We start from the raw sequence: 72,089 nt of genomic DNA, 5'->3' as shown, positions 1-72,089 counted from the left end.
TCTTTATACACAAATACATCTTTATACATAAATATGGATCTTTATATATTTGTACTTAAATTGCTTGAATCTTTATATATCTGAATGTATATATATCTTATATGTATATAAACATATCTTAGTGTGGGTTAGGAAAATGTTCTTTCTTCTTTCCCCCCCATTCCATTCTTCTTTTATTGTACATTTATATTCCCAACTTTTATTGTACATTCACATACATATATACATGTGGAAATATATAGTCTTTTATTGAACAGTAAGAGATAAGATATTTTGATTTCAATAAACATGAATTTCTGTTGTTCTTTCTAATGGCCTTAAATTCCATGGTATAAATGTAACATAGTTTGTGATCTTCTAATTTTTCACCTTTCTTCCTTTCATAATGTAGAAGTTATGTGCCCCAAGTTGCTACCCTCATAGTTTTACTATTTATCTACACACAAGCACACACACACAGAGTATATGAAACTTATTATTGTGTAGTCTACATACAGCCTACCCTCAAAAAGGAAACATTTTACTTCCTTTAACCCTTCACCACATGCTACTGCCACATTGATATAATCTGAGAATTTTCAAGAATATAATTTTTTTCAAGATTTTTCATTGTCTTCAGTACTCTGCAGTTATTCCCAGATATATATGTGTGTGTGTGTGTGTGTGTGTGTGTGTGTGTTTTGCTTTTAAATATTGCCTGCTGTTCCCTAATTTTCCTGCATCTGTGATTTTGTGTCTGTCATTTTTTTGGAAAGCTCCTGAGCATTATTACTGAAAAATATCTTTTCTGCTATGTTTTCTGTGTTCTCTTTCTGGTATTCTAATTACAGCTGTATTACACCTTTTTGTGTTGTTCCACAGTTTGATATCTTCTGGGCTCTTTTGCTTGTTCTTTATTCTTTGCACTTCCTTTTTGGAAATTTCAAACTATCTTCAAATCACTGATCTGTTTCTCAGCCTCTAAACTACTAATGAGCCCATAAAAATCTTTCTGCATTTCTGTCACTTTGATTTTGATTTCTAACACCCTCATTTGCATCTTTCTTGGAATGTCTCTTTACATACATTACCCATCTGTTCTTTTTTTTTTTTAACTATTTCCTTTTTCCTCTATACCTTTAACATTTATGATAATTGTTTTCTATTCTCTGTCTGATAATTCAGCCTCTGTGTGACATGTGAGTCTGGTTCAAATTAACGTTTGGTCTCTTGGAATTTGTCTTGCTCTTTGCTTTTGGGCATGCTTTGTTGTTTGGGTGAAGCCCAGCCATGCTGTGTTGGGTGATGACCTTGTTTAGGAGAAGGCTCAGGCATCCTGTCAATGGTGTTCTCTCCTCCCCTAGAATCTTGAAGGAATCTTTCTCAGATCTTCACTGTGAGAACCTAATGATGATGTGCCTGGAAGAAAACCCTACAAACATGTAGAAAACTCTGAAGGCGGAGGTCCCTGTAGCTTCTCACCCCACTTGTTCACAGTCAGGCTCTCACAGTTTATGAAAACTGCTGTTTAAATATTCCTGTCAGGATATGGCTCCAGAAGCTTCCTCTTCAGGTAAGCAGATTTCAGCTTCTACCTCTGGAAGCCTCTTTCTTTCCGGACTTTGGGATGGCAGTTTGCCATGGAACCCTAGTTCTCTAGTGAATCCAAAAAATAAGTTGATTATCAGTTTGTCCTGATCGTATCTTGTTGTAAGGCATGCTAACTTCTAAACTCTGCCTGTTGGTGCTGACATGAGGGTAATATTTACTCTTAGGAAGCATTTCTGCTGGTTCCCCTGCTTGTCATGTCTATGATAAAAGATATAGAACATTAAATAAAAAAGAATCGAGACGTGTTGTGTATATGTACCAACTCCTCAGAATGAATGCAATCATTGTGTATCACAAGCATGTACTAATAAAGAAATCTAAGATTTTAAAAAATTTTGGTAAAATGTTGCATTTCTACATCTTTTAGATGTGGCTCATAAGTGTCCCAGGTCTCAGAATGAGTCCATCTTTACAATTCACACAGGATAGTTGGTCTGGGATAAAACAGAAACTCAGACTTCTTCTCTTCAGCAATCTGAGAACATTGCTTAAATGTTTTCTTTTACCCAATTTTTAAATTTTGTTTCTTCCATTAAGTTTATTGGTACATTTTAGGTATACAATACAATTATATTCATCATTGGGAGCTTGTACCTTTACATGATGTATCTTGGTTCTTATTTTTAAACAAGAATCTGTCATCAATCTTTATTGCTCCTTTGTAAGATATCGATTTTTCACCTGAAAACTTTTAGAATTCTCTATTCGTGGAGTTTTAAAGTTCCACTTACAACATATGTAGGAGTAGGGTTTTGATTGCTTTCTCTCTCAAGGCACAGCTACACGAGCAGCCTGTGTGTGTCTCTCGAGGATGGGACAAAGTGCTCTTCTTTCTTCCCCTATTTTTAAAAATTAAGGTGAAATTGATATGATTTAAAATTAACACATTTGAAGAGTATAGTTCTAACTAGAAGTATGTTCACACTATTGTGCAACTGTACCCTCCATCTTGTTCAGAAACATTTTCATCACCCTAAAATAAAAGCCTGTTTTGTGTTGCTATCACAGAATACCACAGACTAGATAATTTATAAAGAAAAGAAATTTATTTCTCACAGTCTGAAAGGCTGGGAAGTCCAGAGTCAAGGTGCCCCCATCTCTTGAGGGCTTTTCCGCTACGCCACCCCATGGCAGAGGGCAGAATTGCAAGAGCGTGAGAGGAGGGTAATCACGGAGGAGAAACCCGCTCTCATAGTGAGTCCCGCGCACCCACGCTAGCAACATTAATCCATCCATAAGCCAGGCTCTTGGTGACCTAATTTCCCACCTCCCAGCACTGTTGCGTGGAGGATTAAGATTCTAATAGAGGAACTCTGAGGGGCACTTTCAAACCACAGTGAACCCCACACCTGTTTAGCAATCGGTCCCTATTCCTACCAACCCCCCCGCCCCGGGGACCCAGGGCCTTCTGTTGAGGTAGGTTTACCAATCTAAAATACTTCATATAAATGGATTCGCACCATATGTGTGACCTTCTTCTTCAGATTTCTTTCACTTATCAGGTTTTCAAGGTTTTATCGACACTGTAGCATGCAGTAGTACCTCATTCCTTTTTATGAAGATTAATAGTCCACTGCGTGTATTACATACACCAGATCTGGTCATCTGTTCACTAGGCATGGACATTTGTGTTGTTTCCAAATATTGGCTTGGGCTTGGGTCTTTTTAAAAACACCTTTTCAGCATTCTGTCATCACTTTCAATTTCATAATCCATTTTTTCTCAGCCCTGAAAATACTTTTCTAATGTTTCTTTGAATATCTCTTTCTATCCATTCTCTTTGTGTTGTTTTAGAATTTTAATTAGCTTATTTGTAACTTTGCGTTATTCACATTTCTCTTACATTTTTCAATTGCATTGTTCTATTTTACTGAGTAGAGAAAATGTCTTCGTTCCATTTCCAGCTAGTTAATGAATGAACTGTTCTTTTATGTTAATTCTGCTATTTGGACCATCAGCTGCATTTTTTAATTTGCAGAAGTAAACTGAATTTTCAATCTATCCACCTGTTTCCTTTCTACAGATATAACATCTCTGCACATTTCTATTAGTTATGAACTTTTGATGAAGTCAGTTTATTGCTCTGTTCTAATAACTTTACTATTTTTGTATTCGCTTTGTTTTTATCTGTTATGCAGTGCTCAGTTTGCTGATACTGATGTTCCTCACTAAATGAGATTTGCTCGCGTATTGGTGGTGCTCGGCCATCAGCCTCTCGTGACATCACAGAGGCTCTGGGAGCCTTTCTCCCGCTACTGCAAGTGCTTACTGACCTCTGTCTCCAAAGGTGTCCGGGAGAAGTTACCTCTGCTGGCCACTGCTTGCCGTAATGCAGTGTCGAGAGGGCTTAGACACTTCAAGGTAGGGCCTCTGTGAGTTTCCAGGCAATCACCTGATGCCCTAAGGGTGTTTCTGGGAGTCTTATTTGCTACCCCCCAGCTTAGAGTAACCTAGAATACACTTCCACCTGAAGTATATAGGGGATTGTGCTCTTGGCTCCGGGCTTCTCTTTTTCAAGAGTTTTCAGTGATGTCAAGACCTCTGAAATAACACCTTCTTTTGTTTTTCTAGAACGATATGGCATACTGGAGATCAGAAGAGGGAGAGGGGGACTTGAACTTCTCTCCAACTGGTCCTTCTGATTCAGCAACTGTGTATCTCATGATACATGTGGCAAGGAGAATGCGTGCTCATAAATCCCTATTTAAGTCATCTCCCTTTTATAACTCAGGGGCTGCCCTAGGTGAATGCACAGAAAGCTCAGAAGCTGTGTTTCCCTTTATTCCCTGCATGATGGGAACTAGGAAAACATTATAGGATTTCTCAGACTCCCTTACAAAGTCAAAGTCAGCAATCATTGCAGAATCATGGAGAGAGGCAAGTTTTCTGGAATAGTTGGCAAGCAATCATGACTTCACAATTTTCAAAAAAAAGAACTTGCATTCTTTAAATTAACAACTGACTACTGTATTTGTTTCTTTGGCTGTCGTTTTAAATATGGAATCCAATTCAAAATTGCTGCAAATGTTCCCCAGAAATGGAATTGTTCCAAGAAAAAGAAGATAATTTTATAGAGCATTTCATTTTTACTCAAGGATGAAGAACATACCATGTGATTTATTGAAAAATCTAGGCTCTCATGACTCTTTGCAGTTGCCTACCCTATGTTGTAGAGTGTATATTTATTTTTATTTTTTCCTCTCTTTTTACTTGGCCCAAGCTTGCGCTGAATAGCCCTTTTTATCCTTTACTTTCTGTTTTTATCCTACTTTTAATAAATATGAAATTTTGCCACTGTTAATAAAAAGAACAACCTAAGGGGATACTTACATTTTCTTAAATTTAAAGTTAACCATGAGGGCTAAAAATGGATGTGCTATTTGTAAAAGTACTAAAAGTATAAAGTAACTATCCAAATAAATTGAAATTTTTTTCCCCATTGACTTTATTGGTACATTTTAGGTATAAAATACAGTTACATTCATCAGTGGGATCTTGTACCGCTACTTGAGTCTCTTGGTTCTTATTTTTTTCCTGTTCCCTTGCCCTCCCTTCACCCCCTCCACCCTTCCCTATTTGCAAAGACCTTGTTTGCATTTTTTTTCCTCTTCTCACATTTTTTCCTTTCCCTTTTTTCCCTTCCCCTACCCCTCCCAATTCCCCTGCTCTTTTAGACCTTTTCTTCCTGTTACACAATATCAGTTATACATTTTTAAAATTACAATATGAAGATCTAGGAGACATTACCACAGATATTACAGAATTTAAAAGGATATAGAAAGCATATTACAAAAATCTGTTTTGAAATAAATTTGACAACTTCTAAGAAGTACCTTGGAAGACAAATTAATGAAACTAACTCTGGAGGAAATATAAAATTTGAATAGCACCTATTAAAGAAAGTATATTCCTAGCTTGAAAACCTACCTATATGACAACAGCAGGCTCATAAACATTTTAACTGATAAATTATATCAAACATTTAAAGCAGAAAAAAGAAGGAACACTTCTCCTCTCATTTTAGGAACTCAACATTGTACTTATCCTAAAACTGGATAAAGATAATAGAAGAAAACAGTATGAACATAGATAGAAATTTGTTTAACAAAACAAACTATTGGAAGTCAGATCTGGCAGTATGTAGAAAGTGGTTTTGTTATAGGGATGACAATGTTGGTTCAGCATTGGAAGATCCACCCCCATAAGTCATCATTTAAACAGAGGAAAGGAAAAAGCCATGTGATCCTGTCACTACTTGGAGAAAAAGTATTGGACTAAATTCTACAGCTGTTCATGGTAAAAGCTATCAGGAGACTAGAAGTAGAACAGAACCTTCTCAACAGATTAAAGACATGTACTCCATACTTCCAGCGAGAATGCTTTATACAAATGGAGAAGATACAATGCTTTCTCCTTAAGGTGGGGAACAAGGGCAGATGTGCTTACTCTTTATCTGTCCATTAAACTTTGAAACCTAGGCCCCACCAAAATAGTCTGGCAATAAAATGACACAACTAGGATAGGATTGGGACAGCAGAAGCAAAATCTTTATATGTAGATGAAATGATCATCTACAGAGAAAATACTAAGAAATCTCTAGGAGCCCCTAGAACTTGTACTTGAATTTAGCAGGATATAAAATTTCAGGTCTGTGTATATGTGCTATAAATGAAGAATTGGATATTGAAATTTAAAAGTTATGTAGCAGTATAAAGGACCTAGAAAAGTTAAAAAAAAAGTGTTGGAAGACGTTTAGTACCTGATTTTAAGACTTCTTCTAAAGCTACAGTAATCAAGGAAGTGTTGGTGTAAGGAAAGACATATAGATCATTGGAATAAAACAGAGAATCTAGAAATAGAACCACACATATATAGTCCACTGAGTTTTGAAAGATTATTTAACATTAGCATTTTATAGAATATAAACTCAATTCAAGAGCCGAGGAAGAGATAGTGTTTTCAGCAAATGGCACTAGAACACCTGGTATCTGTATATAAAAAATTAACCTCAACCCTTTTTTTCCATACATAAAAATAATTTGAAGGGATCTATGAACCTAAATATGAAAGCCTAAAAGTATGAAACTTTAAGAAGAAATTATAAGGGAAAATATTTATGAATTCAGGGTAGGCAAGAACTACCTAGGATACAAAAAAATGATGTATAAAAGGAAAACATTGATAAATGAGATTCCATCAAAATTTAGAACTTTAAATGACATCATTAAAATGAAAAGTAGTCCTTAAACAGACCATATTTACAATGCATATAACCTATGAGCAGAATATATAAAGAACACTTACAGCTCATTAATAGACAACCCAATTAAAAAGTAGACATAAGAAGATGATAAATAGCCAGTATAGCACAAGGAATGGTGTGCAACTCTAGAATGAGAAAAATACTAATCAGCACAATAATAAGATTGAATTATACACTCATTAGGGAGATGAAGTTAAAAGTTTTAAAAGCCTTGTCATGACTTTTTCTTTTTGCTGGATTCTCCCCCTTTGTGTTTAATTTGGCACGCCCAATGGATTCATTCTGCTGGGTTTCCTGGGGTTGTGATCCTCATTGTCTTTTCCTAGGGTATTGTCTAAAATTTTTTGGAGTGTTGGTTTGGTATTCATGAAGTTCCTGAGGTGCTCTTTATCATGAAAGTATTTTATTTCACCATCAATTTTGAAAGATAGTTTTGCAGGGCACATCAATCTGGGTTGGAGGCTATTTTCCTTTAGGGCTTGAAATACATCACTCCAAGGTCTTCTTGCTTTGAGGGTTTGCATTGAGAAGTCTGCTGTGATTCTGATGGGCTTTCCTTTGTATGTGATTTATTTCTTTTCTCTCACTGCTTGTAGAATTTTGTTCTTCTGTTGGATTTGTGGAATCCTAACTATTATATGCCTATGTGTAGACTTTTTTTGATTAAGCCTAGCTGGAGTCCTATATGCCTCACTTATCTGTATGTGAAGTTCTTTTCCCCTGCTTGGGAAGTTTTCTGCCATCACTTCTGTGAAGAGTTTTTTTATGTCATGTGCACTCTCTCCTCTTTCTTCATTGACTCCAATCAGTCTTGTGTTATTCTTCTTTGCATCATCTAGCAGCTGCTGGATTGATTTCTCGTATTCCCTTACAATATTAAAGCAATTTTTCTTTTCCTGGTCACTAATTGCAATCTTATCTTCTATATGTGAAATTCTGTCCTCATATTGGTTCATTCTGCTGCACAGACTTTCGATGGAGTTTTTAATCTCTTGGAAATCTGTTTGTATGTGTTTTATGGATTCCATTTGTTTCCTGTGTTGGGATTCCATCATATTCCTCAGATCCTCTATTTTTTTTATCTGTGTCCTCTCTAGATTTAGTAATCATGTCTTGCACCATGAGCAAAATCTTTGCTGTTATCTGAGTAATTACTTCTGATTTCATTTTTTCCTAGATCCTCTTTTGTTGCCAGTTCAGAGAGTCCAGGTGGTTGAGTATCAGATTGTTCCATCTCGTTTCCCTTTGGGGTTGCTGTAGGTGATCTGGAACTCTGTTTTTGAGGCTTGTTTATGTGTTTTCTCATTTCCACGGGGGAGGGGGTGCTTCTGGCACCCACTCGGCTCACCTTCTCTGCCCTAGGAGCTTGGGATGGCAGCAGGGGAGCTTCCTTCTGGGTGCTAGGACTGGCTCACCTTCTCTCAATTGAAAGGTTTTTTAAAAAGCAAATTAAAATTGAGAAATATGGCAGAAACAGGAAAACAACTAAAATTTCAATAGTATAAAAGATGCCACAAATCTCAATTCAGGATTCATGATTCTGCAGCTGTCTTCTTTTTTAATCATAGTGCTTGTTTCCTTATTTGTTTTAAATCAAGACTAGAGACATGTTTCTTTGTCACAGTGTTTGTTCTATTGATTATATTAATTGGACTTGTGACTTTTGGATGGAACATAAGGAGAACTCACTGAACCTCATCACTCCCTGTTACATAGCTATGGTACTAATTTATGCTCTGACTTCTCTAACAAAACCCTATAGACAGTTGAGTTTGTGAACCTAAATGTCAGAAGAGATTTTTAAAATTCAAATGACAATTGTCTAACCTTGCTGATTGAGGTGGAAAAATATACGAGTATAGAAAATTTCTCTCAATAGACATTTTTCTTCATAAGGTATGGATTATGGATTTTTTTTTCTCTTCAAATGTTGAAACCATGGTCGATTTTATATTCAGAGTTTCAATTATAAATATTATTTGCCTTAAAATGGAGCCTAAATCATACCTGGCATTGTAGAATATACTAGGTGTGATCAAAATATATGGTGAATATTTTCATTTAAAATATTATTACAGTAAAAGACACTTTGCCATATCCCTCTCCATCTCACTTTGAGCACACTTATCCCAACTTTCTTGCTACTTTCTGAAGCAATTATGAAGGTCCTCCTTTATGAGTGTTTTTATTGGGTGTGATAAAAAAGATGCATTGGATGCTCTTGCCCAGTGCCATTTAACCAAAAGGCAGGCTGGTAAAACATTACAGTGTGTCCTCATTCATCTTATTCACCAGATCTGACACTGTGCAACTTCTGGCTCTTTCCCAAAGTCAAAATGACCATGGAAGGCAAATGTTTTTAATTGATTAAGGATGTGGAGGTGGCCATGATAGCACAACTAAAGGCACAGAAAAGAACTTCTAGAACTGCCTAGGAAAGTTGCAAGAATGATTCCATAAGTATGTTCAAAGTGAAGTGGTATATTTTGAAGGGGATTAATGGTCATGTATCTTTTACTGTATTCATTTTTTAAATTTTAAGCATTCACCATATTTTTATCATGTTTTGTAACTCCAAGACTAAATAATTATATGACGCTTAGATTTATCACACTTACATATTCAAAAAGTTTATAGATTTGAGTCAATAATGGAAATCGATCTTTTTCAACTGAGTTTTAGGAGTGACTACTCCCGTGAGATACACCAACCTCCATCTTTCAAAAGAAAATAAAAAACAACCTTCTGATACGTTAATCAAAGATTATGGAGGGTCTCTTTGACTGAGTTCCTACACAGGGCTCAGCATTGGAGTCACTTTTGGTAAACAGCACATAACCAAACCGAGGAACCAGTGTTCCAAAAAACAGGAGGTTGACAGGAACCAATCAGAAGGGCCTCCTTTACCTGAGCTGGCATAGTACAAGGAAATCTCCTCTGTTTCATCCTACAAGGAAAGAAACTTCAATAAAGTCAATCTGGTTTTGTTTGTGTTTCTTCTTTCATCATCCTTCTCCTACCTATAATGCCAAATATTTCTATTCAGCTCATCCAAACATTTACTCAATTTTTAAATAATGAAATGTTACCCAATTTTAGAATCATAAATAAAAGCCAGTGCAATCTTTACACTAAATTTGTTGTGATCTTGTGTTTTGACAAATCTCACCGGCCTTGTCAGAACAGGACCTTCCTTTTATGAAGAAGAATTAGTTTGAGGGGTCAGAGAGAGGAGTAGGAGTGATGCAGCCATGGCAAATAATACCAAAAGAACAAAAATAAATAATGGATTACAACAAACATCGTTAAAAATTACATATGCAGACTATCACTGTTAATATACCATATGTTGGATAAGTACTCAACTAATTCTGTGACTCTGCAAATGATAAAAATGAATAAGAATTGTTTTAAGAGAATACAAGTAAAAATGTCCTGGAAAATGGCTTTGGATTTTTGAGTTTAATATTGGAAGTCTTTTGGAATTAGAGTTTGATATCTCAGACCTTCTCTGATTTGAGAAAATGAAGAAATCTTTTAACATTTGAGGGTCTTGACACTATATTAATGTGGTATAATTACCTTACTGGGACTTCTGTAGATAAAATAGATGTTTTGTGATCTCCCATGAACTATCTGAATTGTGAAAGTAGAAGGTAAAACTGTATCCAAGAATGCATTACAGTGAGAGAAGCAGTGGGCTGACTTCTACCCTTACTCTATGCTACCTGCCTATGTGAATTTGGAATGAGTCACTGCCATGCATCTCTATTCTGTACTTCGTAGAATAAAGCTGTGCATTAAATTTTTAATGTCCCCCTGGTTCTTAAATCTTTTCCTTAATTATCCTACATAGAGACTGAGACTTTATGTTTGGTTCTAGGTGGATTTGTGGAGCCATAAGAGGGCAGCATTCCATTTACATGATTTCTTCCTGTAATGCTCAGCACTGCAGAGGAACAGTGCACTGAGACTGGCACAGCATTTTCTGGCATTAACCGCCCGAGGGTTACGGTCAGAAAAGGGACTTGTCTGTGAATTTCTCTGAACTACGGTTGCTAGAGAGTCATTTCACTACCTCTCTTCTGTAAGGCTTGCACTCATGTGAAGCGAGAGACTGTGGTTCAATCCCATTAGTACTGATGTAGGAAACCCCTCTTGTCAGTCCAAGGAAGGGTGCTCTCCACGATGAGCCACACGTCCGCTTAAAAAGACATGTGTTTCACATACTGCACATAAGCTGTGAAGTATGTGGTGGCAACTAAAGGTTCATGATCAGTGTTGTTTCTCACATCAAATAAAAGAGGATAAAGAATAAAGAGGATCCAAGAATTTACTTGGATAGTATCTGGTGATTAACACATTTTAAAAGAGTGGAAGACTTAGAAACTGTTAGGAAGGCATTTACAATCCTTTAAAGAACCTGGATATATATTCTTGAAACCACAAAGTGTATTAGATGAGAATGGGGTCTTTTGCAATGCCATAGTCCACATTCTTTGAATCTCAGCTGCTAGCTTATTTATCCACCTAATACACCATCTGAAAAAGACATAAGCTCATGGAAGCTCAGTCAGCTCAAGGTTACAATAAGAAATCCATAGTTTATAGAATCAATACCCTCTTCTTCCCCATTGGTTTTTACCACGAGGACTGCGTCTCCTGATCATCCTAGCTCCACATGAGTATTGAAATGTTCTCCTCATTCTCTCCCTGGAATTCAGTTCTTCTTTCCTTAGACAATGGCAAAGTATCTCATAATTCCCTTAGGAAATCACCTCGATTGTCAGTAGTGGGTAGGGACATCCAGTAAGTTGGGAAAGAGACTCCCAGCACTGGAATATCTGAAAAACTTTACCAGTGTAAGCTATATGCACAGCTAAAGGACAATCTGTCACACTACAGGATAAGTAAGGGTGTTTGAAATAATTCATCTGACTTGCTTCAAATCACTGAATCCCTTACACATAGTAAAGCATATGTTGTCTTACCATAATGGAATGAATAATACAATAAATCACACTCTTTATATTTGGAAAGAATACTTGCACCAGAAATAAACAAACTTACTCAGAAAAAGTTATCTATGATATGGCAGAGCAGAATTTGCAAGAATTTGCAAGATAGAATTTAGAAATGCTGTGTAAATTCACACCTTAATATGAGAGCAAAACCTTACTTCAAAATGAAAAAGAAAAGTCATTTGATTACAAGTACTTTTCTAATTATACTCTGGCTCCATTTTAATCTTTAAAATCTCTTCTGATGTAGTGTTAAGACGTTAATAAAAAGTAAATTGCTTTCATCTTGACCTTCTGTTTTATTGTTTCTCCTCAGCTTTTATTACAGAATCATTATTACTACAGAAATGTTAACTTCCTGTTTGTATTTCTGGAACCCTGAAGGACATGGAAGTTGGCCAGTTTAGGCCTTATTAGGAAACTACCGAAAGAAATTTTTCTGCAGCACTTTTGTTTTATGTTGCTGCAGGTCATCTATGAAAATCTGTCCATTAAAAGTAAACTTTGTGGCCAATGCAACAGAAATTCTCCCTTTCTTCTCAGCAGCAAGCTATAAACTTGAAGCTTATTAGGTTAATTTTAAGATCATGTAAACAAATATGAACCTGAATCTCAACATTCTCAAAGTATGCATGCCTCTTTGCAATATCAGAGAATAGTGATGGATAAAGTCATATAAGTTCTAGATGCATTTTATCATAGCTGCCACCTCTTGAAGGAAAGGTCACAGTGCAGAATTGGATCCTTGGTTTTTCAGGTTTATAATATTCATTTTATAAGTTTACATAAATTTAGGCAGGGTGTGGCAGTGCCTTATAAGCAGGAGTGTTGTTTTTGCTAATTTCAAAGGGAAATGCTGAGAGCAGCAAGAATGGACAATTCCACTGATCAAAACTTTCTTGCCCAAGAGCCCGCTGTCCACAGTTGGTCCTGGAATAAGCCAATTACAAAACTGGGTTAGTGCTAGAAATTTGCTCGCTAAGACAGCAGTAAAGGGAACTGCATGTCCTTGAAAGAATTCTCATCTTAATTAAAGGAAGATACACCTCTCCCTAGTGGCCAGAACACAGGACTTTGTTCTACTGCATTGGATGACAGCAGCATAATTATTAGAAGAGATCTCCATTCTCCCTTTTCTACCTGTGTAGTCCTTGCATTTGTCCTAATAAACTTCCCCTTTATTTGGGTCACCACACACTACATGAACAAAATAGACAGCCTTTGCTCCACAGCACTTTGCTTTTAGTGGTGAAAAATAGGCAATTAAGTATGGTACATAATATTTTATGTGGTTAAAAATAATACCAAGAATAAAAATAGAGGACGATAAAGAGGCAATGAGCAATGACTGAATTGCCTAGAAAGACCTCTCTGAAAGGTGACATAAGAGCAAAACTTAACATAGAGGAAAGGCTGGCTATGGATGTACAAGATGTGATTGAAAAATACAGCAGGTATTTAAATTTTAAAAATTATTACAGTGAGAGACACATTGCCTTGAACTCCCCTCAAGCTATACTCTTTCTCTTTGAACACTTATCTCTTCACTCTTGCCATTTTTCTGAAGCTGTTCTGGAAGTTCTTTTTGTATCTTTAGACACAAAAGACACATGTCCTGAACAGGTTCAAAACATTCGCCTTTCATAGTCATTTTGACTTTGGGAAAGAACCTGAAGTCCCATGGTGAATCCAGTGAATAAGATTGATGTCTCTTATTCACTGGTGAAGAACGTTGATGAGGACACACTGTAGTATTATCACATGCCTGCCTTCCTGGAATCACACTTTGTGAATACACTCACAAAAGAGGACTTCCAGACCAGCTTCAGAAAATGGCAGAAATAGTGGGATAAGTGTGTTTGAAACCAGGTGGAGTATTTTGAGGAGGATTAATGGCAGTATGTCTTTTACAGTAATAAATTTTTAAATGTTAAACATTCATATATTTTTTTGAGCAACCATTGTATCTGGGGCTACAGATCACGTAATTCCTTCCACTTGAGTGTGAGAAGGACCTGTGGCTTGCTTTTCACACACAAATATGTGCACACACACACGCGCACACACACACACACACGGTAAAGGGGAGGAGATGCTGCTTCTGTGATTACGTACTGTAAGACTATAACTTTGTCTTGCCAGCACACTTATCATATTGGTTTCTTGACTTGCATTCTTTGACAAAGCAAAAGGCCACGTTGGAGAAGTCCATATGGCAGAAACCTGAGAGTGGGCTCTGGCGAGCAGCTAACAAGGAATGTAGCCCTCGCTCCAAAGGCCCTTAAGGGACTGGATCTCAATCATGCTGGCTTGGAAGTGAGTCTTTCCCCAGTCATACCTTCAAATGCGACCTCAGCCATGGGTCACGCAGGATGGCCATTTTGTCAGAGTCCCTGAAGCAGAGGACCCAGGTAAACGTGTCCAGACTTCTGACCCACAGAATCTATGAGACAATGAGTTCTGTCAAGCTGCTAATATTGTGATGGGCTGTCATGTGCCATTACATAGCTAAAACAGGTAATAGAAGCAGAACCCAGGAGGACAGTTAGAAATTGCAAGTTGTAACCCAAGGGAGTTATCAGTGGCCCGGGGTCTGGGTGCCATGAGGATTACGCTGGAGAGCAAATGGATGATAAATTCAGGGCTCATGGTTTTTCTGAGTTCTTCAACATGGACTCTGAGAGAAAGAGGGGAGTCAAGAATAGCACCAAGCCTTTCAGTCACAGCATCTCTAGTTCCTGTTTGTTGACCTAGGGAAGACAAGAAGGGAAGTGGGGAAGATAAGAAAGGGTGGGTTTTTCTCAGCTTTATGAGGAGATAAGGCCATGCTGAGTTAGGGATATCTATTAGACATTTCCAAGCTGATATATCTAGAGTTCTGAGAGAAGCCCACATTGGAACATCACAGAACTAATTCTCATTTTCCCTGGGAGAGAGCAAGAGCTGGTACCTTCAACCCCGGGGCAGAGGAAAAGTGAAACAGAGAGATAGCTCTTGATTTGAATCCCTCAAGGTCCAGAGTAGCTTGAAATTAGCAGTTACAGAGAAGCCCACAAATTCCTTTACTGAGGATTTTGGTTTCTTCCAAACTCCTGGGCTGGTGGAAATGAAGATAAACAAGTAAATCATTTCTGTACTAGAAATTTGGTTGTAACTTCAACATAACTTTTTCTTCTTGAGAAAAATATGACCACCAATGATAAATAAAAGTTTCAAAACAGAATAAGTGATATGGTATAAGGAAGAAGTATGTAGGAGGATACTCATAAATGGGGACAACAGTAAGTGAATTCACTGACCAATCAGTACTTGAACTAATAAAGAGATGGGCTTGAAGTAAGTCTGGAAAGCAAAGGAGGAATTACTTTTAAGGTAATAGAGAGTGAAAGTCTGGTTTCAAGTGATAGTGTGGACAGAGTTGTCAAAAACTCTTGGTGCAATTCTTTTGAGAATTTTATGTAGTAAAAACATTCTAGGGTTTACTTACTAAATACTGCACCAAGAGCTTCCTTGAGTGTGTTGTTCTCTGATAGAAGTCACCAGGAGATGAGATAGATACATAGGAGATTGTTTCATAACACCTTATGGTATGGGATCCCTGTTCTGTTAAGTATTACACAATCTTTAGCATATCAACAAAGTGTCTCAAAGATCCACTTTGATTTAAAGGGTGCTGTGTGGTCTTTTTTTTTTTGCTTAAATTCTTTTATTTGTACATTTTAGGTATACAATACATTTACATTTATCATTGGGTGCTTGTACCTGTACATGATGTATCTTGGTTCTTATTTTTTCCCCATTACCTGTGTGCCCTTCACCCCCTCCACCCTTTCCTATTTATATAGACTTTGCTTCCATTTTTTCTTTTCTCATAATTTTTCCTTTCCCTTCTTTCCTTTCTCCTTCCCCTCCCACCTCCCCTACCCCTTTGGACCTTTTCTTAATGTTCTGTGTGGTCTTTGTGGAAGCTCAGTGCACGCCACTGTTTGTATTACCTTCCTATAATCCCACACATGAACATCTGTCCATCCACAGGAATGTTTTGTGTGACTATGTTAACTCATTTAATTTTTATAATAACCCATAAGCAAAAATCTATTTTACTGGATGAAATTGAAGTACAAAGACACTAAGAAAACTAAGATCCAATAGTTAGCAAGTGGCGGAACTGAGATGTTTTAACTATGCTGATTTAACTCCCTTCGTCCCCCTGAATGGTATTCTATTCTCTAAAGTTCAACTGAGCTGTTGCTTGAGATTCAGTTCATTAAAAATTGCAGTGCCCACATAACCAGACCACATTATCAAAATAAAATTATTACCTGGAATACCCTTGAAAGAAAAAAGTCATGAAAAGACACTGTATAGACTTTGGTTTGGAGATGGGGAAAGAAATAGATACCAATGACAATTATCTACTGTAGAACTTCCTAGAACAATACGGAACAGTATGTTTGGTCAGTCATCTGGATTCCACCAGGAAAGGAGGCTAAATTGAGGAGAGTTTAATAAGACGTTATTCAAAATGATGTGTAATGCCCTGAGACTTGTCCATTCCCAGATTCCCACCCCATTATGAGGATATGGCATGGTTAATGGGACCCAGAAGAAAACAGTCATGCCTTGGGGCAAGCTGTGGCTTTCAGTGGAGAAACCATCAAGAGGTGACCCTGCAAAGACGCCTCCATGGAAGAACATTCCAGGGGCAGGGCTTTGGTTGGAGGTGAAGGATGGAAAAACAAAAAGCACAGTTTTCTCTCTCCTTTGCATTACTTGTCTGAGACCCTGGCAAGATTAATTTGTTATCTCCATCCTATAGAAGGAGGAAGTCACATAAAATTTATCACCAACTCTACCCCTCTTTCTCCAGTGAAGTCTCAACATGCTTAGTGTCAACCTTAGGGCAAGTGCTTTCCTGAATGTCTTCGGTTGTGTTGCTGTGGCTGCCTCTATGTCCTGAATCTACTCAAAACATTTACCTTTCACTAGTATTTGACTTTGAGGAAGAAACAGAAGTATCAGAGTGCCAGATAGGGTGAATAAAGTCAATGAGGACACACTGTGATGTTTTTAAAGAACCTATCTTCCTGTTGGATGGCACTCAGCCTCAGCCGCAGAATTCACTGTATTTTTTTATCACATCTCATAAAGACACTCAAGAAAGAGGACTTCCAGAGCTGCTTCAGAAAGTGCAAGAACAATAGGATAGGTGTGTTGCAAGTGGGAAGGAGCATTCTGAAGGGGATTAATGTCAATGTATCTTTTACTGTGACGCATTTTTAAGGTGATTTTTCACATCAGCAATCATGTTTATAGTTACACCAAGAAAACAGGGAAAACTGTGTTTCTGACTTCAAAGCTCTCCTGGGCATGGAGGAGACACTCATCACCACCTCCCTTAGAACGCTTCCTTCTCCTTTCCTATGCAGCCCTGAAAATCAAATCCTCAAGGCCCTGGGCATTTTTCTTGTTAGCAGCTGGTGCAGGGTGGGGGTGGGGGATCTCTACCTAGCTAAGGCTGCTGGGTGCTAGATTCAGTCTGAAAGGACATCTTGCCTTGATCCTCAAACTCCTGCACCCCCACGCTCCTTCTTGTGTGGAGCAGGCAAGGCTGTGGCAGGGGCCTCTGCTTTCCCACCTCAGTGAGATTGGGCCTCACATCACAGAGCTAAGGTGCTTTGCCAGGAACCTGGTGAGGATCATCACCAAGCTTCACCCAGTGCCATTATTTCTAGAAAGGACATGAGGCCATTAGCCCTTGGACATGTTGCTTCTCAGCTTCTGCAGAAAACTATCTTAAGATTGTAGATCAGGGAAACCTAACATACCAAAGGAGATGGATGGTAGATTAAGATGGCAAACACTTGGTTTTATTTTCGTCCAGTAGGACAGGAAGCAGCAGGCAAATGTGAGTTCATATGAATGCATTAGGCGTGAGTTCTCCTAAGACAAAGGACATTGTGTGGGTATATTAAGGACATACAGAGCCAGAGAACCTACAGCAGACACATTTGTAATATCCACACCAGGCAGGAATCATACCTTCAGGCATGTACAGAGCGACATTGATCAGTTTATGTTCACTTACTTGTGCCTTCTTTGGTTCTTGAGAGTCAGGAAGAACTCTTCTTTGCCTGTCTGTTCTCAGAAGCATTTTGGACTGCTTGGATTCACAGTTTCACCTCTCCTACAAAGATGTGAAGCTTTCTTGATTGCTTTACTCAGTTTTGGAAAGGGAGCCATCTCATAATTATTTGTGGACTCCATGAAGTTAGGGGTTCAACCTGCCATTCTTCCTTTGATACTCACCACATGAGCTCACTCTCACTGTCATCCTACCTGACAGGTTACTGTGTAAGCATGTTCCATGCCATTCCTAGACAGTGAGTTTATAGTGTGGGCATAAACCTCCCAAAAGGGAACAGTGTCTTAGAACAACAAATACTTATTTGCTTATTTCAGGTAATTTGGGACTCAGTGCCATAATGCCTTCATTATAAATCCATTTCTTAGTTAAGGATTTTGATGTTTGGTGTAGTTAATTGAACTGACCAAAGAAATTAAATAATGAGACCTGGATTCAATGTCAGGATTCAACTCTAGTCATTCTACCAACCTGTTGCATCTTGCTACTCTCAGAGTCTGCTAAGGTCAGTAAGGAAAGGCAAAGTGAAGCCCCAGAGAGTTTTGGGGCCAGTGTTGCCAAGGAACTTTGTTTGGAATTGTTGATTTCAACCCTACAGGCAGAGCTGTGTGTCTGTAAGCCATGCCTGGGCTCTCTGGTTGACCTCTTTTCTGAAATGACTTGCTAATCCTCGAGCAAGATGGTAGCTACTCATCTAAGGCACTAGACATCCATCAGCACTTCTTCCATAGCTATGGTTTGCAGTTATCCAGCAAAGACAGTTTTCTTATTTGCAGGTAATATGTAATTTTCATGGAAATTATTATAAAATTTATATTCATGACAAAACCACTCTTTCTATAGGAAATCTCAGCCATTGGAAGATTGCAAATTCAGTGTCTGGCTCACATTCTTCTTTCTACATAGTCAAATGATTTCCCAAATATTGAGATGAGGATGTGGATTAAGCTTGTGGGGGTGGGACTTTGGTTAGTGAATGACCTGTGAACTCATTCTGTGGAGGAAAATACTCTTTTTAGGAAGAAAATGTTGATCTAAAACACTGTCACAAACCTTTGAAGTGATCAGAGGACACTGTCAACTGACTATTTAGACAGTTTACTGGAAAGAGTATAAAATCCACAGAAACCCACTTGAATCAACTTTCAAAAGTGAAGGAATTGATTATAAAGACTCAGCTAGTTCAAAAATCAAAAATAAAAGCATGAATTACCCAGCCTCTGGAAGCAATAGAAAGAGTCCATCCCAGTAATCGAGTGTACTGTCACCACTAGAATTCACTGGTTCCAAACTTCTTTTTTCTGGAGATTGCTGAAGGCCAGAATTTAATTTCCAAGACCTTGGTGCAAACTTTCAGAAAGGACAGCAGCGGTCATAAACTTATGTAAGCATGGCAGATTCAGGAATAACTGAATGACCAAGATCTCTGGGTCTTCTCATCTAATCTAATTAAAAGATTGATTTTGATGATTTATGAAGTCTATATTAGTTGCTTATTATTGCTCTAACTATTACCCTGATTTATTGCCTTAAAAACTATGAATCGATTGCCACACAGTTCTGGAGAACATGGCTTTTAAATGAGCATTATGGGACTAAAATCATAGCATCATAGGGATGGATCCCTCTGGAATTTCTACTAGAGAATTCATTTTTTGTTTCTTCCAGCATCCTCTAGATGCTGGGATTTCTTGACCTATGGAGCCACCACTCCAATATCTGCTTCCATTTTCTCCTGCTGTCTGATGTTCTTGCCTTCCTCTTTTAAGGATCCTTGTAATTGGATTTGACCCACTGGCTAATCTGAGAAAATCCCTCCATTTTGAGACTCCTAATGCAATCAAACCTGCAAAGCCCATTTAACCACTATTAATGTATTGATCACTAGTTCATGTATTCATGTGTTCCAAGTATTAGCACGTGGACATCCCTTGGGGGACCATTATCCAGGCTCTCACAGACCCTGCAATTCTGAAGTTCTGGAGAGCTCCCGTTATAACTGATGAGGTGGGGCCCAGTGGAGAGTGGCTGATCCCACTGCTGGTGGAGTTTACAGTCTCTTGTAACTAAGCTGATATTCCTCTTCTGTGGCAATCATAGTTACTGAGTGACAATTTGCGCATTGGTAACTCTTGTCTGTTGGATGAAACCAATGGTTTAACATCTATACCATACATTTGAGGATAATAGCAAGGATTTTAGTTACAGAGTTTCTGTTAGCCCCACCTCCAAACTGACATCACTGCATGAGGATACTTGCCAAAGGCCTTGCACACATAGAATAACTGTCTCTAGAAAAGCATCTGACCCAGGACCAGTCAGAACCATCAGGGATCCCCAAAACCTAAAAACACAGTTGTTCCCACTCTTACAAGAATTAAAAGAAAAAAGCTCAAAGCACAGAAGAAAGACCTACACTGAATATCTAATTTATCTATGTTGACTAAATGCTTTAGTGAAATATCTGTATTGAATAATTATTTTGTTCTCCAAAGAGGGGGGTAGGCATGATTGTGCATGCCTGTTATCCCAGCACTTAGGAGGCTGAGGCAGTAGGATCACAGAGAGTTCCAGGCCAGCCTGGGCTACCTAGTGAGTTTAAGGCCAGCCTGAAACACATAGCAAGAACCTATTTAAAATAAAATAAAGCAGAGCAAAGCAAAGCAAAACAAAACAAAACAAAACACCTGTCTTTTTTGTCATCCATCTTGTTGCAATAAATGCATTAATCTTCTTATGGGATAATCCAACCCCAGGGTAGATGCTTCTACCCTGTAGAAAATAATGCCACTTTTATTTGTCTAAGTCAGCAATTTCTAGATGCCATTTTATGACAACTTAGGGTTTTACTAATGACATCAATGGTAACACTGGCATGCTCAATGACAGCCTAATTATTTGTATTAAAATATGGATGCAACATTTATAGTACCAAGGACCTAAGAATAATCTAATTTTAATGGTCTATCTACTAAATCCAATGCCTTTGTTTATAACCATTCATGTATCTCTATTTTTAAATCCAACATACTATTTTGTTTCTAATTTGAGCCTCTAAGAAGCCAGAACTAATAACAATAGATACTATTTGGGGGATTAATTTGTGTTGTTTTGGTCTGTCAGCAAGTATTGCATGAGAATTTGATCTTCAATATAAGACATAATTTAATCCCAAATTACTGCAGGCATCATCATTATTATTATACTCAGAGTATAGGAAGTAAACTGAGGCAAGGAGAAACTACCTAATTTAATTCAACTATCTCAACAGAGCAGAATCCTGAAGCCAGGAAGGTGACCTCTGAAGTGATGGGCCAATTTTCAATGTTACCATACAGCAAATATCATATTATTCAAATGCAACAGATGCCTGATTTTTTTCTTTCTTTTTTGATGAGAAATTTATGAATTCCAATAAACCAATGGTTCCAAACTAGACTTAGCCACCAAAATCCCTCAAATAAGTGTTTCCAGGTAGTTTGCTGGATTTTATCCTCAGGATTCTGATTGGGCACCCCAAGCCCCATAGTAGACCCCTGAGTATGAGTAAAGGTCCCCTCTGTAACTCAAGTACAAATTCCAGGAAAAACCACTTCAGCAGGCCTCATTAAATACATTGAAAGAGGTGGATAACTACATTATCACCTTCAAACCTTCAAAAATGTGAAGGGAACTGAGGACTCCATGAGGCACTGTGTAGCTGGTCATTAAAGGGATCTAAGGACTCCACAAAAAACTGTGAGTCTATTCCAAGTGGTAGTGTGATGCCTGCCCGGACACACAGCAGTAGACACTGTGATGCGGGAAACATCTGAAGCTGAGCCGACTCCGCTGGTCCCTCATGGCCTCTTTGCTCTGTGTGGCATGCTCTTGCACACATGAGAAGAAAGGCAGGAGGAGTGGAGGTGAAGAATAAAACTCCAGGTGAAGAAACTACTGGAAATATACTGTGATTAGAGTTAAATCATCCCAATCATTTAAAACATGGAGCAATCTCATCCAAGACAAGAGGAGTGGGAACTAATTCCATGTTCATCTCCCATGTTTTCCATTTTTGGGGCAAAGCTTTCATCGTTCTGCACAAGGACTTTCCTGGCTCAAAAGGACACAGAGAAAAGTCATTTCAGAGATCAGTGTCCTGTGATAAGTTCATACTGATTTCAAAATCTCCCTGCATTATTTTGTACAAGTCATTTGAATTAATACACCCCTACTAAAAATTGACCCATTTTTTCTTTCAGTCGATCTGTGATATTCTTTTCATTGTCATTGTTATAGTCAGAACACCACCACATGGCTTGCCGTTTTGTTTGTAGCTGTAGAAAAGGCAAATGAATTTAGAGTTAATGTCTGCTTGTGTCGATGGTTGATTTTTTTAAATAGACAAATTTGGTGTCCTCTTCTGCCTTCTTGTTGAAGGTTACCACGTAATCAATCAGCAATAAGTAAATGTTTCCTTCCATCTCCTAGGGGTCACCTTACATTCTGTTGTTTGCATTAAAACACCACACATGGCCATTTCAGTAAACTTGCATTTCCTAAACATGAAAGATTTCCATTTCACTTTCGTTTAACTCAGCTTTCTTCCTAATTTGCTTTTAGATTATATAACTGGTGCCAAATTATACATGGCTTAAAAAATGCCACCAAGGGCTCTACTGGTGTTGAATTAGTATTTCAGTTTAACTACCCACTAGAACAGCCACCCATTCAAGTGACAAAATTAAATTTTTTAAACAATCTTCTCATGGCCTGGAAAGATGCAGATTTTACTACTCACTTTCTTGCCCTGCTATTGATTTTTCATTTCCATTATAATGATTTCACCATCCACAAAGATCAATTTCATGCCTACAGTACAGACAGCAAAGCTCTGGGCCAGGTTTTGGGAGTGAGATCCATGAATGCCTCCCCTTTCCGTCCTTTCCTGTTCGGGGAGTCAGAGTTGGACCCCACAATCACCCCACCTACCCTCCTACCCTTCACACACACAATTCTTCCTAGGAAGCGTGCACTTTCCCCTAATATGGAGACAGAGAAGGGCAAGCAAGCACTGTCTCAGCCCCTCTTCATTTAAAGCAGAGGCGTGCGGCCAGCCACTCTTGGAAGCTGAAGGTGAATCTGCCTAGACTGGGGTGAGAAAGGGAATACATGGGGTGGGAAGAGTACTTTTTTTCCCTTTGGTAAAGAGAATTTTGAGGAAAGTTATCCCCTTTTGGTTATTTTTATAGAGTTGTATGAAAACACTATGCTGAAAGATTTGACAGCCATCTTGCCACCGTGAGTGAAAGTCTTAAGAACAAAACCTCGTGCTCTCAGGGGAGCAGCAGAGAGGGGAAAGAGCCTGAATCTTCAGGGGCATTTTGAGCCTCGGAAATTCCACTTGTGCTTGGGATTTCCCTACCTCTGTTCTTTATATTAAGTGAAATTGTGATTGCACTTATTTAGCCCACCTAGAGTGGGTGGTTTGTATTTTTCAGTGGAAGACATCCCATGTAATAAACCTGCCTGACCCTTCAAAATCCAGCCCATACATCAGTGCTGTACAAAGTCACTTTCACGAGACCCTTAGACCCTTCCTTCATCACCACACTCCCCCCACCCAGGTGGGACAAACTAGCCCTGACTTTCAGCTCCAATGATACCTTGGCATATAAATATTTTTTAAAAAAGGATTTGGGTTTTCAGATCTGCATCACATTCATTAGCACCAAATTCAATGCAACAGCATCTGTTTGATGTGACCCCTGGCACCATTTGCTAGAGTAGGCAGATTCAATTGCTTCTGCTAGGGACAGGGGTGGTAGTATGAGACTGACTTTGAAAGATAATAGTAGTAATTGAAGACTCAGAAGCAAGGAGATTCTAAGCTGAATTATATTAAAGCAATCAAACTACCATCTTCTCAAGATGTTTAACACTTTAAATGAATAGATTGTGCCTTTTCATCTTGATTGTTCCTATGCCCTGCAGAAAATTTATCTTTTTTAGCACATACTAGCTTGTAAAGAAGTTTTGTGAAAATGAACTAATAATTTTTGCATTCGGGTGTTAAAGTTCAAGGTACAGGTAAAGGTAGTGGATTGAGAATTGATGGAACTTTCCCAGCTTATAAAGCAAAGGCAAGTTGGAATGACCACACAGCCCAGCTATTTCCTAATCCAAGATTCTTCCTATTTTAGAAGGAAGTCAATGCATATGGGATAGAGGAGTATAGAGAATATGAATAAAAGGTTGTGCAGAGCAAGTACCATACATTGTTGCAAGAGAAAATGTTTTGGATTAAGATGATCAAAATTGGCTATTGCATGTGCCAGGCAGCATAATAGTCTGAAGTGCTAGATTTATTGCTTTCATCCTCTGCTGTCAACTCCGATGCCATCTCTTTAGAGAATTTCCCATCTAAATTTGGAGAAGACCTCAGCTAAATGTATTCACGCCACAGCACTTTGAATACTTTTACTCCTTTCAACCCCCCACATAAGTCACACATTTGTTTATGTATTTCAGGAGAGCAAGAATAATGTCTCTTTTATTCCTCACTCTTATCCAGCACTTCATATAGCTTCCAACACATAGCAAGCGCTCCATATCTATATAGTCATTAATTTGTTCAACAAGTGACGGTAGATACAAAATGAAAAAGGTGGACAAAAGCCACACCCTCTTGGAGCTCCTAGAGTACTAGGGAAAGAGAGAAAATAAACAATATAACATAAATAAAATGATACATTGTTGAAGATTTTCAGGAGCCATCCTTTCAAAAATGCATTGTTGTTTTCTTGTATAAACAATGGAAGGAGTATCACAAACTCTGCCATCCCATGGGTGTTTGGATGCATCTTCAGAGATGTAAAAATATGAATAAAAGGGCATCTTAAAGTTGGTGAATTGTATTGTAAATGGTGACCAGTGGTAAACAGAATTATAAAGGTAGCAGAATATGTCAAGAGAGTGTTCCTTGAGTTGATGAATGAATGACATTGGAATTAAGTATGGAGGAGGAGTGGGTAGTCATAAATAATTGACGCATTAATCAAGAACTGACCTTAGTATGCAGGAACGTTAGTGGCAGAGGTGTCCAAGTCCCAGCTCTGACATTTATTTGTTCTGTAAACTTGAGCAAGTTTATGAATCTCAGTTTCTTAGTTCTTTGGGGATATATATCAATGACCCTGAATTTAAAGAATGTTCTATAAATGATAGTTTTAATTACCTTCATCATTTTATTCAGAAACTCTTGGATTGGACTTCGGTAGATTTCCTGTTTGTTGTGTTAGCTTGACCTGACTTGGTGTCCCTGGGCTTACTCCCTACCCCGTTTTGGTACTCTGTGTTTGTGTTTTGTACCTTGTTTCCACCTGTAATTAATCTGTCTCCCCACTCAATAAATAATTCCTTGAGCGCGTGAACGCTGACTTATTTATACCCAATGCTGGTCAGATAGAAGATTCTTGCATTTGTTGACTGAGTGAAAATATGAATTGGATAAACCAATCCCAGCAGATCAAATACTGCTAATTCCACTTGTATGAAGAACTGATAGTGGTCAAATTCATAGAAGTTGAGAATCCAGTAGTGTTTTCCAGGGGCCAACAGGTGGAAAAGTAGGAAGTAATTCAACTGATAGGAAGTTTCAGTTACACTGGATAGATAAGCTCTATGGATCTATTAACATAGTACCATAATTATCAAACTTGTACATTCGAGTAAGTTCATAATTTGTTAAAAGGATAGTTTACATGTCAAATGTTCTTACAACAAAAACAATGAGGAAACTTTGGAAGGTGCTATATGTGCTTATTAACTTGTCATGGTATCTCAAGTTTTTGCATAGATTAAAACTCATCAAATTGTCTGTAGTGGATATTTGCAGTTCTCTGTATATTAATTATGCCCCAATAAAAATGCTTTTAAAAGACAAGTGTGTTGTTTAAAAGACCCTCCAGGTAAAAGGATCATTTTCATTATGGCCTTCGTGATGAACATAGTAGGCATCCATCCATTCACTCAACTAAACATTTGGGTGCTGCTGGAAATACCATTTTAGGAGAACATCATTGCTCCCTGGAATACACAAGGATATCCTATTGAATGCATAGATCAGTGCTCATCTTGAGCTTCCCCCACCACCCTCGGAGGCAATGACTCCTCTTACTGGGAGCTGGCTGTGCTGCTCGAGCAGATTAAATTCAGACATTAACCTTACAAGGTTAGAGACTGGCCAAGGTTAGTCTCTTACAAGGTTAGAGACGGCCAACTCTTTCGCAATATTTTTGTATGAGTGTCACAATTTGCACCCACCCCTGTCTTGTTCGAGTGTGGGCTCTTAGGTAATGCAAAAGAACAGGGGGTGATTTGTTTCTCTGCCTTATTTAGACTAGCATGGTGTGGAGAGCTTCAGCTCAGCTATAGGCCCACTGGCTGACATGCCAACTTGCAAAACAGCTCTTTGAAAATGGCTTAGCCTCTTTTTATTCCAAGGAACTGAGTAGGGCTTAAAAAATATCCCAAGCCAAAATTCCCATTGAAATCTTGAGCCCTCTCTAAGCAAAAATAACCTTCTTTTGGCTTCAAAGGTCAAAAAACTATTAGGAAGAACTGATAGCTGCTCAAGGACTGGTCTCAACTCCAGCCACCCCGGCACCAAAGCCAACACCGCTGTGACGCAGATGGGGAGCAGCCAGATTGGGTAGGGCTGCAGCGTCAGGCTCCCTTCTCCTCTGGCCTGGGAGCGAAAAGTGGAAGATGGGAGAGATGAAGGCAGGCCAAGAAATCAACAAAGTGCAACATGTCTCACAGCCAAGTCAGTGTGGGCGAGTCCCTCACCACTGTTGACCAGTTTCTGCTCCTGCAAAGAGGGCAGCTCTGAGTCAGACCTGTCGCTTGGAGTCTTCCATCTTGGCCCCCTCCCGTGGGCTTCAGATAAATCTACCCTGTAGCCTGCAAATTGTTGCCAGCTTACTTTCACATGGTGGATAAAGGTTTTAATGGAGTTAAACAGAAACAGCCATCAAAATAGGATGGACCATGAAAGTTTTCAAGGAATCCGAAGTTTACTCTTGCTTTAATCGTGGGTCCATTTCTTCAGAACTGTGCCACCTTGGACTGGTCACGGGTCCCTCTGAGTCTTTACTTTCTCAGCTCTGTGATGGGAATATTAATCATATTTTAACCTCTTGAACCTGCTTAACCTTAATGTATGAGGAAGGCCAAAGATTAAAAGATGAAATGATGATTTTTCAACTGAAAAAGCACTGCGCAAATGTTAGATTTTCCCTTGTGGCTTACTTTATAAGTCAATAGTATATCTTCAAAGTGATGATGACTACGATATATGTATATTTTATGAATAAGGACAAAATTTCTTAGACTGTTGACAGAGTTTGGAGCTAGAGCAGAGTCTGTTTCCGAACAAGCAGTTCTGCAGAGTGGCAGGAGCCCCTGCCGATGGGTCACCCCTACTGCTGGGTCTCGTCTTTCTAATCCCTCTCTGTCATGAAGATGAGAGTTTCTAGATTATTCTACGAGTGGTGGGGATGGCACAGCTAGGAAAGGTGAGGCACATACTGGCTGTCTTCTGCATTGCACAGCCTTGTCCTCAGGGTAAAATAAAATAAAATATGAGAAAATACTTTCAAAAGAATAAAATAGTTTACCAGTGATGCCTTCAGCTTGGGTCTGACTGTGCTCAAACTTTTGAGGCACTACTGCCCGCCGATGAATAGCACTGTTTGCAAAGCTGTCCACACAGTGCCATCAGCCCTTTCCCTCTCTGCAAGCTTCAGCACCAGTGGCCGGCTCTTCTCTCCTCCTTGTGTGCCTCCCTCTGCTGGAACCACATGCTCTGCAGCACCTGCTCCTCTACCACACTAAGAATGCACCCATCTTGTGCCATCCAATGCTGAGCCTTCAATTATTTTGCTTCTCGTGCCCAGGATTCATTTCCTCCTCATCTGTGCCTCTTACAGACTTGCTCATTTTTCAGAGCTCCTTTCTTTCAAGAAGTCTTTGCAGATGCGTCCCCGCCTCACCTCAAATGCATCCATGCTAGCCTCTGAACTCCCAATGACTTTTTACCATACTTACAGCATTATGCCTTCTGACTGCCAGTGCTACAACATTTTGAAACATTTTGAAAGGTGCGTAACCGGACAGCAAGCTCTGATTAACAGACTAGACAGCCAGAAGACACACGGACATCCAACACTGGTAGACTGCACAGGTTCTAGCACAGGGCTGAACGCTTCACAGACACTTGGAAATACTTACATCCCGGCTGACTTGACTTCCAGGGTTTCTGGGAGATTTTTTGCTTTGAATATCTAACTTGTACATGAAATGGGTAATAACTGTAGCAGAAACCTTCTTTAAAATTATATGACCTTGACAACCATGTAACACAGCACAAGGTTCGATCATTTGAAACCAATTCAGCAGTGAATTTGATTGTAGATAAGAGTTAGTTTGCAGAGAGTTCATGGCTTGTCAGACATTCTTTTAAGTGCTTGGCATATATTTTCTCATTAACACAATAGTCTTAAGAAGTAGATACTGTTATTCGGCTCTCCATTTCTGGTTGGAGAAACTGAGGATGGAGGAATGAAAGGACACAGCTAGCACACAAGGATTCAGAGGCAAGCAGCATAGCACAGAGCCTCAGCTGCTAACCACTCTGCTTCATTATTTTTAGTCTCCAAAGATCTGGAGTGACTGCCTGGTCTCCATCCTGTGCTAACCCCATCTTATTATGCATTTGTTTAAAAAAAATAAAAAGTTACAAAAAACCTCCCTCTCCCATGCTTCCCACTGCACTTGCCATTGGAACTTCTGCTTTTGCCTTCCTTTCATCTCCACGCCTAACAGCCACCCAGGGGCGAGCTTCCTTCAAAGGGGAACTGTGGTAAGTACCAGGTTGTCTGGGACCCAAGGACTCCTGAATCAGTCACTGTTCGCTGCTCCTTCTAACAAGTAGCTCTTTGAGGCCCTAGAATGACTCAATCACACATCCCACACCTGCCAAGCAGCCAGCTGCCCTGAGAGCTGAGCTGCCCCGGGAGCACACAGCCTCCAAGGGCGAGCCCATTTACGGACTTGCTGAGCATAAGGATGAGCTGGTGAGAAGAGAACACCTTTCACTCACACCACACTGAGCCTCCACGGTACTGATCCTGGGAAGAGAAATACTGAAATATGGCAAATTATCGATGATCCATCAATATCATTCTTAACCAAGGTACAAGCGTCTCTAACACTGAGCAGCAAAAATTTCCTTCTACCACGTTGGTCTCCCGCTGGAGCCATGCCTGGGAGCCTGTGGGGTCAAAGGTCAGGTCTGCGTGAGCCCACACTTTCCTGGGCAGAAGATCCACAGTTGTCACAGATCTGAGAGCTGCAGGGTGAGGCTTTCTCTTGCTCAGAAAGCGTTCTCCCACATCCCAACTGAGGTAGAACGAGTAAGGACAGACCAGACCTTTGGAGCCACTGTGCCAACTGCTCTGCCTTGGAAGGTCAAGTGCGACTTGCCCTTTCCAGGAACTCCTCCCTGGCAGCAGCAGTGTGTCTTTGGAGAGAAGAAATTGAAGCACAGTTAATGTCCTTCCTTCGAGAAGCCAGACGGTGACCTTGACTGTTCTCAGGTTCCACAGCTCCCAGATTCCTGATCTCAACCCCTGCCACGTGGCGACTACAGAAGTTGGAACCTTCAAAGGCCACTTCATGTGCCCGAGGAGGAAGTGCTGTGACAGAAGCCAGACTTCTCTTCATGCATTGTTTAATCTGCTCCAGAGCCGAGCCCGGCCTCTCTCTCCTCTCCAGATTCTAGTCCGGGTGACTTTCTGCACACGTTTCCCACCACTCACTTGCTCCAGGATTCTCCTGATGTCTGTAACTTATTTTGAAATTCTTCAGCACAGGCATGGTGACTTTTGGTACAGCCTAGTCAGGTCGACCTACTTTCAACAAATACTTGGTTGATGTAACTGGGGTTCATGGATGGAAACTAGCATTTCATCAGAAATGGCCACACTCAGTCCTGCGAGACTAGAAGCCTGGTCACTTAGTGTAATGAAGGTAAATAGGCTCTTGCTGGTGAAATTGTGGACATTCGTGGTGCAGGATTGGCCAGAACATCTGTAGGTGGGCAGTGATTGGTCCTTAGAGTTGGAGGTGAAAAACAGTTTGAAATAATTGGTAAGGTTTTGTAGCCTTCCAAGTCCAATAAAATCTTATTTCTTGGTATTTGTCTCATTGAATGATGTTAAATTAAGATTTTTTTACAACTTTTAATACAGAGTACAGCCATTTTTTTTTTTTTGCCTTTCATCGTTAGAATCGATGCCCTAGGTTAAGTTTTGCACCTTGTATTCTACCTCTGTTTACAGAAACTCTGTGCCATAAAGAAGGACAAACATGAGTCAGACATAGGGATATGGATATGTCTTGAGACCGTGCTGTTAAGTGAAACAGATCAGACACAAACTTCAATATAGCATGGTTTCTCATAAATAAATTAAAGAGCACAATAAAAGATAATAGGCAACAGGCCTATAGAACTTTTGGAAGAGGAAAAGGGACCGAGAGATGGGGGAAGGAAGCAAAATGAGTTAAGATGTGTTATGTACATGCGCCAACTCCCCAAGAGGAATGTAATCACGCACTGCAAACGCGGACTAATAAAAACTAAAACTAAAGGAATGCTTGCTTGTCTGGTGGAAGTATCATACAGTGGACCCTTGACTTACAAATGCAATTCATTCCTGAGGGCTAATTATAAATCAAGTTGGTCAACTGAAGGCTCAGGCTCCTCTACACAGTCTTCAAAGTCTCTCTCTTGTACACAGGCAGATCTCTCTAAGGAGAGAGACATTGGCCCAGGATTTCTCAGTTAACCTCACACAGGAAAAGACCTTGTAATGTTCCTTCCAGAACTCTTTAAGGGTTAAGTCTGTACCTGAGAGCATCTGGAAGCACAAGAGGTCGGCATTCAGGTCATAACTCAAGACTTTGGTCATAAGTTAAAACTAAAATTCTGGTCATAACCCAAGTCATACATATGACAGGCCCATAACTCGAGGGTCCACTGTAGCTGCATTGTCACTGAAGAGTGCCACATGGGGTTCTGATTGACCTGTTATGCACGCTGCGCTCAGGACCTCCCCAAACTGCCAAAAGCTGAGACCTCATTAAGGTCTTAGTTCACACTGCATTGGTATCTGGGGACCGCTTGCTAATAAGTATTTGTACCTGTGGCTGATTTTGGTCTAAGGAGAGAAGCTAACATTCATTACTTTTAACTCTTGACTGCTCTGAAGACCTGGTGAATACCTAACAGCTCTCACGACAAAACTGACTTCTAGCTTTAGAAAACCCTCAAATATGTCATAGGCAGGGGAGATGGCAAAGAGCTTAGACTCTGGAAAAAGACTCTTTGGGCTCACATCTGCCCACTGGCTGTTGGTCTTGCATGAATTGCTTTTCCACGCTGAGCCTCAGTCCTGTCCTTAGTGAAAAGGGAATAAAAATGAGGTATATGTGAGGGAGGTTAATACATGTGAAAGAGTGCGGTATTTTATAAATTGTCAGCATTCAAAAATGATATTACCATTATTTGAGAGAATAGTAAATATCCAATACCCGCAAAAATATGCAGAAACTTTAAAAAATGTAAAAGGTTTACATGGGCACTTATCAGAGATGCTTCTTCTTGTATATCTGCCTGTTATTCTTTGGTATTTTTAATAGGCACATAAAATTGCACCTATCTATGGGGTACCATGCACATATTATTTGATTCTCCTGGAGTCCCAGTGAGGCATGCACAGATTCACTAGGTAACTAGATTATCCACCTTACAAACCATCAAACTCAGAGGTGCAGAGTGATTTCATTGGAGACGCTTAGTTACAGATGCTGGCGCTAAGACTCACAGCTTCCCCTCTGAGGAGGTCAAGCTCAATGGTGACTGTCCATGACAGCTACCCAGAGCTGCTCCTGCTTCACCTGAACCCCATTTCCATCATCAAAATTGCTCCTTTAATATTCGCATCACATGGCTCACATTCAGGCCACACCAGTGGCTTCCTACTGTTCACAGAGTCCAGTGACAAAGCCTTGTCCTCACCCTGCAGATATCATGTGGACTGTCCTGGGCAGCTCTCTGACCGGCCAAAGGTGGTTTCATTCTCCCTTCTCCCTGAGTCTCCTTGACATCACACATCTGGGCCCTCGCTTGCTCTTCCTGTTACCTCCACTGGCTGCTCAAAAGCTGTTCCCTCAGGAAGTGCTTCCCTAAGACTCCTGGCTAAAGTCACCCTCCTTGGGCACCACCATGACACCAACCTGCTTGTTGGATGTCTCCTCACTAACATGGTTCTGTTATCCTCTGAAGCATTCACTTCAAGGTCTATTCAGTTATTCTTGCTCCCTCACCTGACTGTATGTTTTCAAGACAGTGTGGAACCTTTTCTTTCTATAATAGGGGTACTCAGCGTAGTTCCTGGAATGTAATCAATACTAAATGAATATTTCCTGAATAGATGAGTAGTTTGGGGGGGCTAAGATAGACGTTCTTTCCTGTTTTGTTAATGGTGTTCCTTCACTGAACATTAAATAGCTTCACAACCCTCTTCAACTTCACATCACATAAAGATGTTCCTTTATTCTCAACCTGCTATAACCCTTGTTTCAGGAAGTATTTCCCTCTAAAATCTACCTACGCCATCCAAACTTCTGTGTCTACAGGTTTGTTTTAGCTAAAGGAGGAAATAATCTCAAATATAAGCATTGTCTATAAGAGAATAGTCCCAAGGGTTCCCTCAGGCCACTGTGTCTCCATTAGCCAGATGTAGACAAATTTCATATTTTAGGGATGATGAGATTGTGTGTGTGTGTGTGCGTGTGTGTGTGTGTGTGTGTGTGTGTGTGTGTGTGTGAGATACTGGGGACTAAACTCAGGGCCTGCCCACAGAGGTACATTTGCCATTTTCAGTTTTCATTTTAAGGCAAAGTCTTGCTAAGTTCCTCAGATGGGACTCCAACTAGTGATCCTCCTGCTTCGGTCTCCTGGAGTGCTGGGATTACAGGCACATGCCCCAACACTTGTCTGAGAATATTTTGATTAACACTAGAAGACATGAGCAAGTTCCATGAAGGATTCTGAGGATTTGGGGGTGGAACCCAGAGTAAGCATGCAGTCTTCTTTAATACTATGTTGACATAGACAATTATTTGCTCAGAAGCCTTCAGGTGAGCACTTATTTGGGATATGGGTCGCTGTTTAACTAAGAGAGCAATTTCTTGGGACTATGTAGGCATTAGATGGGTATCTGGGTTTCAGGAAAGTCCAGTTGCAGTGACTGGAGTGACTGACACAAGAGGCTACATGTTTTATCTGTGCCTCTTCCTCAGCTGCTGGGAACCACAGGCCTTCTGTGAGGGTCTGCGGATGCTGTTGTTCCTTACTTCCAACTTCCATGTCCCCAGATAACAAGGATTTTACCATGATTTGTAGTTTAAGAGAGCTTCTGTTTACATGTGTGAGTCTGGATCTATGACCCTGAGAGGTTGGCAGAAAATTGCACCCAGAGCAGTCATAATGATCACATTACCCTGCCAGAGACTCCGTGTTGCCCTTCCCCAAATTCACTTATTGAAAACTAACCCCCAGTGTGATGGCATTAGGGGGAGGGGCTTTGAAAAATTGATTCAGTCATGGGGATGGAGCCCTTAAGAATAGGATTAGTGCCCTTATGAAGAGACCCAGGGGGCTCTAACTCTTATTCTGCCCTGTGAGGATACAAGGACAAGGCCCCCCTCTCTGGCCCAGGCTCTCACCAGACTCCAGCCCTGTTAGCACCTATTCAGTCTGTGATGTTTTGTTACAGTGGCCTGAACTAACTAAGACACGCTGCTTAAAACTTTCCAGGGCTTCCAGCGGTTCTTTGGAGAAAGACAAGAATCAATTCCACTTTGCATTCTGACCACTTGCCCCTCCAGCCTTCCCCCTCAGTCAGTGGCTTGCTCTCCGTGCGCCATGCACACACTGCCTTCGGTGCATTCCTTGAGACTGGAGCCTACTTCCTCTTGCCCTGAGCTCCTCACCTGGTCTCCCTGTGCAAAGTCTCTCCTGCCCTACTTCTCTGTCTCCTCCACTACTGAGCACTCATTTTTTAGAGCTCAGCTTTAATGTCATTCAGAACAAAGTGGCTCCTTTTTGAAACTTCTTTCCATGGATATGCAGTCCTGTTTATAGATCTGTAAGATGCTCAAATGGGCCAATTTTCAAAGAAAGCATTATTTTAAAGAGCAAGTCCTTTTGCCATTGAGTAGGGAACCCCAACTAGCAGTTATATCCACTCCCTGGCATTTTCCAGAAGACCCTGAATGAACTGGTGACCAACCCCATCAGAAAGTGAGTCACTCACTGATACCCTGCCTTCCTGTGCACATTATTCTCTCAAAACCAAGTCCACCCCCAATTCTGACCACAGTCAAAGTCTCAATATTACTGCCTAGAATAGTAATGCAGTTAAAATTGTGTTTGTTAATGAAGAAGTAAGCAAGCAATAATAAAGTAAGGACCATAAGCTCTTTGCACAAAATGTTCTGACTTTCCTTTGATCCTACTTTGAAAGCAGAAGAAAGCCGCTTTTTGGCAGCAGTGAAATAACAAGGAATGTATTCTTGTTCTTCCAGTTAATATCCTTCCATGTACACAGCCTCAGAATGAGCTATTTCTGATGTTCAGGTGGCGAAGCTTAAGCATCGGATTTCAGACACTTGATCAGTTAGTCACCTCACAGTCCTTGTCATCCTAGAGCATGCCTTGGCTTCTAATCACCTAAATCAATTGCTGTCTGAGCTCCAGCTCTTCCCACTATCGTGATGACTACAGACGACCTCTGTACCAGGGGCTGGGCCACAGTGCTTCGGGGATGAAGTGCATTCCCCCGGGAGAGCCCAGGACTCTCTACTGCTAGCAGTGGCTGCAGTAGGGGCCAGGGGACACACAGCATGTTGTCAAAGATGATCAGAAGTGCTGGCAGTGAAAATACTTTCCATGTGGGGCGTGATCCAAAGGACTTTAGGGAAGAGAAGATGAGGGATAGCAGATGAAGCCTCCCCTGGAAAGCTAGCATCACTCACATGTGGTGCCCAGAAAGAAAGGTTAGATTTCCGAGATGCTCTACTTGATGTCACTGATAGTCTCTGCCTATGAGGGACCGCTCTGTCACAGATGGGTGGAGACTTCCGATTACTGTTCAGATGTTCCCCTCTGTCCCCCTCAGGTTCAGTGAGGAATCCCAAGGTCCGCTCCAATTAAATCTTGAGATGAACTCTAGCTCCAGTGTTCGAGGGCTGCTGCCTCAGAAGCTGAGTTGCTGGGAACACCACCGGGGGCTGGGTGATTGGGCCAGGAACAGAACAAATGAGATCAGCAATAACTCATGGTGGCTGTCGGGTTCCTGCTGGTGTGTGATTAATGAACGGCCCATGGTCGGGGGCTGTGATACTTAGTCAACACACAGTCTACGCTGTGATTCTAGATAAATGGCACCTCCGCCTGTCTCCAGATTTCCACTAATTACCCCCTCCACCGTTCCATTATTTATGGCCTAGTTACAGGAAGTCAGAGGCTGTGCTAGGAGCTTGGGGCGGGGGGCACAGAAACATGCAGAGTTCCTGCCCTGAGGAGCTTGGACTAAACTTGTACTCAAATACCCCAAGAATCTCATTATGAGTAGTAACAATAGCAAGCGCTAACACTTAATGAACGGTTAATGAATGCCACCTGCAAGACACTGTTTTGAGTGCTTTACATGTTTTATCTAATTCAACTCTCATGCAACCCTTAATAATCTTATGCAGTGGATATGAAAGTATCCTCTTTCCAAAGCAAAAGAAACCAGATGGGGTCATAAGTAGGTGAGGTACGTGGAGGTCTCAGTGGTAGAACCAACTGGAGAGAGAGTTCAAAGGGTGCCTGAACCCCAAGACCTGCATCTGTTATTCCTCCAGAACCATCACAACTAAAATTTAATAAATATTTCCTCTGGGCACTGGGCTAAGGTACTTCACATGCGTCATTTAATTTCGTACTCACAAGTATTCGATTATGGTCAATTGTATATTACTTTTTTAAAGTTTCTGTGTGTTTCTTCCCTCGGCAATGCCAGTTTTATTTTAGTCTTAAGAAGGAGGAAACATTTAGAGAAATGTGGACTTTTCCAGGGTTAACACTGCAGGACTTACTCTTTGACCAGTTTTCTCTGAGGTTTAACTTCCACATACCGACAACGTGTTGTTTGAGAAAAATTTCTTCAGTAATATCCTAGAAAGACATCACTGTAACAGAAAGAGCAATCCCACCCTTTATGTAGGGCTTTAGAACTAAAACTTGGATTTCCTTGAGTCTCGGCATAAGTCTGAGTGTTAACATCTCTGGCTGTAGACCTGAGCTCAAAACTGAAGCTCAAAACATGCGGGGCGGGTGGGGAGTCCCACAGCTTGAGGCTTACTGGGGGCCTACACTTTCCCTAGTCCAGCGAAGACATCCTGGAAATTCTCATGCTGGTCTGTTCCAGGCCTGCAGAGAAAGCTGAGGTGACCCCTTTCTCCGGAATTCACAAAGGGTGAGATCACTTGTTTTCCAATTGCCTTCTGTTTATTCTAGGAATCTTCTGTTTGATCCTTGGATCCACCTCAGCTCCAGGCATGCCGCAGAACTTGCCCCCCCCCCCCCGCACCCCACAGGCCTCTTTCCTGACCTCCCTCTGCTCCCTGAGAGACCCAGCACTGAACCCTGGGCCCTCTTGGGGAAGCGGGTCCCGCAGTGATTTTTTTCAGCCATGTGTAAACAGAGTCTGGGTGACAACCTGCAGGTGCCAACCCATGAAGTGCATGAAGACTTCAGACCCCCAGTTCAGTGCAGAAGGGATCAGATCCAACTTCCAAAGAGGCAGCAGGTGGGGTGCGCGGAGTCTTTTCCGGACAGGCGTGGAGCGCTCTGCAGAAAGGAGCGGCGGCCGCGGAGCCCAGTGTGCGGGAGCTGAGGCTCCGACTGCCTTTCACGGTGACAGCGTGGGTAGGCAGAACAAGGGCTTTCAGGGTTTGCCTGCCCCGGGCAGTCAGCCCGGACTCTGCTGACTCCTTCCGGCTCTGAGGACCGGACCGCAAGCGCGTGGAGGAGGGCGCGGAGTGAGAGCCGCCGAGCACGAGTTAGGAGAGTGTGTCCCCCCCCCCCCGCCCCCGCCTTTATGCCACCCCGAAGATCCGGGTGACTGCCAAGTGTCCGAGCCAGAGCACTGCGGCCTGCAGGGGGCGCAGCGCCCGGGCGGCTGGGGCGGAGGAGGGCACAGGGCTCCCGGCGGTGCCGCTTCCCGAGCCGGGCCGCCAGGGGCCGGGAAACCGCAGGCCGGAGCGAGACCTTGGCCGCCTGGTTACGCAGCGCAGCCGGGGCCAGGACCAGACGCCCCGCCCGGCCGCCCGCCCTCGGGGAGTCCGCCCCGGCCCGAAAGGGTTAACGCGCCGCTCCCGCCCGCCCAAGGTTCCCGAAAAGGGAAGGTGCGAGGTTTGAGGAGAAAAATGACGGATCAAAGCCGGGCGATACTTCCTGCTGCGGGGACGCCGTATAAAAAGTCGCGCGCCCGGCTGCAGAGGCGCACGCTCGGCCGCCCCGTCCGGTCCCCGCCGCCGCGATGCTGAGCCCCGCGCTGGGCTGCGCGCTCCTGGTGAGTCCTGCGCCGCCCGCGGTGCCCCGCTCCCGGCCTCCGAGCCCCGGGCCCGGGCTGCCGCTCTGCCCTGCCCTGCCCTGCCCGCCGCTGGCCTTTTACACCTTTCCTCTATTCAACTCCGATTGCCTATCTCCCCTAGTTCCTTATCGCTTTTGCTTACCTAACTTGGACTTTTTATTCTTACTAGCAAGGAAGTGGCCCCTTAGAAAATGTTAGAAGAGGTGACGTTAAAAAAAATTAGAGAGACTATGTAAAGGTGCAAATTTCCAATGATGAATGGCATTATATTGTATACCTAAAATGTACCAATGGTTAGAATGAATAATTTACAAAATAGGAAGAAAAGGTCCAAAGGGGTAGGGGTAGTGGGAGGGCCAGGGGGAAGGAAAGAAGGGAAAGGAAAAATGATGGAAATGGAAATAAAGTCTTTGTAAGTAGAGGAGGGTTGAGGGGGTGAAGGGAGGGCTAGGAATGGGGAAAAATAAGAACCAGATGCATCATGTAAAGGTACAAGTTCCCAATGAGAAATGTAATTGTGTTGTATACCTAAAATGTACCAATAAAAGAATTTAACATAAAAAAAATTATTATGTAGAGTACAACCTGGGTACACCACCGAGGTCCTTTATGCAAGAGTTAAGGGCAGTCTGGCAGAATTTGTACTAGAAGAAAGATTTCTCTCCTTCGCTCACACAAACACAACACACAACTTTCCAATTATGCGCTTTCATATTTTATTATTAAAAGAGATGGTACTGGTTCTCAACTTTAATATAATGGGGAAAACATTGGTGGGATGATGTTACATATGCTTGAGAAAATATTTCAATTATATAAACAGGATTAATAACTGATTCTTAGATGGCATTTGAAAAATAAAGCATAGCTTAGCATAGCTTCTTTTTTTCTCTTTTAGCTTAAGTTCTTGATTAGTTGAGATGTGTATAGATTATTCTGTGATAAATGACATATTTCTTTGCATCAATAGAGTGTGGGAGGGTGTCAAATCAGATGTCTAGAAGGCTAGGAAAATCCTTACTGAAGCCACAGTTGGGGCTGAGGTGTTGGAATAATTGAATTTCAGCCTCCAACCCTCAAAGTGAGTGGATGGCTAGGTAGTCTGCTGCTAGTGCCTGGGGTGCACACAGATAAAGAAGTAAATAGTCAGCAGATGCCTGCAGGGAAGGCTGGAGCAGGTCTGTACCTCAGCCTGTTACACATAACACACTGGCACCCACATCCGCAAATACGGATACCTTGGGGAACTCTTTTTAAAAAGTGAACCTCTATAAACACATGACACAGAACCGCATAGGTCCTAGGTACCCCGTGAAGCTTCTCAGGTTGAGCCCTTGTGAGCTGACGCACAGGTCAGAAAAGACCTTCTCAGTACCCTAAAACCTTCCTGTGCTCCTTCCCTATCCTGCTGGGTCTGTGGCCAGAATAATCAATGAACTGAACACCACCAATTTTTTCAGTTTGTATCTGAACTCTATATGCATGGGCTTTAGGCACTTTTGGCATTGGCTCTGTTCACACAAAGTTCTGCTGTGAGATTCAGCTCAGGTGTAGGATGGACGCTGGTTTGTCCATTTTCATCACTGCGTAGTATTCCATTGTGTAGACACACAATGTAATCATTCCAGGTTTGGGTAGCATAGATAACTCTGCTACTAATATGGGGTCCTTTCATATGGGGACATTTGTATTCTTCCTGATCCTTTGTGTTATGTCACAGATTTAATAAGTGATAAGCATACTACTAGTGACTTTTAATTTTCAAGATTCTAACTAAATAATATATGTTCCTAGTAATAAACACATAAATATTTGTATATAGTGTGTACAGTGAAAGTATACATGTTCAGAAGCACATTAACAGAAACATTCGCAGAAAAAAAAACTTTGTATGAATCTTAAGCATAGTAAATACTTTAAGTAGAAGAATTTTGCTTTCCTTTCCTTTTGTTTCTGAGATTATTTTATAAATGATTGGAAAGGGACACCTGGTATTTACTGATAAAGAGCCTGAACGCTCTTTGTTAAACACTGAAGTACAGTCGGAACCATCGCAGATGTTTGCTCTTTTGCACTGGACAGGCCATAGGCCCCAGGGTCAGAGGGAAAAGCACGATGGACCATTCCCTCCTTGGGAGCCTCCTGGCCCAATGAGAACTCGGACATTGGACACGTAGTTGTATGCAGTAGTTGTATGCAATTAGGGCTATAAAAGAGGAAGTCACTGGATGGCTTGGAAATACAAAAGGCCCAGCCCTTTAGGACACCTTAGGAGAAGTTGCAGTGCAGTGGCGATGAGCCAGACCAAACTCCAGATGCCGGCGCTCCCACCTACCTGAGGAAGGATGGTGCCAAGTCGCTCCTCCCCGGAGCTTTAGTTTTTTTTTCTGTAAACTCGCCATGTTGCTATAGGTACATCCAAGACAACCACGGCAGGCTCCTATGACCCCGGTTTTACGTTCACAGTTGGAAGAGAGGTATAAGAAGAGTTCACTGTTGGTGATGAAGTCCGGGGGCACCCTGAACCCAAGAGGCCGGAGGAGGGCATGTTGTGTGAGAAAGTAGAGCTGTGGATGGCTTTTCTCTGAGAGCACAGGGTACGGGGTAGGCCAGCAGTGAGAGGTGGTCCCTAGGATGCATACCGCAGTCACCGGGCTGTCCTAGGACGCTCACTGGCATGTGAAGGTGAGAGAGTAGCAGCCCGAGCCGTCTCTGTCATGCTTGCCCATGAATTACCTGGTTCTCTGGGAACTCTCTGGCCTAGGGAGCACCCCGACTGCCCCTTGAACTTCTTTAAGCTAAGCTCTGAGTGAATTCTGTGATCCTAGGAGTTGGGGTGCAAGGTGCAAGGGGTGGAGATGTAGCTGTTTCTGTCTCAGGACAACTGCTCCATCTGTCTGTCTTCCTTTAGGATAATGGCCCGGGGGCTTTTGACCCTGTAGTGTTTATGTTGGTCTCCCTCCCAGTCTCCCAGCGGTTGGGTCTGTGTATTTACCCAGTTTTTTCTCCCTCCTCCTCCTTTCTTTTTCTTTTCTTTTTCATTTTTTTAAGGAAATGAATACTCTGAAGTTTCTAGTATAATCTGACATAAACTCAGCCCCAAACTGCCCTAATCCCTGTCCACAGCAACCTCGCTGGCCTCTGTCACCTAGCAACCTTCAGTGCAGTCCCTAGGGCCAATCACAGTCGCCCAGCGCCATTGGTGGAGAAAGGAAACACCCCGTGCCGAGCGTTCTGTGCAGTCACGGCCAGAGTGCAGTGGCGGGTCTGAGCACGCACTCGATGTCCTTCCGCTGCCCACTCACTTGCCTTCGGGGTTTGGCTGCTGGCCGTCCTCGGCCCCCTGCCTGTGAGCTCCCCTTGTATGAAAGCTTTCTGCCAAAATGGTTATTTGCTTTAGCATCTTATTAACCAGTAAGACTTCCTTTTCCTTAGGCTGAGTTTTGCCTTTGCAGAAACAGAAAAAAACAAAGGCGGGGGGGGGGCAAGACTGGGAAATACATACTTCAGAGGAAGACTAATCTTATAAAAAGTCATGTGTGCGTTACTCGAGACTTGACTCATGATGTCTGGCAGCCCCTTCTGTTGCTCAGAGGGAGCCCAGATGCCAAAATTATCCGTGTATTTGTGTGTTTTACCCTGTGGGGCAGTAGTTCTCCATTATATCAGCCTTTTTCCCTGTACTTTTATAATAAATCCTTTGTAACAACCTCCCTGTCTCCTGAAATGAAATTCAGAGTATATATATTTTGCCTACACATATAATTTTTATAAAGTGCAACATCCTGGCATAACTATACTGTAAAGTAGTAATAAAAGGAAAGTAATTTATAATAAAATAAGCTGCACTAGAAGACATAAAGAAGTCACGGCATGCTGGCATTTTTATGTAGAATTGTCACCACAAATGCACCACTAGGACACATGATGGGGGTGAGGGGCACAGGTCACCCCAGAGACTCTGAAGTGCTACCAGGGCTGGTGTGGGTGCTGGGACTTTCTGAAATGGTGAGCACATCTTCCTAGAGTTTTAACCAGAAGAAAGCCCAAGCTTCTATCAGCTTCAATGCTGTTAAATCCTTGGAGAATTCAGTAGGTAAAGCCATTACGCAAAAATCCCGTTGTATATAAATAAAATGGAATTGTGAACCGGGCTCAGATAATGATCAATAAACTTTTCACATAGATTATTCATATCAGTTATCAATAGGACATCTGGGTACATGGGGACATGGGATTGTTCTGACTGTCCGGGGCGCTTAGCAGCAGCAACTTCCAGGGCTTCTCCAAGGGAACAGCCACACCCGTGCTGCAAACCAAGCAGGAACTGTTTACAAGTACAGACTTTCTGATTTACAACTTCAAGGTCTCCACAGTCCCTGACTCAAAGTGGACTTGCTGAGTCCAGGGAGCTCTGGCGAGCTTTTCTAGGGCAGTAGGTAATCTACCAGCAATTTCCAGGGATGCGCCCACAGAATTTAGCTTATTGTCACTTAACAATCTGACACTTCCTGTTGGCTTTGATATCTTTCAAAATATTAATGTAACAGTGTACCTATTTGATCAATATATATTAAATGTTCTTTTATAAATCTTTACTATAAACATTCATATCAATGACAAATAACAAAAATAAACCAGATTTACATATGGTTCTGTGGAGATGCAGTGTACGCTCAGCTGGACTAGATTTCTACCCTCCCCTAGGGCTGGACTGCATCTTGTCTACTGAGCGGCGAACACAGGGTTTGTGGTATTAAGTTTGGACATTAAGTATTCATTTTGGATTTGATGAATTTTACGTGTCTGTAATACATCCCAACAGAGTTGCCAGATTTTTAGATTCAAGAAAGTTCAGACCATGGAAGACTGCCGGACTAGAAATTTTTAAAAATCTGGGTCACTGTCCCAGAGAGCCATAGTAAAGATGATTTCACATGGCAAGAGGAGAGGGTGAAGCTGCCCCAGAGCCCGTTTCCGATATTGATAGCCATGCAATAGCAGCCACGTTTAGAAAAGAAAACAACCATCAAACTTAGCAACCCACAATAGCAAGAACTAGTGAATTGGAAATCCTAGCAACATCTGTAAACTATCTACGCAAGAAGAAAGTGAGGTATGGCCAACTAGAAATAGATACAAAGAGTATTTTTATGTGACATGTAATTAGTTTTTGGAACTCACTACCACAGAATATTTTGGAGGAACTAGCATAGAACATCCAAAAAAAGAATTCTTTTAGACAGTTGTAGGGGATAAGAATAGCGTTACAGCACATTAGGTAAGAAGCTATGTCACACCCACAGCCTCTCAAACTTACCTGGCCTCTAAATATTGCAAGGCCAGAGCACTCTACACGCACATTGAAATGGTTTCTCCCCGCTACAAGGTGACAGTAGTTTTCTCCCAGGGGCCTCAGTAGAGTGTTTTTTAACCCCAATTTCTCAGAGATACCGGAAGCAGCCAGACCATAAATGCATGGAGAATGCAAGAGGAAAGAAGCCCATCCAAAACAGTAATGTGCTTTTGAGAGCTTTGGTTTATCACTTTCTTGCAGTGATTTTTTTTCACTCATCTCTCTAGAATCATAGTCTTACTGTGAATATATTGTTTCATTTCCTTGAAGCATTGTCTTTTAAATGTATGTTTTTATAAAAACTGCAGTTTTAATGTTCCTGTACATGTGAAATGATTACTACAGTGCAGACCATTAACATTTTTATCTGTACCCATGCTTACCTTTGGCTGTGTGTGTATGGTGAGAACATTTAAGAGCTGGCTAAGCAAACTTCAAATATGAACGCGGCAGTATCAGCATCCTGACCGTGCGGTACAGGGGAGTGTGGAATTTGTCATCCATACTGCAATGTGGCACTGTACACCGACATCCCACCCCAGCCCCAGCCTTCTACTCCCTTTTAAAGAAGTCTCTTTAAAAATAGAAAGACTGGCCTGAAGGTTTTCACTTCAATTTAGTCTGCACCTCGGCAGCATCTGTGATAAAAGCCTCTTAAGTCATCAGCTACAGAATAGCAAATAGGTGACAGTCAACTAGAAAGTAGCACGTAGGTGACAAGAAGAGTTTAGATTTAAACAAGACAGTGATTCATCCAAGTTTTTCCACTGCCTTTGGTAAATTAAATTCTCTTCTGTAGTCTTTGATCCAGATACCTCAGTTCCCTTGCCATGTTTCCTATTTTAAAAACCATTTCTTATCGCTTCTCGGCCTTTGGCTAAGATCAAGTGTAAAAACCATTTCTTTCTTGTTTCTTGTTCTTACTCTTTTCCTAATTCTGATTCTTGGCTCTGTGAGGGTCTTGTGTCTGAGCTTGGTCTCGTTTTGTCCCTGTGACTTGCCTTGGTCTGTGTCTTAACTTAGACTTGGTCTTAGTTTTCATTTTCTTGTTCAAGCACACACAAAACTTGATTATTTGCTTGTTTAAAAGACTATTTTATTATAAGAAAATGTGGATATCAGGACTCTAAAGTTTATAAATTTCCACCACCATCAACCTGCATCAACATCACCAGAGAGAACAAAGTGTCATTTAGTAGTGTGACGTGGGACATTGTGACAAGACTGCCACAACAAGATGCCCAGGAGGCAAGGACTCTAATTCCTTGGTTCTGCCTTAGTTCAGTGACTCCACTTCTCTCACTCTTACTTCATCCATTTCCAAAATACAGCTGTTGGGCCAGATGTTGTATGGAAAGTCAACTTAAGTTTTAAAATTTTGTCCTCTGAATTGAAAAACAAAATACTGGTTATGTGCTGTTTCCTACTTTGAACATGGACAAATCAGACTTCCTTATCTACAAAACATCAATCTCTAGGAATGGTTTAAAATAATCTATTTTGTTCAGTTGTCCAAATTTCCTTTGCCCCATTGCGTCGTGTATAAAGAATTCTATTTAGGTCAATAAGACCACAAGAGCAGATGTATTTTGAAATGTTATCCGTTTTTAGGTAGTATGACTTATGTGCTTTATGATCACAAATTATTAAGACAAAAGGTATTTTCTCATTTGGAAACAAGTGCCCCTTGTCTTCAGCTGGTATGCAGAGAAGCTGTTAATGTGGATATTTTCCATATTCCATTTAGTCAAAGCCCACGTCTAGGCCATTCCCTCAGGACTTACTGAAGAGCTGTAATTATGGTCACTAGCAATCTACTTAGACTCATTGAGCAGAATTTTCTTTGAATTTGTATTCACAGAGAAGTCTTTGACAACTGCATACTGCTCTTTGGAGTAAATGTCAAACCTTCAGGCTTAATAAGCAAGATAATAGGTAGCTTGGCAAGACCATTGGAAAGTACACTTAAATAATAATACACCCAGCTGATAGACAGAAGACCTTTGCTCCTACACTGTTTCTTGTCTGTTCTTTTAATGTCCGGTAAAAGGGGGGGGGGTATCAACTAGGTTGTGCTAGAATAAATGTAGTTAGAAAGTATGAGAGACTCTTACTGGAGGATGGATTTGTCCTCAGTGTGATCAGCTATTCTCAGTTCTCCTTTCTAGAAACACGGTAGCGGTAGGACTGTACTTCCGGGTGTCTTCCTGGGAGGACCTAATGGGGGGAAGATCCAAATGGTTCTGGCGAATGACTTGTGAGTTCAAAGATGTGTCACTTCCAAATTACATTAGTACTGTACTTAATTGCTGTGTATGCCCCACAGATTTTTGTTTGTTTGTTTGGACCAATCCTGACTGATACAATAATGCCAGTTACGTTGAATCATCCAGGGGCAATAACTATAGAGAGCAGTAAAAGTCACAAATGACAAAAATCAATAATTTTACATTATTAGTTCAAACTCCTTCATCATTGCTATTAGCAGGATTCATAAAGAAGGACCTTTTTTCTTTTGTTGCTAAAAATTCCAAATTTAGGCAATTAAGAACGCTTCCCTGCAAAGAAGGAAGGTCAACAGATGCTTAACAGTAGGCTCAATCAAACTCCTCAGTATGTTATGTAAGACTCATCAGAGAGAGATCATGGTTCGTGTCTTCATTGCTTTCTGCTGACCCCTCCTTCATAAAAGTTAACTCATGTTCATCTATAACTTCCACACATTTATGCCAAGCCAAAAGGAGGAAACCATGGGGTAGAAAGACATTAATCATTATTGGAATAGGTATCATATTTAGAAGCCACACTCAGTGTTCCATTTCACTGTCACAAAAGTCCTATTCTACAGAGATTACTGTCTCTATTTCATAGACAGGGAAAAGAAGGTTCCAAGGAGTAAAGTAATTTTCCCCAAGGTTATCCAGATCGAGGTTTTTGTTCCAGATTCATTATAGAGTATGATAATACCTAGTGCCTGGATCTGGTGAAAAATGGACATGAATTACAGCAAAGCCTTTGTAGGTATCTTCAACCCAGAGTTTTCTGTTGGGGTTAAGAATGCCAAGGTTGGGACTAAATGCAAGCTGTTTTTCTTCCTTTTTTAACCCTAGGAAGGCATCCTTCAGCCCTAGGAAGGCATATTTTTTCTTCTGTGATGAAATGTCCTGGTCTTTTACTGAGTGTGAGTGTAAGCCCAAATTCCCTAGGTAACACAGCATGAGGTAGAGCAGCTTATGTTTACCACTTCACTAGAAAGTGTGATCCTGGGGAAGCAGGAATGAGCATATGAACAGCAAGAGGGAAAAGGAAAATGAGCCAGTTCAAGGGGGACATTACTGAGTACCTACCGCTTAATAGAAAGCAAAATGACTGCCCATTCTCATAGGTCCATCTACAGAAATGATGTGCAAACTACTGCATTGCAGGGCAGGAGAATAAAGGAGAAGAATTTGTGCATCTGGATGGATGGATGGATGCATGCCTGGATGGAAAGATGATCGGTAGATAGCTGATGTGTCCATAGACAGATAAGATAATATTGAATTTTATATTGTGTTACAATTGATTATTTACATGCCTGTCCCTTTCATAAGACTTGCAAGTTACAGCTTAGTTTCAGACAAGAAGAGATTCAAATCCCAGTTAGAATGTGTGCTAGCTCTGTGATCCTTCAAAGTCACTCAACTTCTCTGAGACTCAGGTCCTTAGTCTGTAAAATGAGGATAATGATATCTCCTTACAGGTGGCTAGAAGGGATGGATGGTGAGAGGATGTGAAGGAAGGGCTTAGTCTAGAGTCTGCCATCTAATGATGATATAATATACTATGCCATTTTATTGACCATATCATCTAGACCTCTGGTGTGATATTTCAGACGTCAGGGGCACATAGTAAATATCTACATGTTGAGCTCACTGATCTTTGGTTCCATTTACTCTGCTAGTTGCTCTTCCATTTCATGACCACCATGACTTTTCTTATCTAACTTTCCCTCACCAACTCCCCATAGCCACATAATTAATTGGACTTCAATGCAAGTCATTAGTACCCAAAAGCATCCATAACATGTTATGGGCAATGTATTATCTTCAAAGAAAAGAACCATAGGAATAAAATGAAATTTCAAAATTACTATTCAATAGTATCAACATCCTAGAATGTTTTGCCAGTTCTGAGCTGCGGGCACCGTGGACTGTAGCTGGAAAACTGACACAGTGCAGATGTCACCCAGCCCTGCCCAGAGGACCTGGATTGTCAAAATGCAACCGATGCAACCAGCATTGTTGTGCAATTGGTGCTTAGAACTGAATTCATGTCTCAAATTTGGAGATTATCGGGAACCCAAGAGAAGAGATAGTAGGCTCTAAGATCCAAAATATGTGAGGTGTCTATGTATCTTCCTTAAGGGTTTACTTGTAGTTCAGTGATTTTTTTCTGAGCATTCAGGGGTTTTTTGCCATTATTTGTTAATCTGACAAATGTTACTTGTCTATAAAACTCCTTCAAAGCAGCAAAAGCATCAGAAGAGCATTCATTCTGACAATTCTGATTGATTTTAAGCATGAACGAGGTATGGCTAATTAATTGTAAAGCTTTCGGACAAGTAGAGGAAACTTCTAAGGGAACAAACATTTCATTGAAAGTTAAATTTTACCTGAGGACAGTTCTTCCACCCCAAGGGAAGCAAAATAGTGTAGAAGTTGGCCCAGTAACTCATCTAATAAATCATAATTGTTTGCGCTTCCTCTTGCTCGTTTGCCTAGAAAGGCTGTTGGCAGCAAATCAGCTCTGTAGAGATGAACAGATTTAATTCATCTGTTCTCACTTCCTTACCTGGAGACACAACCCTCAGCCCAACAACTGTTAAGCAGTGGTGGGGAGCTGGGTGGGGAGCTGGCAGAGTGGAGACACCTCTCAGATGAGCTGCCCTAGTTTCCACACTTAAAACAGAAGTTAAGTACAGATGAATCGGTGCATGCAAAACGCCCTGCAAGATGAAAGGTGCTTTAAAATCTACTCTCCCGTTTGGCAAATTCTGTCATCCCTATCATTTTACAGATGAGAAAATTGTAGGCTTTGTGCTTGTCCTTGTAAATGTATCCTTTGCATCTTAGCTATTTATCTGTATATGTATAACCTCCAATGATCCTGACAATGCATAATAAGTATCCAACATATTCAATGAATTGAATAAAATGGATGTAAATCCATTGGATACTTGCTACTTGCACAACTCCGTGCTAAGCATTTAAGGAATACGGAGAAAAACAGTTCCTTATTTGAACTCTCTAAACAAAACCATGAATTTACCCTGAATCTTTTGACCAGAACCAGCTGGGAGGATACTGACACTAATTTTCACAAACCAGAGATGCTTTTTCTGGAGACAATTAGGAACAGGAAAGATAATCACCTTATGGCACATTTTATGTGTCTAACTTCCTACTGACCAAAAACCTCAGACTGTCTCCAGAAATGAGTCTGATTCAAAATGTTTGTCATTTCCCACCTCCTGTGTAATTAGCATATGTAATATTGTCTGCTGTTTGTCTGAACTATTTTCCTTGCCAAGTTTATTTGAGTCTCCCTAATGGTTTAAAATCTAACAATTGCATGGGGGGTGGATAGATAAGGATCATTCTCATTTTACAGGTGAGCTTGTGGCCCGGAGTTACTAAGCTAGGGTTAGAGCTGGGTTTGAAACTTGGTGCTCATATTATAAATTCAGTTTCCCACCTGAAAGTACTTTTGTTAATTCATATTGATCAAATTGCCAGGCTTACACTTTTCAAAACTTAATATTCATTAGTCATTTAGCATTTAGTATCCTTCTTGAAATTCTCCATGATACTTCTAAGTTTTTACCTTCCTTTTCTCATCCCTTCTCACAAATCTTTAAGTCTCCAAAGTGAATGTTTTGTCCATTTTTGCTTGTGTACAATTTCCTTGGGTAATGTTGTCTCTGCCGTCTTTCTGCTCCTAAAGACATTTATGTGCTCATAACCCTAAAGACCGTGTCTTCAGCTACATTCTGTCCTGAGTTCTCAATACATACTTCTACTTGTTTGCTAAGAACCAGGATTCAAATCCCATAGTTGGAAGATGCTTCCAATTCAATTCATTCTCTTTATCTCTAGCTGCAAGCTGTCCTGCCATCAGCAGCTAATGTCAATGCACATAACTGAGGGCTCAGCTACTTCTAGCTCGTCTCCCCCCATCCAATCTGCCAGTGTATCCGATCTGTCCCTTCTCCTCCTACTCAAGCACCAGAGCTCTTCACAACTCTCTGACCTGTTTCTCCATTGTCTTTTCTTAGTCTTCATTCTCCTGTCTTCTACCTCTGATTGCTTTGCAGTGGATGGTTAATGAATATTTTACATCAGACTTGACTTTTAAATAAATATTTCCGTAAAAGACGAACATTAAGTTCATCGCCTAGACTTACTTCAATAAATGTTTGCTGGATGGATGAATAAACTGATTATTTAAGGGTAGGGGTGAAAGGAGAGGAATAGCACTATATAACTGTTAAAAAATAAAATGAACTGACCTTCTTCAACAAATAGTTTATTTTTAAAAAGTCTTTGTAACTTTTGTGCTAGGAGCTCTTCAGGAAAGCACTGTGATATATATCCTGCATTGTTTTGCAGTGAGTGCTTTTATTTCCTGGCTAAGATGAACTAGGAAGTGGAATGGTTTCCAAACTGACCAGAAGTTTAGCTAACTCTGGATATTCCTCAAATAGTACTCTGCGGCAGAGATCACGATGAGGGATCACAAAAGGAACTCCCAAACCAAGTGGCTATTCCAGGCTTTGCGTGGGCTCCTTTTAATGAATCATCCATAAATGGAAACCCACTGGGTCATTCATGGTTCTGCATACCAGAGAGCAAACCCAGTAGTATCAGACTGGCTGCATTGCGTAATGCAAAAATAAACTCGCCAGAGGAAGTGTATTCTTCTTCTGTTCTTCAGGAAGACTTGGAAACCAGTAGAATGCTCCAGTCAAATCACTTGTCATTCAAGAAGTCTCCAACTTGGCAGCTTTGGACAAGAGCTAGTCTGAGCGCAAAGCAAGAAGGGTCATCATGGACTCATTTGGACTTCAGGAAGGCTTTGGTTGATCTCCTAATTTTGATGATCTCCTAGATCTATGCTTTTAATCTGAATGAAAATAATCATTTAAGGGCTTATTTTGGGTCATGCATAGAGGCAATAGTACAAGTGAAAATCTTTGGTAAATATTAAAGGATTCAAAAAAAGAAAAGTTTCATGTGGCATATGCTATAGAGTTGAATTTTGCTTGCACTAATTACTATGACCTGCTACAACTCAGTTACCTGTTCTGAGTCTTATATTTGTAGCTGGTGAAGACTTAATTATAATAATGGTAAAAAATTATCTAAAGTGCGTACTAACCAAAATATTATATACATTGTTTATTAGTCTGCTGCCTGGCAGAGAGTAGATTTTATGCACATATGTTTGAATGGAATAGATAAAACAGAATTCCATTTCCATATTGCCCTCTTTTGGTCTGCATGCTCCTATCATTACCACACTATGCCATCTCCTATATGGGGGGAATTATCACTACAAATTTCTATGTGTTTGTGTCTAATAGCAGGACAGTCAATTGTAAAATCAGAGCACTTAATAATAAAAATTATACATGTGTACCTGAACATTCAAAATTTTTTTTTTGGTACTGGGGATCGAACTTAGGTCCTTCCGCTTGCAAGGCAGGCACTGGAACCACTGAGCTAAATGCCTGACTGAACGTTCAGTTTTTGACTTAAAACACTTAAACATTCATTCATCTTTATTTGGAGATATGAATAATTCTTTTCTCAGAGTTTGTGTTGGCTGACTAGAGCCTCATGCTACACTTTCTACACACCCCTTCTCTGTAAGTATTGTCCATCCACTCAGTTTTAGAAATTAAAGATATCAATGAAACTAATCGATTATAAGATCCTTCTATATACATCCATCATTTTGTTTTTACAGTTGTCCTACCTGTTCCAAACTCTACAGTAGGTTGGTTTTATATTTTTTTTCTGAGTGTTTTTTTTGGTGTGGGGTCTCATCTTGATTAAGCCACCCCAAAGTACTCAATTTACTTTTCATAAAAAAGTAATGACTTTTTGTACTTATGCTCATTGGTTTATATATTTTGTTAAAATACCTTTTTAAAATTACAAGTACAACTGGGATAAGCTGATTCAGCAACAAACATACAGCTGACTTTTGTTAGGCATACGACTTCTCTGGGGAGATCGAGCAAGCAGGAGATGTTTTGCTAGAGGGCAGGCACAATGGGAACATCCTGGGATATCTGGAGTTTTCACAGAGGGAATGGAAGGTACAGATGGCTCTGCAAAGTGGAGACTGGTCAAAAGAGATCTGCTGTCCAAAAGGGTTACACAAATAAAACAAAATGAATGAAGATGTATGACAAGGTTAGACAAAGACCAAGGTATTGGTTTCCATGTTCATTGGTGAATTAAGTTGTCAGGCCAGTTGCCAAGCAACAACACAATGGCTAGAAAAGGCGCTGGAGAAGAGCTCACCCTGCCCACCCAGCACCTTTCCCACTCCCATCATCTGCTAACATTTGAGGGACAAAGAAAGAGAGATAGGCTTGAAATGGAAAACTCTTTAACACTGCCCAACAACAAACATAGAAGCTGAGAAGAAGAATGAAGCTATTGGGGATGGGGCCTTAAATGCATTTTCAAGGAAAGAAGTATAGAAATGTGAAGAAGGAATCCTGGACTGGTAGAAGCACTAGATTTCAAGACATGCAGGTTCCCTTTAAGCACAAGTGCTCTATGCCAAAGAATGGTGACGGAATGGGAGGAGGATGAAAGAAAAAACTACAGAGAAAATGTCATTTAATGCTCTATAAATCAAGCATAAGACACAGAAAGGGGTGGCCTCTTCTGTACAAAGCACTTTATGCTTCTGCACGCACCTGTACAGGTGGCCTAGCCTTTGCAGGAGTTCATCAGTGGTTACTGGAGACTAAATTACATAGAAATTTATTTTTAAACTCTTCTTAGGTTTTAAATATTATCAGCTGGCAAAGGAGCTACAGCCAGCATTAAGATGATCTCTATGACTGCATTTTTTTCATTACTTTCCCAGAAAATGTAAAAGAAAATAAAGGCCTGAGATGAAGAGCTCTATTAATCTTGCCCATCCTCTGTCCAGTAACTGAGTCCAGAAATTCTGTGTGGGAACTGGGGTTAACCAAAGATTGAGACCTAAACATCGAATTTTGGCCACACAGAGTTCTCTCTTTTTACCAAAGTGGAAATTTTTCAAGTAAAACACAGAGACCCAATTGAACTGGCTGAAAATAAGTTCTTCAAGGCTCCAGTTTTTAAAAAAATGTATAGAATACTACATATGTAGCCTTGAATAACTTACCTCACTAGTTACTCTCTAATTATGAAATCGACCTCATTTATTTTTCTCTGTGGATTTTTGCACTCCACTTTTGCTGTATCCTAAAGAAATGGCAACTAATTTCCAAAACATGGTTTCAGAAAAATAACAATATCATGTTCAGTTACCTAGCAAAATGTAAATTTCATTCACATTACATTATTGTTTATACATTTTATGTATCTCTTGTATAAAAACATGAGGAACTGAAATATTTCTGATTTTTTTTTCAAATTTGGGAATATTTACATATATTTTACCAGTTGAGAATCCTTAATCTGATAATCCAAACTCCCATATTCTCCAAAATCAGAAATTCTTGAGTGCGGATATGACTCTCAGAAGTTTCAGATTTTGGAGCGTTTCAGATTTTGGATTTCCAAATTAGGATGCTCAGTCTCTACCAGTATTTATGTGGCTCCTTCATGTGAGGACCACAAAGTCTGTTGCCTGGGTTTTCCCATTCCCCATCCTCTTCACTTTGTGGTCAGGGAGAGGCAGGCAGGACTAATGCACAGATGGTACACCTGAGCCACACTGACAGGGGAACAGGGAAGTTTGCTGCTGCAAGACTATCAGGATGTGGCTCACTTAGTCATGGCACTCAAGAGAAAGGGATCCCCCAGACCTGAGCTGGGCCTCTCGGAATCCTCAAAGCAACAAAAAAACATTCCTTGTTGTTTTCGTGTGTGTGTGCAAAGCTGTGTCAGGAAATCATTGTTCCATAGCAGTGAAGATTTTAGAGCTATTTGAATTAACCACACAAGACCCTTGAAAGATTCTGAGAACATTCAAATGACCAAGCTAGTAAATCAGTCATTTCATCTTGCTTTGTTTCCTTCAAGTCAGTAGTGAGCCTCAGGGAAACCCAAGAGCACGATTCTCCCACCAACTCTTAGGTTAAGAGAGACTTGAATCAAGCGACCACAGAGGTGCCTGGATTCAGCACTCTGTTCTGCTGTTTCGTCAGCTAGGAGTCCCTGACATCCAAACGACCCTGGCCCTTCATGAGATATTTTCTCCTGTTCTTCTGGTTTACCAGCTCATATTAGGTTCCTTAAGCCCAGACTCTTGCCATGTTCCAGTAAGAAGTGAATAAAGTTCCTTAGATTAAAATACCTAAATGCTTATGGGGAAAGGTCATTCTTTACCTTTGCTACCTCTCCTTCAAGGGGAGTGCTGTTTCTTTAGCCTGGGTCGCTTTTCCCAGGCCTGGGGTTTTCTGTAACATTTCCTGAGTTCAACAAAGAAGAGAGTGTGGAACAAACTGCTGTGTTTGGTTGACCACCTCCCCCAGCCTAAAAATAGTCAGTGTCGATCCCTGTACCAAAAGCAAACAATAAAAACCAAACAAACCACCCCCTACATACAAAGAACACTGTTTCTTCTGAGCATGTGTTTCCTGTAATTAGTGTAAAGAGTTCCTTCCATGTTCCCTGAAAGATCTTGAATTTTCAGCACAGGAGATAGATACAGAGGAGGAGGTAACGCCCCAAGAACCACTCTTGCTGGTGAGATCCTCTCTTCATGTCTATGTACTTCCTGAATCACGTATGCCAACTTCTGAAACCTTGCCTGCTTCCTGATAATTTTCCCAATTAATCTAAAGAGAGGTGGTTGTTTCACTTTTGGACATCACTCACCTAAGAGAATTAAGACTTTGGGCCCAGAAGATCTTCACAGAGGATGTCAATCTGCACATCCTAGGACTCTTTCCAGCAGATTATGAGCTTGTGGAGCCCTCAGTCCTGTCTGACCATCTGCGTATTTGTGGTGCTTGACTCCTAGTAGGCATCCAACGTGACTCTGCTACCTGAATGAATGAGTGATAGAATCATGGAACTCCATACATCACCTGTTCTCTACTTCACTACTTTTTTTTATCATCATTAAGTCTTAGAACAGTAAAACAAAGCTATCATCTATTCCTAAATATGTTTACCATAACCTCTGCATTTAGAAATTATAACTTGCCTCCGTGTTTCCTATCTCTTTTACCTGACCTTTTAAATTTTTTTACAATACTCATCTGCTAACATGTATTTTTCCTACAACTTATTTATTTTCCTACTCCTCCAATAGGATTGTAAATCCCACAAAGGGCAGCATTTCTTGACTATCTTATTCAGAACTATGTATCAGATGCTCAGAATACTGCCTAGAATGTACTAAGGACTTAGTTAACTATTTATCAAATCAATAAAATGAAGGAATAATCATTAGTGCATTCTCTGTACATCAGAATTACTGCAGGGTTTTTTCTTCTTCTTTGTTTTGTTTTGTTTTAATCTCCAGACCCAACTTCCATGAAATCAGAACACTTAAGGGTATGAATTCCAGGAGTTTTCATTCCAAACAATGAGTCTAAGTGATTTGGGTGTAGCTATTCTGAGAACCACTAGTTCAACCACTCACTCTTCTAGAGAAATCCTGAACCCAGGGGAGACAGAGGGGCTTCCAGGTCACACACATAAGCAGCAGTCATCTAACTTTGATAATCTCTGTTCTGATAAGCTTTCAACTCTGGTTATCTATGACCTGGACCTAATATACTTGTTGCTAGCCCATCATAAGCCATGGGAAGCAAAAATGACAGCTTCTAAACTTACCTTGTGGTACATCTCAATAGTCGGGAAGGGGGAAGGGCATTAGACGGAAGCAGTAAGAGACTTCTTGATTCTAATATTGACTTCTCACAGAAGAACAGCCCGATTTCCATGCTAAGTTGTCCCTGTGGCTCTCTGTCCTTCTAGTTCCTGGACATCTCCATTCAGTGGACCACCCAGGAAACCGTTCCTCCCAAATACCTTCATCATGACCCAGAGACCTCTCGCCAGCTCATGTGCGACAAATGCCCTCCGGGCACCTACCTAAAACAGCACTGCACGGCGAGGCGGAAGACCGTGTGTGCTCCGTGCCCCGACCACTCCTACACAGACAGCTGGCACAACAGTGATGAGTGTCTGTACTGCAGCCCAGTGTGCAAGGAGCTGCAGTTCGTCAAGCAGGAGTGCAATCGAACGCACAACCGCGTGTGTGAGTGTGAGGAAGGGCGCTACCTGGAGCTGGAGTTCTGCTTGAAACACAGGAGCTGCCCTCCCGGACTTGGCGTGCTGCAGGCTGGTGCGTATCTGCTTCCAACGGGTGGTAATGCCAGTTACAATCCTGCGCAGCCAGGCAGCAGTGAGAGTTTCTGGGAACGCTTTTGTCCTCATGACACATATGATAGCAAATTGCAAAGGTAATGAGGCCTGTTAGATAGGCAGCACCTTTCTCAGAGGAATACTTTGCCACTACAGGATAACTTAGTGAAGAATCTCAGTTGCTCCCTAATGAGATGCATGACGGATTGCTCTTTTTTAAAGGAACACGCTCTGAGTTGCACCGTTCATACTTGATATACACCTCTAAGTTCACGCAGCGTGGACAGCCTCAGACTGCAGTGCTCTCTGACAAACATCAGAAATGTTAATTGATACCAAGAGAGTAATTATACTGATATTAATGAGGCTCTAGAGTGCTAACAATGAGCAGTTATAATTAATCGTGTAAAAAATGAGACTGGTTAGGGGAAATGCATTCCATTATTAAAAACGAAGCTAGTTCTTCCTTTAGCATGAGAGCTGAGTGCCTGGGAGGATAAAGACTATAGCAACTTCTCTGCCTGGCTTATTCTTTATCTTAGACAAAATACATCAGCCACCTGAGAGGAAGCCCTTGCCTACAAACAAAGTACTTTCTCGCTGCATTTCCACCAGCAGAGGTTAGGGCGAGTGTGCATTGAATCTTTTAAAGCTGCAACCCCAAGTTTTTCTACCGCCATCACATGTTCAGTGTGGACTCTAACTTCATGTGGCTTGAGAAGATTGAGTGTTCTCTTACTTAGCTGAAGAAAAGCCACAATCACTACGGGTCCTTATTGCTCACTTTGAAGCATGTTCCTCAACATTATTGACATGTAGGGCTGGACAATTCTTTGCTGTGGGGGGCTGTCTTGTACACTGTAGGGTGTTCAGCATCATCCCTGGCCTCTAGCCACCAGATACCAACAACAGTCCTCCCTCCGCTGCAACAACCAAAAATGTCTTCTCTAGACACTGTCCTTTGTTCTCTGGCTCGAGAACCACTGGCCTAGTGGATGCTGGTTATTTGTAGCTGTTCAACTTTCAAAAGTTATAATGTGCAGAGTCAATTATTAGATGACAAATGCTTTGGTTTAAAGGCATAAAAGGAAACATACTCAAAAATTAAAACTTCCCCCGTTTCCCAAGTACTGAATCCTAAAAACAAATTGATTACAATAGGTCAGTTTGCATGAGATGCCCTAAAATGCTTCTAATATGAACCTTTGAAAGAGGAGCTAGTAACATCTCCTACTTTTTATTGGGTGAGGCTTGGGATTCAAATGCTAAGACAAGTTGCAAGATGGAAAAACTCACTGAAAAACACCAAATCCATTTCTTCCAATGCAGTAAATAGTGTGAGTAGGGTAATTAAGCCCAGCCTACACAGCTCCGAAACTAAATTAAAAAAATAATGGAAACAGCAAGGATGTTTCCCTCATAAGCATGAAAATCTGTTTGTAGAATGAAGTAAGCAGATAACTAGAAGACTTACTGTAACCTGTCTGCTGGTGCTCAGGTCCTTGTTTTGGAGCAACAAAGATCAAAGCCTACAAAGCAGCAAACAGCAAGCGGTGGGGACTGGTCAAATGCATGTTCATTGGAAAGAATAAAAGTGAGGCTCTCCACCAGCCGGAGGGGGGTGGTCCATAACGCAGACACCGTAGGTCCCCTGGCTTTTTATACAATTTGGGGACAGTGTACAGGACAGAAAGCAGGGGCACTCCTGGTTGCAGGTAGGCCTTTGATGTCTGGAAAGTAAGCCTCTTCACCTGCATTTTATTTCCTCCAATGTCTCTCCCATTTGGTTGAGGAGATCTTCTTTGTCTCTTGCATTTCCTTAGGCCCAGATAGTCCATTTTGGTATGCTAACTCACTTAGGCCCCGACTTTTAGTTTACTTTAGGTTACCTGTTCAGGACCTGTTCCCTACCTGCCTAACTTCCATATCTCTGGGCTGCATTAGGACAAAGGCACATGTTTTATTCTGTGGCACCGGAGTGGCAATTATTTGCCTCTCCTTTTCTACACACTCACGAGGTGCTTCCTCACAGAAACTAATAGGTTTCTAGCCCAAAGAGAGGCAGGGCTTTGCAGTGTTACTCTGTAAACCATCCAGTGAACACACTCTTTCATTTCTGTTGTTGCTCTTTTAAAGTCAGATTGTCTTCTATTTTATTCATGTCATTCTATCTGCTCGTCAGCCCTCTAATTCCCACGGAATTACCTGTGGCCGGTGTGGAGAATTTAGGAACTGTAAGGCCACACTCCTCTCATCTTTGGAATAGTTCACATTTTGCCTGCCGGGTTATAATTTTTTTATTTCCACTGACATTAATAAGGGAAAAATTGTTACTTAGATGAATAAATGTTACATACAAAAAGTTTTATCAAATATAAAGAAAGAAGTCCTATTCATAAAAGTCATGAGAAGCCTGTAAAATTCTGGCCCTATGGCTCTGGGTTTCCTGAATAAGGAATTTTAAGGGCTAACTTAACTTAGCACCCTGTGTCTCCCACACACGATTTTCTCAGTGGGATGCATGAGGAGACCCAAGGAGCACACGTAGGTCTGACAATGGTGAGATTCTAGCCTGCAGCCTGCGGCATTTGGAAAGGAGGGCAGTTGGGTCCACATGTCCAAGTTGCTCACTCAAATAAATCAGCAGTAAATAAATGCCACTGGATTCCTAGCTAAATATCTCTGTCAATGAAGTGTAGAATTTGGTTCTACAATTCTATGTAAGGAAAAGAGTATAGGAAGAAAGAAAATTTAAAAAGAAATACAAAACAAAACCTCTTTGTTTTTATCCTGAGATCATGTCACAACAGTGATGGAAATAGCATTTAATCCCCTGAAGCTGTGCCCTCTCCCTCTCTCTCTCTCTCTCTCTCTCTCTCTCTCTCTTTCTCTCCCCTTCCAGCCTTTTGTCATTTTTACAGGTCAACAAATCACCAATTTTTTTTTTTGGTACCAGGGATCAAACGCAAATCCTTGCACTTGCGCAGCAGGCATCGAAACCATTGAGCTAAATCCCTGGCCCATGAATCACCAATCTTTTTAGAAAGGAAAAAAGACAGGAGATGAAACTAGACCCAATCCAATCCATTTTTGCACCCCCCCCCATTTTTGGTAGAAAATATAACAAAGTAAAAGGTTGAAATTTTTAATAAATGAAGTTGAATAACTTCATGTAGCTTTCATTTGTCTCTTGTGTTCGTTATCTTCATAAGCCAGAATTAGCCCATAAAAACTACATTTGAATACTGAAGTCTAATTCTGTTCAACTAGCTTACACTAGATGGAGTTGTTTTCATATGCAAATACATTATAATGTATGATCTACCCATGCAGAATAGAGTCAAGGGTTTGAAGATATTTGTTGTCAGCAGCATCTTTAGTTGTTAGCCCAGCTTAGATTTTCCTACCAGTGCTTTCTCCAAATTTATCAAATACTTTACCGCCGTGAAATAAAACGGCTTTGCAGTTACCCTTTCTGAAGTCTTAATGGCTGTGCTCTTTAAGCAACTGTGTGAGCAAAAAGTAGATCATCTTCCATTTACCGTGGAGCTTCACTGCAGGCTGATGCTTTGGAGTCAGCCGCCAACTTTACAAACACCTTCAAAACTTTACTATAATGTTGTAAATTTTTACTTCTCAAGGTTAACCTGCCTATGAGTTGCTTCACAATTAAGATTCAGAAGTAAAGAACTGCAGTAGGAACTGATTGGAATTTAACGATGCAACATTCAATAGGAGCTGATTTCAAAGAATGATGTTACGGCAGACACACAGCAGTTACCTTGATGATTTTTAAGGAATCATTGTGTGAAGAGAGTGGCTGACAACAAGCCTTCCTACCACTTTAGCAGAGGCAGGACTGATGAACACTGTTCCTTTCTCTTTTCTTCCCACTTTTCAAGAGTGTGCTGTAGGTAAGAGCAAAACAAATTCGCATTTTTATTATAGGAAGGGGAGACTGCCCCGCCCCGGGCTGACTGGAGAAATCTGTTCTTTCCGTCCAGTGAAGTGAAAAAGGAAAGAGCATACAGTTTTGTGTACCATCCTAGTAGCGAGAAACACCAAGTCTTCCCAAAACCGTGTGAAGAGAGTGTCTGGTGTGAGGTGTAGAGGAGGAAAGGGCTAAAAGATTTGGTGCTTTCTGCAGGAACCCCGGAGCGGAATACAGTCTGCGCAAGGTGTTCGGATGGCTTCTTCTCCGATGAGACGTCGTCTAAAGCGCCCTGCAGAAAACACACGAACTGCAGCGTACTTGGCCTCCTGCTAACTCAGAAAGGAAATGCGACAAGCGACAGCATATGTTCTGGAAACAGTGAAACGACTCCAAAATGTGGAATAGGTAATATAGTTCGGTCGGCCTTGGCATCCTTCCATCTCTGCATCTCTTTCTTAGTTGGATGCTGTGGCCTCTGGCCGTGTTCTTAGTCCAGCTCACATTCCCCCGCTTTACCAGTTACTAACTCCACAACTCCGAATCTCCTCTGAGTCCATATCTTCTCGCCAATAAAACCCCTGACCTTCTGTCCTTCCTTTCACACCCGAATCAAGTCTTAACCCATGGGCCACCCCATCAAGTTTGTTGCTTGAGACCAAATTAGCAGAGTTCAAAGTGTAGCATTTAAATTATGAATTTTTATCACTTTCAAGAATGTCCATATTAGTAAAGTATAAATTAGCAACTGAGAAACAAACTGCCATAGACTGATGACACATTAGAAATACATACTTGGCTTTGTTACCTATGGCACTGGTGGACTTACTGCATGAAAGTTCCAAGGCCCCTGGTTGTCTTAGATTCTTGATTCAGTGAGGGTCATTGGCACCAGGCTGCAGTCACCTGTGCACATTCCCTGGTGGTGATACCACTGGTCAGACTGGAGTGTGCTCCCTCCCTGTCCTCTTACCAGGAGCCTAATCTCAGGGCTCTTCACAGCCAAGGTGACCTGCTTGTGTGCATTAATAAAACAATGGCACGGGTCAGCGTGGCTCTCCCCAAAAGACATCTTTTCATACTTCATCGAAGTATCTTTCTGTACCAGAAGTATACGAAGTGTATGAAGCATAGGAATGTGAGTTGATATATTGACGATTCCAACATAAATCTAACATTTTCTCACTGTTTCGTAGAATTCTTAGACAAATCATTGAGCCTTTCTGTTTTTTTTTTTTATCTAAAAAATGAAAAGAGGTTAAAAAGATTAACTTCTAACTTTAACCTTCCTTTTATTTACTTAATTCATTTTGAATTTTAGTTTTGCCATTAATTGAACACTGAGTCTGTGCCATGTGGTTTTCTGTGTAGGCTTTAATAGTTACAAAAACTCTGTGCAGGGGGTTCGGGGTTCATAGCAGCGGTGAGAGGCAGAGCTCGAATTTTAAGTCCTGTCTGATTAAGCTAAAGACACACTCCTAACATTACAGAATGTTTACTATTATTTAATGTTACAGTTTCATCGACTGTAATTTAAACATATATGTTCACGTCGGACCCTAATTAAACTCTCCCTATCCCCAAAGTGCCCCCCAAATTAGAAAGCACATGAGCTCGATGGTTTCTTCCACTGACAGCATCCAACAGAAGGGTTTGTTTTTTTCTTGAAACTTTGCATTTTAACATATTGCATCTTGGAGCACTCATTTGTGTGGGTTTTTGTTGGCTTTTTAAAAGACCTCCAGCAATCCAGCTGTTGAGTAGATGTCCTTGGTTTTGTGCCCTTTGTTCAGACGTTACGCTATGTGAGGAGGCTCTCTTCAGATTTGCTGTTCCTCCGAAGTTTACGCCTAACTGGCTCAGCGTCCTGGTAGACAATTTGCCTGGAATCAAAGTCAACACAGAAAGCATAGAGAGGATAAAACGACGACACAATTCACAAGAGCAAACTTTCCAGCTGCTGAAGTTATGGAAGCAGCAAAACAAAGACCAAGATATGGTTAAGAGGATCATCCAAGGTACACACTTGCCTGAAATAAATGAGTCGATCAGAAATCAAGTTCATCTACTTGTTGTAACAGAGCCATGAGGCTGTGTGCCTCTGTGGTCGTGTGGGTGATGTTTCCCCCTTTGTCTGGAGTTACTGTTGGGCTGAACGATGTTTCACCAAGTGATGAGGTTGATGCTAGAGAGCAGTCGTGGGAAGCTTTATTCTTGCTTCTGCCCCCGTTTCTCTTTAAAGGGCATTCAATGCTCTAAAAAAGCAGAGACTGTGCTTCCAGTAGAGCCCTTAACTCTTTCCTTAGCCACCCTCCTGGCCGAGACCTAGCAGGTCTTTAGCAGCTTTAGATCTTGGCTCTCATTCCTACTCCAAAGCCGTGAGACATGTGTTTGGCAGTTCTTTCCAGAGAGGTGCAAATTGTCTTACAGATATCCTCTCGCTAATCCTCACAGAGTCTCTATTAAATTACCATTTTATAGCAAAGGTGGTCAGGATGTGTAAGATCTGCACTGCAAAGTGCTTGAGCTTCTTAGAAGAAAGGGCTGGTTAAGACCGTGCACTCTTGTGTCCTAGAGGTATCGAAGGTATCTTGTTTAGAAATGGCGTGGAAGAGAGGAGAGGGATACAGAGAGGGAAAGAAACAGAGAGAAGATGCCTAGGTGTGGCAGAAGAAATCCCAGAGAGGAAATAAGCTTCACTCTGTGTGGACTAAAGCTTTAGGATGCGTCCCGTTAAGGCTTCTTTGCCATGGTGAGGACACACCAGGAAAACAAGGGCAGGTTCTCCTAATGTAGACAGTGCCAAGGAGAAATCCACTGGCTCTTCCCAAGCCCTTAAGTGAGTTTTTCTACACTTTTGTGAAAACCTCAAACATCTGAAACCCGCACAATGGATTTTAGGAGATTAATATCTTTTGACAGCTAAATGCTTTCAGTTATGCAAAGAATAAACTTCTCTTCTGTTTGTGGTGAAACAAAAGTATTCTTTGAATGTATAATTAGCCCCTAAGCAAAAAAGAGAGGAAAACAGAATTAGAAACTGTTAGAATGGGAAGGGATTAAATTTCTTACTTTATAAATGAGGACATTGGAGCCCAGAAAGATGAACTGATTTGCCCTAAGGCTCACAGATACTAAATGACTCCTGTCGTTAACAGAAACATTAGTTATTCCCTCATATGTTTATGTCCGAGCTCATTGCTGAAACTTCCTCCAGGCTATGTGTATTCTCCTATTCCTGGCTTTTCCGATATCTGTCTCCCAGTGGAACTCCTCTAGAGCTGCATTTATTTATTAAAGACTAACTAAAGCAACTCTTTCCCAATATGCTTACATCAGATATCAACTGGTAAAACTTTACATTATAAAATAGTAATTTTGTAACATAAAAATAGTAATTTTTAATGCAAAAATTTATATTATAAAATTACTAACTTAAAATTTTATTTCTGTTTTCCTGAAATGTTACAGTTTTAAGGTCTCAATCTTGGAACACTGAGAGTGATGCAGCTACCTTTCTACAGTTAATTTTCAAAATTAGGGGCTTCTCGCAAAGCTTTGTTGGATGCCTAGGATATATAGCATATTATCCTACTATAACGCAGAATAATCTCTCTCTTAGCTCTCAGAAATAGCTAGTGTCACTTAAGCCACCTTTAAGAAAAAGAAGAAGAAAGGAAAACTTATGCTTAACATAAAAATTATGAATTCTGCAAGAACCTTTTGCCTCGGGCTGATTTTGTGATGGTATTAGATGAATATGAATGACTGAACATCTCTTTGGGCTCTTGTTTTATGCAGATATTGACCTCTGCGAAAATGGGGTGCAGCGGCACATTGGGCATGCAAACCTCACCTTTGAGCAGCTTCGCAGCTTGATGGAAAGCTTACCAGGGAAGAAAGTTGGAATAGAGGACATTGAAAGAACAAGAAAGACATGCAAATCAACTGAGCAGTTTCTGAAGCTGCTCAGCTTGTGGCGAATAAGAAATGGTGACCAAGATACTTTGAAGGGCTTGATGCATGCGCTCAAACACTTGAAAATGTACCACTTTCCCAAAACTGTCACCCACAGCCTGAGGAAAACCATCAGGTTCCTCCACAGCTTCACCATGTACAGACTGTACCAGAAGCTGTTTCTGGAAATGATAGGAAACCAGGTGCAATCAGTAAAAATAAGCTGCTTATAACCGGAAACGGTCACTGGACTCTTTCCTCCCAATGGGCCAGATCTGCTGGGTGATTAGACGGTTTCTCAGGCACCTGGGGGAGAACAGCGATTTCTTTCTCATCACCAATGCCTAATTTTGCCACAGGGCACTAAAAGAAACTATGATGTGCAGAAAGAACTAATGTCTCCCCGAAATTTCAGTAAATCCCAAAGAATTCATCCAACTGTCAGATCTGGCCTGGTACCTACTGAACATACTTTCTCCATTACTGCTTGCAGTAATTCAACTGGAATTAATAATAATGATGATAATAATAACTAGACTCCATTGTACCTTTCTAAATATGGGAATGTCTGACTTTAATAGCTTTGAGATTTCAGCTGCGCTAGAGGCTTTTATTAGAAATCATATTTTTTTTCTGCAAAAGTTGCTAATATATCTGTAACACTATTACAGTATTCTATTTATATTCATTCAGATATAAGATTTGTACATATTATCATCCTAGAGAGAAATGGTGTAAGACTTAATTTTAGGAAGAAAAATATATTCTGTTTATTATTATGACAAATGAGAGAGATAAAATATATTTTTTAATGGAAACTTTATAGGATTTTCTAATAGGTATTGCTATTTTTCCTGTGTGGAGTGTTTTTACAATTTAATTTTATCTGTATAGGCTGTAATATCATTTTATAGAAAATGCATTATTTAGTCAATTGTTTAATGTTGGAAAGTGTATGAAATATGTTATCTGAATATCAGATGCTCTGAGAAATTGAATGTACTTTATTTAAAAGATTTTATGGTTTTACTATATATAAACAACATTATTAAAGTTTTCAAATTATTTTTTATTGCTTTTCCTCTTGTCTTTATTTGAATGGGTCATTCATGGGCTTTCAAACTCCATAATTACCCCATTCCCCTCTGATCACTAGGACACACAGGAGTTATTAAAAATGCAGATTCCTAGACAAATCTGCTGAAAATCTCTGGGCATAAGGAGAGAAACCTGTATTTTTAACAAGCTCCGAAGTAATTATAATTACACTGAAGCTGAAGAACTTCTGAAGTCAGATTTAGTGTGCAGATGGTGCAGGCCACTTACAATTGTTGCCACAAACATTGAGAAACCAAACTATGGACGCTCTCTTGGCTGCAAATAATAGAAACTGGCACCTCTTACTTTCAAAAAAAGAAATTGATTGGGTTTAATGGTGGTTCCCCCAAAATATGTGTTTATATCATAATCCCAAGAATCTGTGAACGCTACCTTGTTCAGAATAAGAGTCTTTGTAGGTGTAATTAAGGATTTTTTGAAATGAGGGAATCAGACTGAATTATCACAGTAGGCCCTAAATCCAGTAACAGTGGTCTTCATGGGAGACTTGCGACATGAACAGACAGAAGGTGATGTGGAAGAGAGGCAGTAGTGGAAGTGGTTTACCTACAAGTCAAGAAGAGGAGAGTTAGGTTTGCCCCCAGAGTCGCTGTGGGGTGGGCAGCCTGCCCATGTCTTAGTTTAGGATCTCTGGCTTCTGGAACTGTGAGAGAATAAATTTGCATTGTTTTTAGCCAGGCAGTTTTTAATAATTTGCTGTATCAGCCACAGGAAATGAATACAGATGGCATCCAAGGTTCAGAAAGGGGCAGAAGAAGACCGTCTTCGGTCTCACAGGAGCTAAAGTTCTGGCTCTTTCTCCTAATCTTATATCTCTGTGTCTTTCACTCTAAGCTTTGTATTTCTAGGAGAGAGGCTCTGATTGTCTTGGGGTGTGATTGATGTAAAGACATGGCCGAAGGGAACCTGTCCTTCCTTGTTTATGAGGACCAATTTCCAAGAAGCGTCTTCCTCCATGAACAGGGTCCACTACCTTCTGTCCTTCCCTCGTTTTACTGTGACTTACTAGAATGTGATATTGGCATGAGTTAACCTAATGTTTGTGAAACCCTGTCAGTCATGGTCAGTTTCATAGTGGGGTAGATCCAGATAAATGAACTCGGAGAACAGACATTCCACCATTGCCATAGTTGACGGGGAGACACCATGGGAATCAAATTTAATCAGGAGGGTTAATTTAATCAGGAGACAGGGCTTAAGTAACACCCTACACTTTCCTTTCAGAAGCTCCTGTTCATCTACTAAATTTCTCATTTTCAGAAAATGAAATGGTCCACAGCAGCCAGATAAATTTACAAAAAGTTAAAAAAAAATGGCGTCAACACTAGGTTATTCAAACTCTTACTTGCCTGGCCTCCTTGGCTGCTCCTTGGAGCCAATTTACCTCAAGCTCCTCCTTCAAGTGAGATAAAATACAAAAACATCATGTCGGTCTAGTTTTCTTTTCTTTTAACTTAATTCTGAAAGGATTTTCTTTAGCCTTAGAATCAGAATTTTTCTTTTTATTGAAAATGATATTTAGAAACCAACAACTGGGTGCTAGGTGTGTTCATTGCTACTGAAAAATCATTGCTTCTAGGCCTTCTTAATGGACAGAGCTAGTAAACATATGCATAGAAATTAACCCGAGTATGCATACATACATATTTATGTGTATATATGTGCACTGCAATTCTATCAGGTATGTATGCGGATCCAGTGAGCTCATTATAGCCTTCATCTTCCTCTTCTCTGATTATTCATAATTTCTCTCTGAGAGTAATAAACATGGCTCACATTAAAACTTATTTATTTGCTTGACTATAGATACATACAGTATTTTCACAATTGCTCATAGGGGCCCCACAAGAAATTTACCAGCAGAAACCCAGGGTCAGTAACAGGATCTTTTGTCTCTAGAGTTCGTAACAATTCCATCAGCTACCAGCACCTTCCAAGGAGTCTGTCTGAGACTCTCCTTAGCCTTAACTTTCCACTTAAATGCCTTGTCTCCTCTGCAGTCTGTTCTCTCCATGGACTCCTAGAAACCACTCTGCTCTTTTCCATCCCTGTAATTTTGCCTTCTCCAAAATCTCATGAGAACCAAATCATACAGTATGTTACCTTCTTTGAGACTTTTCTTCACTTAACAAAATGCATTTCTGATTACTTATATTGCTGTGTGAATCCATAATTTGTTCCTTCATATTTCTTAGTATTGGATCAAAAGGATGAACCAGAGGTTTTGGTTATCCATTTACCAGCTGTCATGCATTTTAATTGTTTTCTGTTTAAGGTGATTATGAATAAAGTTACTACAAATATTTGTATACAGACTTGTGTACACAATTTTTAGCACACATAGGTAAATACCAAGGATTAAGATTTCTAGGTAATCCCCTAAGTGTATGTTTAACTTTGTAAGAAATTGCCCCTTTTTTCTAACTGGCTGGACCACTTTGTATTCCCCCCAACAAGTGAATAAAAGATATTTTTGTACAACATTACCACTCCCTCACATTGTTGGCTTCATTTATTTTTATTTTAGCCATTCCTCTACTGTGTAATGACTCCCTGCTGTGTTTTTAATTTGCATTTGCCTGATGATTAACTGTAGTAATCTGCTAGGGTTGCCATAACAAAATGCCACACACAGAGGTGGTTTAAACTATGAAAATTTATTTCTCATGGTTCTGGAACTTGGAAATCCCAGATGAAGGTGCTGTCAGGGCCAGTTTCTGGCAAGGACTTCACTCACTAATGGCTGCCTTCTTGCTGCATTCTCACAAGGTCTTTCCTCTGCAAACACAGAGAGCTCTGGTGTTCCTTCCTTTTCTTATAAGGACTCTAAGATTTTCCTTAGCCTATCTACTTAAAGATCTTGTGCCAAAAAAATCATTAAAGTGTAGGGCCTTACCATATCGAGAGGACACAACTGAATCCATAACTCTAATGATGTTAAGCACCACTGCATATATTTATTGGTGTCTGTATACCTTCATTGATAAAGTCCTGTCAAGTTCTTTTGCCCCTTTGAAAATTACATTGCTTATTTTCTAAGCATTGAGTTTTAAGAATAAGTTCATATTCTGAGTAGTGGTCCCAAACATGTTATTTAGAAACCTAGTTGCTCAATCTATGGCTTATCTTTTAATATTCTTACTATTTGTTTGACAAAACAGAGATTTTAGATGCTAATAAAGTTTATCATTTCTAACATGAACTGTGGTTTTTGGGTCATATAAAAATATGTATCACCAAATCCAATAGATGTTGCTCTGTTTTTGTTCACCGTTTCATATTTGAAATTTAGGTGGATTATCTACTAAAAATTAATATTTTGTACAATTGTGTTGAAATTATTTTTTTGCATATGAACATCTAACTGTTCTAGTAAGGTTTCTGAAAAGACTAGCATTTGTCCATCAAATTGCCTTTGTGTTTTTGTCCAAAAGATCAGTTGATAATATTGGTGTGTGTATTTATTTTTGGGCTCTCAATTCTATTCCATTAATTTATTGACTCCATCTTTTCACCAATAATACCATATTGTATTGATTACTGTCACTTTATAGACAGTCTTGAAAGTATTTCTGATGATTGTTCTGTCCCTTGCAAGTGTGCTATTTTTCTTGCCTTTATGCTTCATAATTTTTTGTTAAAAGACATAGATTGTGAAGTTCAGTAAAAGCAAAGGTAGTGGTTGCTACACCTGGCCAAGAGGGTGCCTTTTTTCTTTCTTCTGCTAGCACCTTAAGGAAGAGCTTTGCATTCGTGATTTTTTTTGTTGTTGTTGCTATGGTTACACCAGTACACCACAGATTTTAAGTTTCTTTAGATAGGTGTTTCTAGGGTAGATATATATCAGAGCAATGTCCGTTTGATTCTGAGTTTGGGGTATTTCCTTCGAGCTGTGTCTCAAAGAGCTTCCCTTTGCACATCCTTGTTGCTCTCCTGTTCCTCTCTCCAGCCCCACAGTGGAAGGCAGTCTCTGCTATTCTGATTAAGGCTGTGTCTTAGATATGTCTTTTCCTGCCTGCTATTGTAGACTCAGCCCTGGATCATGCCCTGCTTCTCCCTCCTTCCTCCTGTTTGTTTGTTTGGTTTTTTTCCAGTTGCAGTGAAGAAATATCCTAATTCACCAGTATCCTAAGGCAGGGTTTTTGCTTTTTCTGTTTCCCTGAGGTCTCTTATCCTCTGCACAGAGCTACTGTTCTTCTTTGTCTTCTTCCTCCTTCCAAGGGTTTATGTCTCTAAGTACTCTTCGCAGTGCCAAATGAAGTTCATGGGGAAAGAGCCTGCAAAAGGAGGCAGACTCCCCGGGTTTTGTAGCCTTCAGGCTTCCACACTGTGCCACTACCCTATACTCAGTCCTCATCAATTTCTCGGCTTGCTGCACTCCTGCTGCTGCCCAGTTGCATGGACTGCAGGCAAGAAAGGGAAGCATACATTAGACTTTGGATCACTTACTTCCTCTGTGACCTCAGGTCTCCAGTGAGTTTTTAAAAGTCATGGCTTGGAATTTAGGTTGGTTTTTAGTCCTAAACTTGGGAGCATTATTAATGCTAACTCTCTATCTCTTCTGGTTCTATACATATAAGGGTAGAAGCCAAAACTTATCAGCCAATTTTGTTGCTTAAAGATTTGATGTAAAAGATCGGTTTAAAGTTAAAACTATTCCTCTGAGTCTACACCCAGTTTTCTCTTGTCCACGTAGAAGCACACACAAGTTGTGAAGTATTTTTGTTGGCTTGGTATTGTGGACTGAAATGTTATCTAGAAATAATTTTGAAAGTCTTTATTATAGATGTATCACCAAAAGCATTCTATGAAGTCTATTTATATAAGACACCATTCTATCTATTTTAAGTGTCTTGCTCAGTAGAACACCTTCGATTTTTACTTCTTGTTGAAAATCTCATTTGCTAATTCACTGAAAAAATTTTTTGAGTGACAAATTTAGAGCACTCACAGCCATGCCCTTTATGCCCAATTCTAAGCAAGAGACATAGTTGTAGATCTTCATTAGTGTCAAAACCACTGAGCCTTCAGCTGCTTTAATCTGCTATTTGTGGAACCATACTTTTCAAACACAGGGAGTTTATGCACGGGTATGGAGATGAGCATGAAAGGAAGGCAGAGCTCAAAGAGTAGAAAACTGTAAGTCTTTCTCTATCAGTTCCGTCATCTCTAGACTTGAAGTAGGGCCTTCCCAACATAGTCTCTTTGCAGCTGTTTTCCTGAACTGACGTGAAAACTCAATCTGAGATACAAACTTCTATGCTGGGTCAGCTTCTCCAGTGGCTCTCATCTGTCATCTGTTCAATTAGTATAATTATAACTATTGATACTGAATACAACTATAATTCTTTAAGACTTTCTAGGTGTAGATTTCCAAATTTCCTTCCCCCTAATCTAGGACATTATAAAACCAGGGATTTCACTGTGATAACAGCTAGCAGCAATTCTGCCTTTAACTGAGTTTAAATACATCTATCCTGAAGATGGTGTAATGTATTTTGGGGAAAAGAATACAATATAACTGCCAATACCATTAAAACATAATGCTAATACCATACAGTTTGTGCTTAGCACCAGCTGAGCTGAATAAACACGGCACAGTCATCAAATGTCATCAGACTCTGCACCCAAAGGCAGTCTAAGAAGCAGCAATGTTGGCTGGACCTTATGGGGGATGATAGGCAGAAAGAAGTGGGTGGCACACTTTAGACACAGGAAATTGTATTGGAAAAGCTCTAAAAGTTACAATATATATAATGTGCTAAAGAAACACTAGTTAGTTTTTTTGGGGTTTTTTGGTACCGGAGATCGAACTTGGGTCCTTCCGCTTGCGAGGCAGGTGGCGGAACCACTGAACTAAATCCCGGCCCTATGAATTTTTTTTTTTTGTTTTTTGTTTTACACCGGAGATTGAACTCGGGTCCTTGCGCCTGCGCAGCAGGCGGCGAAACCACTGAGCTCTGGCTCCAAGAAACACTAGTTAGACCCATTGAGTTTGTATAAAAATTCAGTTAATGCAAAATAAGCTTATAGAAGTTGATAACTAGGACACTGCATTGTAATAGCTAAAACTAATTGCCTTATCTACCTAGAACCATTCACCTGACATCTTTACTTTAGTGACTACTTTTTTCTTTCAGGGAATTATGTTTCCCTCTCCTAATCCCAACTCAGCATTGTGCTTGCAATTGGGTCTGATAACCCCAAACCTGCCCTGTCCCTAACCCAACACATTCAATCAAAAACTTCTTAAGATCTGAATTTGGAATTACTTTAAGGGGATTTTTTTCTCTCCAGTGAAAGCTGTAAAAGTATGACCCTGAAGTTGTCAGAAGCAAAGAGAAAAATCTGGCAGAATTGGAAGAGACAGGAGGAGAAACTTGATGATGTTCTGGTCATTTCTTTTCTTCTTAACATTAGTTCTTTTGAACCACTGCATTTTCTTTTCCACCCAAATCAGTTTCTTATAAACATGATCCCTGACAAATATGGAATAAATAAGAGGATCATGAATGTCACACAAAGATATTTGGGTTGGAGGAACTCACTGTCCTAATTAGTGACATGCTATCCACCTGAGAATCTTTAACTTTATCAAATTTGCCTATAAACACAATGGGAGCCATTGGGCATGCTTAAGAATGCTATTGATTATTCAAAAAGCAGCATTTTGAAAAGACCATTCTGGCATGGGAGTATAGAATGGACTCGAGAGGAAATGGGTCAGAGGCAACTAAGCCAGGTGGTTGACTATCAGAACCATCATGAGGTAGACGGGACAGAAATGGTAAACAGACGACTCAGACTGGAGTTTGGGGCCAGCATGGAAAGGAAGGGTCAGGTTAAAGGCCCATCACTCTTCCCGGAAGAGCCATATGAGGAGGAACCCTGGCGCTGGGCACTTGGTTATGACTAATGGATAGAGACTTCTGTATTTTTCCAAGTATTTAATACAAAACAAATCTTCCATTTCCTTGGGTTTTCTTGAGTCTTTTCTTAGGGAAATCCACCTCATCCTTTGAGACACAAAGGCTTAAGTCATATTTCCACAAAAATTCTTCTAACTAAAACAAAGACGTCTTCCAACTTGACATTTCTATTGCAATTTTGGTTTTTCATGACTCATTGACTTCAGACAAGGGGAGGTAAACAGGGCAGATGTGTATGAAAACCTGCATAGTTCTTGTGGAATCGTGGGTTTCTAACAGATAATATGAGGTCATCTCTTCAGAACTCCTGCTTTGCTTCAGCCACACCTAAGCCATGCTGGAAAGCGGTCACTTGAAATTTAGACATCTTTTAACCATTACTGTAATGGTCCCCCCCTACATAGGCACACATGTACAAGCCCATACTCAGA

General features: G+C 40.6%; 1 protein-coding gene across 1 annotated transcript; it reads left to right on the top strand.

Moving 5' to 3' along the window:
* Positions 1–37,357: 37,357 nt before the first annotated feature.
* On the top strand, positions 37,358–64,682 carry Tnfrsf11b (TNF receptor superfamily member 11b). Its single transcript, XM_004850208.4, has 5 exons — positions 37,358–37,749; positions 55,333–55,702; positions 59,870–60,061; positions 61,447–61,671; positions 63,455–64,682. Exons 1-5 carry the CDS (start codon positions 37,717–37,719, stop codon positions 63,841–63,843), a joined length of 1,209 nt encoding a protein of 402 aa, XP_004850265.1. The 5' UTR covers positions 37,358–37,716; the 3' UTR covers positions 63,844–64,682.
* Positions 64,683–72,089: the final 7,407 nt, after the last annotated feature.

The sequence above is a fragment of the Heterocephalus glaber genome, unplaced genomic scaffold, assembly GCF_053883595.1.
Source record: "Heterocephalus glaber isolate CG9 unplaced genomic scaffold, H.glaber_assembly_v1.0 deba00001555, whole genome shotgun sequence".
NCBI lineage: Eukaryota > Metazoa > Chordata > Mammalia > Rodentia > Bathyergidae > Heterocephalus > Heterocephalus glaber.
Note: the sequence above shows the minus strand (reverse complement) of the source record. Positions and strands in the feature narration are given on the sequence as shown.

Bases quoted from the DNA above. Each gene is read 5' to 3' on its own strand.
- Tnfrsf11b (XM_004850208.4), top strand. From the start codon at position 37,717: ATGCTGAGCCCCGCGCTGGGCTGCGCGCTCCTG. The intron at 55,703-59,869 runs GTGCGTATCTGC...TGCTTTCTGCAG, and splicing joins ACTTGGCGTGCTGCAGGCTG to GAACCCCGGAGCGGAATACA. The intron at 61,672-63,454 runs GTACACACTTGC...TGTTTTATGCAG, and splicing joins GGTTAAGAGGATCATCCAAG to ATATTGACCTCTGCGAAAAT.